The following is a 64,558-nucleotide window of genomic DNA, read 5'->3' on the forward strand; positions in this document are numbered from 1 at the left end:
AAGATGATATGACTGATTGTAACAAGATCAATTGGAATTTTGGATACTAATCATAATGGTATTCTTTCTCTCTTTACATTATAGAAATTTGAGGATTTTCATTGTCATTTGCAGTGCTTGCCTGTAACTATTGATGTTTGGACAAACAACGAGGGGTTATCAAGGATGAATTCTATATTCAGATCAAACAAAAGAGGGCAAAGATGGTGTCAGAATTATGCAGAAAAAGTCCCCATACAAGTACCACCATTACACATTCTAGTGGATTGACAAATCAAGTAATTTTGATCTTCCAAAGCTCGACTAGAAGTTTCTTAATGACTGAATTTCTTAACCGTAGTTTGATGATTTTGCAAACCACATTGTCTTTGAGCTGCTTGCAAAATATAGAGCATCCCATCTTGTCTTCAGTGATGACATTCAGGTAACTTGACAAATGATCCTCTCATCAGGAATAGGATATTACGTCTTAAGGAAACAAATTTCTGATTTTCCTTTTTTCTATTGTAGGGGCAGCTTCTGATTTTTCTGCTTTGTTCTTTGTTGTTTTCATATTTTTGGTAGGAGGTGCGTGGTGAGGTCTTACAAAACTCACATTTTTTGAGAGATCAGCAGGGATCATTGAGTTTTTGCCCCATCAATGAAATTTCAAAAATTGATATACCTTGTTTCATATAAGATGATATATTTGATTAATCATGATCATTTATTTATCAAATAAGGAAAGTTTCTAGATAGTAATAATTAAGGTTACCATGTATGTAATCTCTATAATCCAAGTGTTGGGACTGATATTTTGACCAGTAACCACACGGTATGGTAATCTTTTGAAAGTTTCCAGTGAAGCATATGGGTCTATAGACTTTTTAAGTCCTCTTCCTCCCAAATGAAACAAAATCCTCTATAGATTTTTCAAAGAAAGAAACAGGAATTGGGAAGTTGGTTCTTAGTTATAAGAAATTAAGAATCTATAGTTTCTTGATCAAATCTCATTTCTTCCTTCTCTTTTTATTTATTTGTTTGGTTATCTCTTTCCATAAAAAAAAAAAGCAAAAACTACACTAAATTTTCTTTATTTTTCTAATATTGTAGGTTCAGACTAGGTTACCAATCTTTTACCTTTTTAGCTCCTTAATAATTTATTTTCCTTTATGATTGAGCATGTTTGATTTGGTTTTTATTGAAGATAGAAGATGATTAATTAGGGCAACCGAAAGTTTGATTCTTTGTCATGGCGTTTGATCACAAATCATTAGTCATGGTGTTGAGAGACAAAATTGTCCATTGAAGAGCAATGTCTTCTATACAAGGTGATTCAAATAGCTCACCTCAAGTGGAAGATATTAACTTGTTTTTGTAAAGAATGAGTTTTTCTTCTTATTTTGTAAGAAGCATATGGGTCAAAACTTTACAACTTAATGTTTATCTCTTTAAATTCGTATGGGCATTGCTTATTACACCATTTCCAAATATTTAATTAATTTCTTTCAAAACTGTATTCCTACAATCCTTAATTAATTGCTCACTATTTCTGTGACACTTGTATCAAAACGCCCTTGTTTTGTTTACAGTTTGTTAGGATACCTCTTACCATTGTCGCGGTAAACTATGGGGGTGGGGTTTGGGGTGTCTTCATGATGGTCCAATCAATATAACTTTACCTGAACCGCAGTGTACAGGTAATTTAAGCCTGGGTCATTATTATCTTGGGCCTAGCTTTCATTAAATTTTGAAATGGGACAAATCCAAGGCATGGCCCAGGCAGCGTTGGCAATATACTGAACTTGGTCATGATTCATGATCACATGTTGACAAACATCTAACAGAGTTCATTTCGGCTTTGTTCTATTATTGAATGGTAGAAGACTAGAAATACTCTTCCTATCACATACACACACAAAAAAATAATAATAATAAATAAATAAAATAAAAATATTAAACAATGTTTTTAAAACCGGACCGGACTAGATGGTCGGACTGGAAAAATTGGGAATTGGTTCTTTTTAATTTCAAAACTGTATTTTTGTCAAAAACCATTAATTTGTCAGTGAACCGTCATTGACCTAGGTAGTCAAATTGTCAAACTATTCAACCCGAAAATGGTTTTGGCCGTTTTTTGGGTTTTTAATTTTTTTGTTAGAATGGGCTGTCCGTTTGGACAGGATGGTTAGACTGCTCAACCCAGAAACCGGACCTAGAAATGATTCCCTATTCGGTCCGGTTTTAAAAACCTTGGTACTAAACATATATTTTTACAGAAAAGTACAAATAAGCTCAATGCAGATTTCTGAATTCCACTGCAGATCTATAAATATTCAAAATATCAAAAACCCCCACTCTATACATTAATGCCCCCCCCCCCCCCCCCCCCCGTAAATTGACATCAATTCTGAGCTGGAACCCACTCCAAGTGTACTTTGGACCTAAAAATTCTGACCCTGGGCTGAACCGTCATTCTCCCATATTTTTATTACTCAGATTTCATATCATAGATAACACGAATCATCGTACAAGTGAGTATATATAATTATATAGTCATTACGTGTACAATAAAACTAGCTAATAGCCATAGCAATACATGGTACTTAGACCTGTTCATGGGTCGGGTAGCCCGACGGGCCGGCCCGGTCCGGCCCCCTGGACGGGCTTGGACATTCTTATAGGCCCACAAGCTTAAATCCGAGCCAAAAAGCCTGGCCCGTAATAAATTCGAGTCGGGCTCGGGTTTTGTCAAAATAGCCCGACCCGACTTGACCTAATATTAAACTTAAAATTAGTTATGTGATTATGTCCATTTGAATAATTTTTTTGATTTAATAATGTAAAATTGCGTTTTAAAATATAAAAGAAAGGGAAAATTACCATCTTGTAGGCCCATTGTTCATTTAAATAAAAAAAGTACTATCTGAATTTTTAATTATAATTTGAATAGGAAAATTTGTTTTTTTTTTTCAATTAGGTCGGGCTTTGGGCTCGGGCTTCGAGCTTTTACCAAGGCCGAGCTCGGGCCCAAGTTATAAGCCCGCTGCTCGGGCCGAGCTCGGACTCAAGCCTAATATATTTTCATTAGTGACAAGTGAAAGCCCAGCCCGAACCCGGCCATGAACAAGTCTAATGGTACTACATGAGACACTCGTATGGACTTCAATAGTGGAAGAAACCAGGGTGATAGTAGTAATAGAAGTAGCAGCTTTAGGCCTGTAGCAGGTAGAAACAGTAATACAAGAGGCGTTAAACTTCTACCGAGGTGGTGGTGGTCCATGCGGTTCTCCCGACCCTGGTGGGCGTGGATGGGGACCTGGAGGACCGGGTGGAGGTGCATGGGGAGGCGGAGGATCATGGTGGTGAGGAGGACCTGGTGGTGGTGGGTGTGGATGGGGACCCGGAGGACCGGGTGGAGGTGCATGGGGAGGTGGAGGATCATGGTGGTGAGGAGGACCTGGTGGTGGTGGGTGTGGATGGGAACCCGGAGGACGAGGCGGAGGTGCATGGGAAGGCGGATATTGATGTGGTGGTGAGGAGGATTTGGTGGGTGTGGATGGGGACTTGGAGAATCAGGTGGAGGCGGAGGGTGGTCATGGTGGTGAGGCTTGGGTGGGTGGTGTGCATGCGGTTTTTCAGGCCCCGGTGGCGGAGGGTGTGTATGCGGTGCTCGGGCAGGGGTGGACCATGTGGTTCATGCAGCGGAGGATGATGCATCTTCTTCTTCTTCCTTTTCTTCTTTTTCTTCTCAACTCTAATGGCAGATCTTGTAGAGCAACTCTCTCACTTATTGCAATAGGAGAAATATGAAGATAAGATAAAGAGGCTTCATAACAACGTGTCATAGCATGCTTTTTCTTGGTAGGTTTTGCCTACAATTCTTGGGCGTCTCCAGAACATCACTTACTTTGCCATTAAGCATGTTTGACCCAACCCAGACCCGACCCATTGCAGCCCTACTTGCCATTAAGGCTCAGTTTGGAAAGAATACAAATATAAATATATAGTGTAAAATCTTGTATTTTATATGTATTTATATTATATATTTGTATTTATACTCCTTCTAAACTAAGCCTAATATTCTTTTAGTCAAAAAAACAAGTAAGCAACTGAGCCATTAAAGGGCTGAATCATTAGTTTTATTTAGAAAAATTGGGTTTTACTTTATTCCTACCATGAAGCATTCTATCACTTGATTTTTATACCCTAAAACCTAAACTCTAAATCTCTGAATCTTTAAATTCTAAAATTTAAATATAAAATGAATATAATCGGATGCATGTCACATTGCCATTAGTGAGTGAAAGAATATTTTCAACTAACATTCTGTTAGTCGAATATCAAATAAGGAACTGAGTGCGTGGGATAACATGTCATGTGTTAGAAGCTTCTAAACAACCCCCAGGCTATTGAAACAGCTAAACTTTTCCAAGCAACTGAGTGTGGTATCCTATCGTGTGTAGAAAGCTCTCAAAAAGCCAAGGTTTTACCAGAAAAAAAAAAAAAAAAAAGGCAGGGATATTCCCCCCTCCCAGTAATTAAGACAAGGTAAGGTATAGGGAAGGGGGGCTGAATACCTAGCCTATCTATGGTCCATAGATCCTCTCTCCCATCGATGGTCTAATTACAACCCAGTCCTCTATTACATTATTATATTATAATTTCCTACAGCTCAGTTTGGAAGGAATACAAATATAAATATAGAGTGTAAAATCTTGTATTTTGTATTATTTTATATCTATTTATATTATATGTATTGATTTTTGTACTTTTTTCAAACTGTGCCAATGTGTAAATTTAATAAATAATTAGGTTTACTGTAAAATATATGTATATAAAAGAAAGCAGCCCACATCTTATAAATTTTCTTTTTTTTTTCGCATTTTAAACTAAAAGGTAATCAATACACTTTAGTAGATTAATCGTCATTAATTGCAAAAGGCTTTATATTACATGTAAAAAAGAATTAAATCCACATTACTAATTCAAATGCTGCCAAAATTCATTAAAAACTGTACTCAGAGTTACAATCAGACTGTACAATATCAATCAAGAAAGAGGGGGTAATAAAGCAAGTATGAATATTAGGAATGGACAAAGAAAAGTTGGCTACTGATTATGGCCAACCTTCTTACCCCTGCTCAGGTTTGAAATTTCGATATTTATCGTATCAGTTGATACATATTGTATATTGTATCAGGGGCTTCTCGATATGTCCCTCCAGAGGGTGTTTTGAGATTTTGACCAGTTCAGGGGTGGATGGATTTTAAATTGGCCTTTCTGAATGGAATTTGAAAAAAAATAAATAAATAAAAGCTATTGATACTATCGAATACGTCTCTATTGGTGTATCGGGCGTATTGGTATTTTGAACCAGGTTTAAAGTATCGATATGATATGCTTGATATGGGGCATATCGTATAGTATCTTTGAAAATGAGATATGGGATACACATGAAAATCAGACATCATCTTTTTTTTCATGTGTATCGGTACCATATCAACACGATATGATAGTGTTTCGGGCGTTTCAATGTTGCATCGGTCGATCCGCTACCGATATGGTGGCATATCGATTGATACGCTACCAAAACAATATGGGTGGAAACTTAAAATGACAAACGGGTGAAAGAAGGTGCTTCTTTCTCCCGAAAAAATCCTTCTCCCACCCCCCCCCCCCAAAAAAAAAAAAAGAACCACTCCAAATCTTTGAAAAACTTGCCTACATTGCTAGATCTACAAAAAAAAAAAAAAGAAACAATAAAAACACATCAAAAGTGAAGATTTGAGAAGATTTTTCAATTTTGGAAAATATTGCAAAAATATGTGAGTTTTTCAACTTTTTTTCATTTAATCCTTTTTATTTGTTTTTTTTTTTGTTTGAATGCTTAAATGTGTTATAATCTTGCCTGATCTACATTTCCCAAGTCAAAAATTACAAGTTTTTTATTATATTTGTAGATGTATGGATTTTATGAGGAAAATTGGAAAAAATAAAAAATAAAGAAAGAATTGAGAAAAAAATGTTTGCTTTTTTTATTTGAATGTAAGAAATTGATATGTTAGAAACCTATGGATAATCTACCATATCCATGTAAGATTTGAAATTCTTTGTGTAATATTTATTTTTTTGTAATTTCAGAATTAAAAAATAAATATTAATTATTTATTTTCTATTGAGATTTGTCCATAAGAACTGCATACTATTAAAATATGGCTGATCTATCATATTAATAGATCATTTGACATTTATTCCTCAAGCATGATTTTTTTTTGAATTTTTTGTAATTTTCGGAATTAAAATTTAAAAATTAAAAATTTATTTTTTATTGTGATTTGTCCATAAGAAATGCATATAGTGTTAATATACAGCTGATATATCATATCCATAGATCATTTGCTATTTTTCTTTAAATATGATTTTTTTTTGTAATTTTAAGAATTGAATATAAATATTAATTAATTATTTTTTATTATAATTTTCCCATAAGGGTTGAATATATTCTTAATATATGGTTGATCTATCATATCCATAGATCATTTGATATGTTTTCCTCAAATATGGTTTTTTTTTGTGATTTTCAGAATTAAAAACAAATACTAATTAATTATTTTATTGTAATGTGCCCATTAGGATTGAATATATTCTTAATATATGTTTGATCTATCATATCCATATATCATTTGATAATTTTTTCTTTAAATATGATTTTTTGTAATTTTCAGAATTAAAAACAAATATTAATTAATTATTTTTTATCATAATTTTCCTATAATGATTGAATATATATTCTTCATATATGGTTGATCTATCATATATAGATCATTTGATATTTTTTCTTCAAATATAATTTTCTTTTGTAATTTTTCGAATTAAAAAATATTAATTAATTATTTTTATTGTAATTTGACCATGAGGGTTGGATATATTCTTAATATTTGGCTGATCTATCATATCCATAGATCATTTGATATTTTTTTCTTCAAATATGATTTTTTGTTGATTTTTTTTTTGTAATTTTCAAAATTAAAACATATACTTTTTAATTATTAGACATTAATATCTTGTGTTGGATTATGTTATATGTTTTGAATTGAATTATTAAATATTGATGTGATTATAATTTTAATAAACATTGTTTAGATGTTCACGTATGTTTGACTATGATGCAGTTCCTCATAAATTCTATTAAAATATATTAATTTGATATATATATATATATATATATATATATATATATATATATATATATCTTATTAAAGCCTTATATTTAGTGTTGTTGATGTATTTTTATGTTCTATTGATGTTTTTATAGTGTTTCTATGCATATCTTAATTTTTCTACGCATCCGTATCCAAGGCGTATCTCGATACGTACCTTAAAATTGCTTTCCCAATATGTTAAGCGTATCCGATACTTTGAACCTTGCTCATGCTAGCTAGGAGTCAACAACGTTGAGCACTCTTTGGCTTGGGGGTGTTTTGGGAATTCTTTATAATATGAAAGTCAAGGTGTGGGTATCCACCCACAATGGTTTTCAAAACCAGATCAGATTGGAAAAATCGGGAACCGATCATACTTGAGCAGTCGAATTGTTGACCCAAACAACAGTTTTTGGTCATTTTTTATTTTATTTATTTTTTTGTTAGAACGGTTCATCCTTTCGAACCAGCATTCAAGACAAGAACCGGTCCCTAGAACGGTTCCTTGTCCGATGCAGTTTTAAAAACCTTGACACCCACATATATCCTTTTATAACCTCTCCATTTTAATATGTAAGTCAAGGTGTGGGTATCCACCTACCATGGTTTTCAAAACCGGATCAGATTGGAAAAATCGGGAAATGGTCAGATTCAACCGATCGAATTGTTGACCCAAACAACAGTTTTTGGTCATTTTTATTTTATTTATTTTTTTGCTAGAACGGGTCGTCCATTTGAACCAAATGATCAGACCATTCAACTTGAGAACCAGTCGCTAGAACGGTTTCACGTCCGGTCCGGTTTTAAAAACTTTAATCCCCACCCTTTTATAACCTCTCCATTTTAAATTTCAAATAGTTGTAACTTTTCTTTCAAAATAAAACATTGAGGTTGACAGGCAATTTGTTAATGGCTATTGAGTACTTTCAAGGTCGTTGAATCTTGGAGCAAAATGTCACTTTTCCTATACTACATCAGACGATCCAGATGAGGCAAAATTATGATTAAGAGCAGCGTTTCATGCACACCTGAATCAATAATGAGTCCTCTAACTCCTATATTTACTATTCTTTTCTTCTTTTCTGTAGCATTTCACGTAAGCATCATAACCAAGAGTTTCATCATCGTCAAATTCTTCAACCAAGAGATTGCTGAGATATTTTTCATTGTATTTGAAAACTTAAAATTAGGATTGAATAGGTGTGCAAGGAACAGAAGCTCATGCTATTCTGAATATATCTCAAGCCTAACTTTATAGAGTTGGGATCTACTATTACTTTGGCTGTAACAATGTTGACCATTAACAATAACCACTGTATGCCACTAGTCCTTAGCACATATATGTCCATCCATTAGCGCAAGTAGCCAATGTTAGAAGCAGATCCAGTCTCAACTTTTATAGGGCTCAAGGGTGAGGCCATGGAGTCTACTGAGTATATTAAAGAGGCAAAATTTCGATTCACAAGTACTTTGATAACCACTTATCAAGACTTGATCGAGTCTGTTATTTTAGTGTCCTAAGTATGTGAATTTTGAGGTCTCCCAGTGGTTTTATGGCAAGTACTTCCATAATTGACAACCCTCTTTTGTCACAATAGGATATTGTAATCTCCACTGAAATTTGCAACTCAAAAAGAAAAGGTTAACTGATCATTTGACAATTCACTGACGCAAAGAAAGCTTAACAATCTGTTGCTGTTGCCTTTGGAATTGGAGGCAAAAGGCTGGAGTATAATTATCAATTATATGATTCTCCAGAATCTCCATTTTGAGTACAATTCACAACGGAGAGAAAATAAAATGTGGGAATGCTTTTTTCACTTTCTGTATTTCAGGTAATCTAAGAGGGAATGGAATTGATACCCAAGTCCATTTCCATGAACCAGAAGCAACCTCAACATTTCTTTAGCTGATATGTGTTTATAAAAGAAGGAAGATGACAGGGCTAACAGTATGTGTACCCTCAGACACAGATTGTATTTATCACTATTGACAAAGAATACACTTGCAGAATTAGATGTGCATTCTTCACTATTAAAACTCAAATGTATGTAGATAAAAGTATATTGTAACTAGTAGGAACAAATGTGAAAAGAAGCTTCTGAGAAGACCAACAATTCATGTCTTAAATGAAAGAGAAGCTACAAGGCCCCAAAAGATACATCCATGTATTCTTTGGATCTCCCTTGTATGAAACAGACCTTGCAGCCCCTTGAACACCCTGCTGAGAAATACAAGGGCACTCCTCAACCGTTAACATTCCTAACTTGTGTGATCCCACAAGTGGCTTTAGCCCATTATCTGTCACATGTAAACACCTGACAATCTTTAGAAATCTCAAATGTGGGATTTGCCCCACAAATTGCAGCCCCTCATCACTGATCTCCTGGCATCTCACAAGCTCCAGGGTCTCCAGAAAGTGAGCTGAACACAGAGCTTTCATTCCATCGTCATGGAACATATAGACATTGTCAAGAATCAACACTCGGAGTGGGTACGTCTGGATTAGAGTGAGGATACCACTCAAGCTGAACAAAGAGGAGGAAGGGCATTTCCATTGACGGGTAAATGATATTTCAACTGATTCCAGCATTGGACAGTTCTGAGCCAATGCTTTCAGACTCTCATCTGTCAAGTGCATTAATGCAGTGTTTGGCATATAGTAGGGGGGTTTTAGAGGGAGATGGAGGGTGATAGACCGAAGGTTATTTGATTTCTGAGCTAAGCTCACAATGTCACTGTCCCCAACTCCAAGACATATCTGCAAGTCAAGCTTCTCTAATGCCCTGCACCTCCCCAATAAACAAGACAGCCCTCTTTCTGGATGGACAATGCAATAAGTCAAGCTGAGCTCCACCATATTCTCACAGGAAAGCCACTGCAGGTTCTTCTGTAAATCCGGACTTTGCGCTCTGTAGATGCTATATAGATTAGCCACAAACTGCAACCGTTTAAGTTTCTCCCAAGCAGCTCCAAGCTTAGCAAGATCTTCCTCCTCAATTGCATTGCAGAACTTAATTGATAGATCCTCTAGTGTCCCCACCATCCCAAGGTACTCGAGCCACTTAATTCCAGTCACATTCGAGCATTCGGTAAGGTGGAGGGTGATCAGATTCTTGCACCGCGCAACGATAAAAAATAGGCCTCTAGCAGTGATCCTTTCTGTAGACTCCAATCTCAAAGCTGTAAGCTTTGTGCAACAGCTTAAATAGCGGAGACCAAAATCGTTAATGGATTTACAGTGACTTAGAGTCAAGTCCACCAGAGAAGGACAGTGTTGAGAAAGTATGAGAAGGCCTTGATTACTCAATTGTATTCCGAATTGAGAACACCAACTAGAGTAATTAATCTCTACCTTCCTCAAGTTGGGGAATCGGTTGCAGAGAGAGATTAAAGCTTCAAATGCAGGTCCAGGGTGTAATCCACAACCGACCCTAAGTAATTCCCGCTGCTCTCTGTCAATGTTGTGCAGGCGTTTACATGCTAAAGAAGTGGAATTCCGGTCTGCGGTTTTCTTTAGCCTACCTAAAATCTCATAAACTAAGTGCTCTGGCAAATCCTCCATTGAAACCAAATTCTTCCTTCACAACATTGAATGGAATTAATTATGACCAAAGCCAGATTTTAACTCATGCAGGGTAAAAAACACGATGAGTGATTTCTATAAATAATGCTTACTATTTTTCTTTGCAAGTAAGAAGGAAAGTAGAATTCGAGAAAGGGACATAACATGCTTTCTGAATCCAATCTACATAAACTTTGTTTGAAAAATTAATCTATTTTTTATTCATAAAAAAAGAAAGTAATGTTTTTGTAAACTTTCATTCTAGTTTGCTAGTTTTTCCATCTCAAAAGGTAGAAATAAGAGATTTAGATCTAACAATATAAAGGCCAAAATCATCATTCAAATAAATTTCATTGCATAGAAGTGAGATAAAAATTAAAAATTTGGAAAGAACTTCGGTTGAGGAGGAAATAAAGAACGTGAACCCAAGAAAAGATTAGGGATAAGCAAACGGATAAAAAGACGCACCAAGTCTATAGCTGAAATAAATTAAACTAGAAGACTCGTGAGAACTCCCAACGAGGCAGCCGTGAAGATGTTTTCCTTTGATACCTTCCCCTGTATAAATGGTTATCTTCCTCTTTCCAAGAGTTCAAAACTGTTATTGGAGGACATATATATATACCATTGTCAAGAAGATTATCGAGGTTCTTGCTGGGATTTGGAGATTGGTTTGAATGCTCTCTTCTTTGTTGTGATGAACAGATTCAACTTGAAACCTGCAATACCACTTTCTACAATGAAAAATGAAAATTACGAGAGGAGAGACAGAGAGAGAGGGAGATAATCTTAGGTTTGAACTATCTATCACTCCATTGACGCCAGAGTGAGCAAGGTTTATACTTGTATATTCTTGATGAGATGTATATTTGTCAATGCATTACAGGTACAAGTACAAGTGTATATACATGAATTTAAATTTACAAATACGAAAATAGATAAAGCTATATATCTTCACTGTGGTGAGTGGGTAGGATCGTTAACTTCGGTTATCCTTCTTATCTTCACGTAAGTCGTAACCACCTCCTATCTTCACGCAATTAACGTCCTATCTTCATTTACCATGAGTTTCGTTTACTTAGTTATTTCATAGAATATATAGTATATCAGTTGCTGACCGGAGAGTGAGAGGGCACTCAAGGTCAAGGACGAAAAGCAAGGAAAACTAACCGGCTGGCCCTCTAGAGAGTAGTTAAAGTACTTGGTCTCGTGCAAAATTGATTTCAATATGCTCATTGTGAGCATGAAATAATGGGTTTTCTGTGAAATAAATTTCACTGACATGCCATATTTCAGTAGTTACCATAGCAAATCTACGGTATTCACTTTCAGTAAGTACTGGATCGAAAAATCATACCAGGTTTTTTGATGACCATGAAACGACATTATTACAAATGGAAAATTTTCCATCCCATCCCCATTCCCACTCGGATCATTTACATTAAGGCTTCGTTTGGAAATGATGCAAGTAAGTGTGAATGCAAATATGTAGAGTGTAAAACGTTCATATAAATTGTAAAGTTGGATTAGTTTTGCAACGACAAATTTACCTTCTTACCAAACAGACTTTTAGCTGTAATGGATGCAAACATGAATTTCAATAAAATATACGCCTTTTTTTTTATCTAAAACCTACTTGAATGTAAATTTACTTATTTTTATTGATGTACTTTTACAGCTTATTATCAATGTAAATATACATTGGTCTGTTATTTGCCAACGCATAAATGTAATGTTGCCAAACATGGGCAAAAGTGAACCAGAGTGCAAATTTACCTTGAACCAGGATTTATACTCCATTTGCATCGTTTCCAAACCGAGCCTAAATATATAATATATATTATGTATTATATCTATATATAAAATGCACATACATACATACATTGTTTTAAATTTGGGGTCAGGGATGAAAGTATGGTCTCTAGCTTGAATCAGTGTTGTTGCTGTTCCTAAAGGTTATTACTAGACTTGTTCATGGGTCGGGTAGCCTAATGGGTTAACTCCGCCTGACTCGTTGTATATCAAGCATTGACAAAGTTTTAATCCCATGGGCTCTTGCTCAGGTTCTAAACACTGGGCCTGACTATTTTCAGGCCAGGCACTCTACCTTTCCCAAATAAGCTTGGCTCAAGCTGACCTCAACCTGGCCTATATATATACTCTATATATTATAGGGATAAGTAGACTGCACTCCACCTCAGAAATCTGAAATTACAGTCCCTCCTATTCTATTAGTAGCCCCCTATAAATGGCATCCTGCCTATGGATTTGGCATCGATGCACGGTTAGGATTCATCCCACCTGTACAGTAGTTAAGATTTATGGGGTGAATTGAACAGTAAAAATCCCATTATTATAACTAATTAATGTATTTAAAATATACGTCCAAATCGGGCTTCAGTCTTTATATAAGATTAGACTTGGGTCTTGTCATTTTCCATTTATAAAGAGGCAAAGCATGGCCCAGCCCAATCCATTAACAGATCAATGTAATTATTACCCATAAACACACAATAGCCTTATAACCACCTTGGCATTTCTTGTCATCTGGGCAGCTCGTCCAATTTAAATCTGAGTATTCATGCAACTAGAAGTCATTAAGAGTCAACTATAATCCAAAATGCATTATATTTCTAGTGTCGAAAGATACAGTTAAGGATATCAAGAAGTCGGTTTTGGCATGGGTTTGCCTCAACCCAATCCGATATGACCCACCTTAAAATATATGATTTCCAAACCCAATCCAGCCCTATAGGGTTTAACTTGATACTGATCCATAGCATTTCAATTATATTTTGCTAACATGTTTTGAAGACCTAAAATTCATTAATTTAAGTTAGGAAATTGTTTTATAGAATTTAAGATGTCACTTTTCATATTAAAAAAAAATCAAAACCAACATATAAATAAATCTTAAACTTTAAAGTTATAGAGTTAAAAGTCAAAAAGTTACAAGAATACATTGTATATATGTAGGGTATCATGACTTATTGGTAGGGGTGGAGCCAGGGGTGGCGGAGCGGAGCCATGGCCCCCCCCCCCTATGCCTTCAAAATTCCCTTTAAATTTATTTAAGTTTCACTTGTATTTTAGCCCCTTTCATGTTTCCTATCTTTTGGCCCCCCTATCCATGTTTTTTTAGGTTCCCCTCAATAAAAAATCCTATCTCCGCCCTTGCCTGGTGGGCAAATCAGCCAAAACCCGAATCTGACCCGATTTGAATAATCAAAACTCTAACCTAACCCTATAGAATCGAGTCAAGCCGAATTTGCCATTTATTCACTGACATCCCTAGATACAATTAACAGATTACCAATGAAAAAAAAAGAAAAAGAGAAAACAGCCAGCCATTATGGGCCCCATGTATATCTTAACAGGGTTGTAATCCGATTGGATCCAGCAACAATCCAATACAGTCCGAATTTGAATTTAATTTACATTAATAAAATGACAAAAAATATTTTTTAATATAAATATAAAATATTAAATTTATTAATTATAAATACAATATTTTATAAAACGTGGATTATGTTTGGATCATCAGATGGCTTAAATCTGCATCCAATTAATACTTATTAATGGGATGCATATTTTATGATTTTGAGAGTCCACTGACATAAGGTATATCATATCTGCTAATTATGACATAATGAAATATTGGTCCCCACTAACCACAATTCTTCAGCAAGTGGAAGAATCCTCGTGAGATAGTGGTACAAAAGATCTTTAGAAGTGTAACAAGTGTCTACGGAAACACCATATCGGAGTGTATTCATACCGCAAGTTGCAGCTTACGTTGTATAAACGCTAGTCTATTGAAAAATTCTGCTGATGGAGGATCTTTTTTCCAGTTTTTTTATTTTTTTGGAGAGAGGGAAAGTTGGTCAATATGATTTTGGTTTTTATTTATCAAGAATTTTATGTTTTTTTTCTCAGATTTATGTGAGGAATAGGGAAAGTTTATTTTTTTGGGTATTACTTATCTGAGTAAGTGATACCAATCTCTTAGGTAGGTAAATAATTTTTCCACCTAAGGGAAAGTTGTCAATACTTGAATAGGACAAAAATATCCTTTTTAATAATGGATTTTTATGGTTAAAATGGCCATTACCTTATTTACATGTGAAATAAAAAAACATAGGTAAATAAGCAACAGGGTATTAAAGGTTTTGTTGCTGCTAAGTGCTAATTCAAAGCCTTGTTGATCCAAATGCTGAAGCTGTGTAGGCAGATGCATTGATCTTGCTTCCTGAATTCCCAACTCAATTTGCAAGCAATTAGTGTCACATTGTGAGGGACTCTCCTGTAATCTGCTCAATTTGCAAGTTTTAAGTGTCACATTGTGGGAGATTCTCAATCTGTAATCTGCCTCAATTAGACCTGGCAATTGGGTTGGGTCAAGACCCTTCTGGTTGATTTTGGGTTGGGTTAAATATAGGGTTAGGTTGTCAAATGCTAAACCCTAACCCTAAATGTTTGGGTTAAGGTTGTCCCATGGGTTAATTTGGGTCATCCCAAAAAATAACTGAAATTAAAAGAAAAAGAAAAAAAATTATATATAAAATATCAAAATAAAAAAAAATAATCTTAAAATTCCAAATATAAAATAAAAAATTTGAGCATTTAAGAATTTAAAGAATAAAGACTAAATATAAAAAATAAAAAAAAGGAAAATTCTAATAATGCATAAATAGTCCCAATTATCCTTTGCTTGTATTCATGGATCCTCTAACTTGATTGTACATCGTCTGGTTAGATCCAATTCGTAATCATATCCATTGGCGATGTGGTCTATTCACCTTTGGCATAACATCACTAAACCCACCAACTGGTGGTTGTTGTTGCAGAGACCTGACCTGAAGGACTAGTGAATCAAATATTGCTGCCATCAGGGCCATCAGGTCTGGGTGAGGTGGATTACCCCATTCTCTACCTCATGAAAAAAAAAATAACAAAACAAAAAGCCAATTGGAGTTACCTGATCTGTATATATCCAATAGGGTAATTTGGGTTTTTAAAAACATTTAATACATCACATAATCCCGGGAGTTTATAGAGTTTTTAGTAGTAAAAAGAAGGGATTACAATCTGACCCACCATGCCAGGGCTTGGCCATGCCCCACCCCAGTTGGGGTTATTATTGACTGGGGTTGGGTTTCGGGGAAACCCGAAACTCAAGTGACCAGGGACAGGGGTGGAGTGGTATTTGTTAGGGGTGTCAATGGATCAGTTTTGGGTTGGATTCCGTTTAAATCAAAATTTATTTGGATGGATTGGATGAACCAATAATATATATTGAATTTGAATGAATTGGATGGACTAATATGACATATTGGATTGGACTTAGTCCGTCCATAATGAATTTATATTCGATTGAGCCAATATCTGGTCCATTGATAGAAGATAAGAACACAGGTGTCAATTAGAGCTGTTCATAAGAAGGCCCAACTCGATCAAACCAACCAACCCGAACTGACCCAACCCGAATCGGCCAGGTTTTCATCAGCATGGGTCGGTTTCAGGTTGTGCAAATTCCTAAACCGATGATTCAGGTCGGTTTCAATTTTCACACAAGAAAACCGAAATCAACCCGAACTGAACCGACTTAGTTCCTAATTCAAACATGAAGTTCCAAAGCCCATTAGGGCACCTAGTTTTTGAATGGTTGCAAGAAACTCTGGATTAGTGAATAGTGATTAATGAACAACTTTTGTGATTAACTTTTCATTTAAATTTTATCATAGGAGATGGCTGAAATGATGTTCGATTTATGGCTGCTTTTAAAATTAGCAAGATTTTATCACAGGGATGAACTTAGAACCGAAACCAACCCAATCTGACTCAAACTGACCAGGTCGGTTTTACTTAACATTGGGTCGGTTTTGGTTTCTATGTCAGGTAACCCAACCAGGTCGGGTCGGTTGGAAAGATCATAGTAAACTGACCCAACCCGATCCATGAACAGCCCTAGTGTCAATAGACCAAGTTTGAGTTGAAATAAATCTTAATTAACAAGAATTTGAACATATTAAACAGTCTTTAGACCGATCCAAAATGATCTAAAACATTCATTGGACTAAATTAGACCAGGTCCATTTGTAATTGACTCACATTAAACTGGATCGGATTACACAAAATCCGTCCAATTGACACCCCTTGTATTTGTCCGCCTGCATTTAGTGACATTACCATTTCTACTTGAGACATTTGAAGAGACAATGCCATTTCATGTCAAAACATTTTACATGAAACTTGTTTGATTGGTACTTATATGCTGATTAAGCGTCAAATAAGTGCTTTCAGCAGTATGTGTGTGATATCACAACTGCTACTTAAAAGTTTTTAAATTAAATGCTTAATTTTCAATATTGACACCATTCTACCACCCTATTATATTGTTTCACATCCTATGGTCATATTTATGAATAAATGCTTTTTTGATGAATATTTGTTACTTTGGCTCCTCAACACAATGTAAGTGTCTCATCTAGTAATAATGATCAACTAGTCCTAACAAATATGGAACTTTGGCCCCTTTGTAACTTTCCTTTGTTAACTTTTTAGTCCAAACGATTAGGTACTTTTATTATCGGGGAAAGTTGATAAAACATAATAATTAATTTTTATGGGTAAAAATGTCATTGTATATTTTACCTTGAAATCAAAATAATATTAATAAGTTTATTTAGATAAAAATGCATTTTCCCAAGTAAAATGGCCTTTTATGAAAGGAGGGGCACTGAACAAGCTAATTAGTGCATTGGGCTTAGAAGAACATAAGAGTATGACTCCCGATCTCTTAACCACGAGAATTCTATCCATACTTATCCACAATAGACTACGCCCTGTAAATTGGGAACATCTCCCCCCTGCATAATATTATGTAGAGTTCTCGTGGGCAGTTGATTTGGATTCATAAGAGTGTTGGAGATGAATTCACATTGGCATCCCACATAACATCTCCCAGTGATAAGTACATCTCAATGCACACTGACATAAAGTATGTACACGTACATTTTATAAATAAAATTTGTATATATTTTCAATTAATTATACTCTTAAATTAGGTTGTAAAACTCAACCAATCCAACCAAGTCTGATTAAACTGGTATGAGCCAATGTAACCTAAGCCTGAGCCCAACTTGCTGAACTGTATCGGATTAAACTTGAATTGGCCTGCATTGATAAACTTGGACTTCAACTCTTGTTGGGCCAGGGCCGAACCCGTGGTTTGTACCTTTAGACTATGTTTAATTTGAAGGAAAATGTAGGGAATCCTTTCACAAACCTTGTATAGGTTTCTTTGCATTTTCCTTCCTTTCCCTACTTTTTCTTTCAAACCAAACACAGCCTTAAGGTTTGGCTTGGATTATGCAAAAAAAGGTCAAGTTGCAATTGCTACTAGCATTGGCATGAGTTTGTTTGTGATTTAAGGCTCGTTTGTTTGCGATACAAATGCTGAATCGGGGCATTTACGTACGTACCCTGATTCGCATTTATTTGATACGTAACAAAGTAATAATTATTAGAGAAAAATATATTTTTTTACAATTTTGTACATTGAGAAGAATACATTATTGTACCTATTTTTTTAATACAATTTTGTGTATAGTTTTTTTTTATCAAAATTAAGGTATTGAAACATAAGAAAGTTGGGACTGATGGACCCACACTTTACACCAATTTCAAAACAAACAAGATGATGTAAAAATGATTTAAAATGTGAACTATATTTGTAGTCATAAACTGAAAAAATTGGATAAACATGTAATGTATATTTACGTTTGCATTTCAATCAAACGCAGCAATTTTGTCTTTTCCCGCCCTGTTGCCGATGCGAGTAACAATTGCAATTTTGTCTTTTCCCGTGTTTGTATCCAATCTAATCTCCGACGTCCGAAAGGAGTGTGTAGACTATAGAGCAATGTATGGTGTCTGTCAGTCTGTCCGCTGCTCCTAGCTCCTGTGACTGCGAATGAGAGAGGTTGTTGACCTTTTTGAGTTTTGAGAGCGCACTTGCGCAGAAGACGCTCCCCGACACCGAATATCACGTAACATGCTCTTTGGTTTTTTAGTACAAAGAGCGTATATTTATCATCGACATAAAATGATAATTTTATTTAATTTTGAGATCAGAATTTGAAAGCAACCTCTGGCTCAGTCTAGGGTGGGTGATTATTCTCCATTATCATTCACCAATACTCAGCCTGAGCTAGTATTGTGTATTGAATTCTCATACAAGTATAGAAGAAGAAGAAGACAAGCTCTCTCTCTCTCTCCCCCTGTCTTTGTAACTCTGTAGGTTTTGGTGAGATGGGTTCGGGCAGCAGTCGGCTGGGCTCCAGCCATTCACGACCGCGAGACAACTGCGGGGAGAGGAGAAGACTATCGTCATTCATTTGCGGTGGCTTCTCTTCTGCTGCTTCGGCTGAGGTGATACTATCAGGAATCTGAAATGAAAAAAGAAAAAGAGAATATTTGCTATTCCATGATGAATTCTGGAGCTGTTTCAGCTGCTTCTATTGATTTTATTTTGTTTTCCTCTAATATATGAACCCTAACATGGATTCTTATGGTCGGAGGAAGGCCGGTTGACAAGGGAGATTGCCTCTCGTTTGGGTAAACTTTGTGGATTATGTTTTATGTATGTTTAATTATTCGTTTATTTGCTGAAATTCAATTGAGGCCTAGTTTTGGTGAAATTCGTTCATTTTTGAGTAATTTCAGGATGGATTTGACTTGGCTGGAAGGATATTATGTGCAGTTACGGGGATTTTCATTAATAATGTTCTGGGGATTTGTATATTGGGTCCTGTTATCCTCCAGAGTCCATTTGATGGTTAATTTTTGTTCCGCGAATATAGGTCATTCATCACTGTTCTATTGACTTCGAAGCTAAGAATCGTCAATTATATGCTCTTATGTTAGAAGTAAAATCTATGTAAATATGAATACCGTTTTCATGCATACAGAATCTTTGTGTATATTTATAATCTTTCGAATGTTCTTAGCTGTTCTCTGTGTGCCTGGGCTATTGCTAGCTTTGAGCTGATCTCTGCCTTCTTTATGGAGCCTAGTATTCCTATACTCTTGACTTCTTTATTGGGTGATACAGCCTAAGCCATAGTTGGATGCTTAACTTTATCTTAGGTGGTTCACAAGGATTTGGTATACTATTCTTTTGCAATGAAACTTATCCTTTTCTCAAAAACTTTGTCATAGGTATAACAAAGGTGTTCCATTGAAGTGGCACACTCAATGGAATTAGCTTTACATGATCAGTGAGATCAGTCATTTCCACCTTTCCAGTTGCTAAATGAGTAGAATTGTATTCTAAGGCATTATACTAAACTTAAAGCCTGAAATTGAATTATAAAAGTCTTCTTAATCGGTAAAGCTTGAATTAGAAATACAAAGTAAAAAAATATGTGCTATGATTAGAACCTTTTTTATGGTACAATGGTCAAAATCATGAGTAATATAATTAAGGTAATTCTGGCCTTTCAGGAGAGAAAGTGAACAATACTTCCAATGAATTTTAGTATGTTGGACAAATGTGCTTATTTTATTTGACCTGAAGTAATATTCCAAGTTCAATAGGAACAGGATAGATTCATTTTTAAGCAATGTTGGTTGCAACATGATGGTCAGTTGTTATGAAGGTTGACAATGAAGTGCTTTTATTTGCTTGTTCAATAAATTATTAGTTTCCTACCAACAATATCTCATTCTATGCATGTCTGTTTTTTGTAATTTATTGCATTCTATGCCTGGTGATGTCAAACGCGGTGGAAAATGAGATTGACATTTCTGATTCTTTATCTGCAGATCGGAGATTATCCAGCCGAATTACTCACTAATTCTCAAGGAGTCATGGTCCTGTTTCTAGCGGTGAACTTCAATGCTCAAGAATGAAATCTTCTTCAATCATTGATGCAGTAACTGAGTGTTCCAGCTCCAAGACTGAAGATGGGACATGTGGAATGTCATCTGAAAGCAGTAATGGTCCCAGTAAGAACTTCTGTATGGAACATGCTTCAAGAAGCATTGGAGCTAGTAATAATGTTAAAAACTTTACCAAGAGCAAGGAGTTGGTTCCTTGTCAGGTTAAAGCTGATAGTAATCCCATAGATGTGGCTAGCACCTCATTTAAAGGGCAGCAATCTGTGGATTTAGTCTCTGTAAATGTAGGGAATAGTTTAGATGCGATTGTGGAGGTTGATGATTCTAAAGATGAGATTGAATCTTGTATATGCACGGAGAGGACATGTTCAAGTAGTACCGCTCATCAGGAATTTGGAGATTCATCTGCAGATGTTACACCATCTGTTGGAAATTCTACAGGCGAAGTTCTGGGTGTCCATGATTCTGATGCAGATTCTGTTCATGTTGTTTCTGATTCACCAGTTGCCTTGCAATCACTAGGAGACGATAGTCCTCATGAGGCAGCACTGCTAGGTCTGGGATTCCCACTGCCAGGTAGGCACCAACAAAGAACTGGAAGTGTTCTTCATGTTGATATGGTGAGTATTTCTTCCAACTTCTTATCTAGTAGTTCCGGGGATATAAATAACCGTGATGCAAGAAGAAACAATAGGAGACTGTTTTGGGATGCATTTTCCAGACAAAGTTCTAGAAGGCATATTGATTCCCCAACCATAGTTTTCTCAACCGAAGATGCTGACGATCTGGGATCTCCCAACAGATGGCTACTTGACTTTAGTGGTGATCTCTTTGAGGATGGGCTTGGAGGTGATTTGGGATACCTGGGCAGAAGCCATGGAATTTATCAACACAGATGGAATTCAGAACCTGAGGTGATCTTTTCTCTAGTCTATTTTTCTTGTTCTGCAAGTGATTTGACTTTTATCCTGGCAAACTAGAAAGCTACCATCATCTAGGATGTTAAGATCATACTTGAGAGGTATGGGCTACTTTTGAACCAACGGGATACAACTAGTTCCAGTTCAGCCGCAAGTGGACAACAAGGTACAGGTGGCACTGGTGGAGCTCACTCTACCTCCTTTGCTCACATAGGTATTTCACACGTCACTGCAAATTATGTTTCCACTTCAGGTAAGGAGGGACCTTCTTGAATTATAGATTTTGGAGCCTCAGAGCACATGACCCATAGCTCCACTATTTTTTTCCTCTTACCAGCTCTGTTCTGGCGGAGATAAGGTCTCCACAGCTAATGATCCCATGTTCCTATTGCTGGGAAGGGATCTGTCAAGATTAATGATTCTATTTGTTTACCCTTTGTCCTTTATGTTCCTAGATTGAACACTAATTGTTATCTGTTAGTAGTTTGACTAAGAATTTGAACTGGTCAGTAATTTTTTCTCCTGAACGTTGTATTTTGCAGGATCTGGATTCAAAGAGGACAATTGGGAGTGGTCGTGAAGTGAATGGAATTTACCTCCTGGATGTTCCCCCTCACCAGAGTCATCATGTTAGCAGGGACAGCGAGTCAGGATCTGTGAGTCAGATTATGCTTCGGCATAATCGTTTGGGCCATTTGTCTTTTTCTTCTTTGAGTTCTTTGTTTCCAAAACTTTTTGAGTCTGTTAGTCTGTCAAGTCTGGAGTGTGAAGGTTGTCAACTTGGAAAGCATTGTAGACATTCTTTTAAACCTAGTAATAAAAGATGCTCTTCTTCTTTTGATGTTATTCATTCGGATATGTGGGGTCCTTACCATGTTCCTTCTATGGGAGGCTATCGCTATTTTCTCCTATTTGTGGATGATTTCTCTCGATACTCTTGGATTTACCTGATGAAATCCCGTGATGAAGTATCATCTTTGGTGAGGCAATTTCATCAGATGGTACTAACATAGTTTGGAACAAGAATAAAGGTGTTCAGATCTGACAATGCTAGGGAATATTTTGAAAGACATCTTGCTTCGTATTTGTTAGAATATGGTATTGTCCATCAGAGCAGCTGCTCATACAATCCACAACAGAATGGTGTTGCAGAAAGGAAGAACAAACACATTGTTGAGACCGCAAGAAGCATAATGATCACATCTACAATTTCGATTTGGTTTTTGGGTGATGTAGTTCTCACAGTAGTATATCTGATTAATAGGGTGCCTTCTCGTATACTTGGATTCAACACTCCATTCAGCCTTCTTTTTCCTCAGGGGGAGATGTTTCATGTTCCTCTCAGGGTGTTTGGGTGTGTTTGCTTTGCACACATCCTTGGTCCTCACCACTCGAAGCTTGATCCCAAGGCAAAGAAGTGTGTCTTCCTTGGATATGCAGATAATCAGAAAGAGTGCTGCTGCTATGATCTAGTCTCCGGGAACCGATATGTTACCATGGATGTCACCCTTTTTGAATCCACGTACTTCTTTCCACATAATCCTTCTTAGGAGGAGTGTTTTGGGGAAGTAAGTCAGTAGTCTATCCCTCTCCAGTTCTAGTCCCTGTGTCACCTCCTGTGCTTGACCACCACCCGGTGCCACCTCCTTTGCGCTCTGTTTCTCAGCATTACTCACGACAGAGACTTCACAAGGCGGTTGATTCCACTACAACAGAACTCACACCACTTCCTGTTGATCCCTTGGAGACTCTAGATTCGGCTGATATGGATTCAAGTATTCCTCTTGAACCCGTTACTATTTCAGTTCCCATTGATCCTACTAACTCTGTTATAGATAACCTTGATCTCCCTATTGCTCTTAGAAAAGGGAAGAGAAAGTGTACTGCTCATTGTATTTCATAGTACTTATCCTACAATGGTCTTTCTCCTTCCTACTGTGCTTTTCTCTCTTCTCTTGATTCAGTGTCTATAGTGTTTTTCTCTCTTCTCTTGATTCAGTGTCTATAACCAAGGGTGTTAGTGAGGCTCTCTTCAAACCAGAGTGGAAGACAATTATGCAGGAAGAGATGGAAATTTGATTAAGAATTAGACATGGGACATTGTGGACCTACCAAAAGGCAAGGAGACAGTTGGATGCATATGAGTTTACATAGTAAAATATAAGGCAGATGGAAGTATAGAGAGGTACAAGGCAAGAATTGTTGCAAAAGGATACACACAGACCTATGGCATTGATTATTTAGAGACTTTTGCGCTAGTTGCAAAGATGACCTCCGTTCGGATACTCCTTTCCCTTGTTGCCTCATACTCTTGGCCCTTGTTTCAACTGGATGTGAAGAATGCTTTCCTAAATGGGGATCTGCAAGAAGTGTATATGGATCTTCCTGTTGGTTTCTACAATGATACTGAAAAGGGAAAGGTATGCAAGCTTAAGAAGTCACTATATGGCTTGAAAGAATCTCCTAGAGCATGGTTTGACAGATTCAGAAAGGCCTTGATTGATTTTGGCTACACTCAAACTCAATCCGATCACACTTTGTTTGTGAAGCACATGGGATCTTTGGTGTCAGTCCTAATTGTTTATGTGGATGATATTGTTGTCACTGGGAATGATCTGAGTGAGATTGATAGACTGAAGAGGAACCTGCATAAGGAATTTGAAATTAAGGATCTTGGAGAACTGAGATACTTCTTAGGCATTGAAGTTGCAAGATTGAAACATGGAATTTTTATCTCTCAAAGAAAGTATGTCTTGGACCTTCTTCAAGAGACAGGGAAGTTTGGAACAAAGGCAATTAGCACCCCTATTGATCAAAACCATAGAATCAGTGCAACAGAAGGTGAACCAGTAAAGGACATTGGGAGATATTAGAGACTTGTGGGTCGGCTATTATACTTGTGTATGACAAGACCAGACATCTCCTATGCAATGAGTGTAGTAAGTCAATACATGCATGCCCCACGAGTCTAGCATTGGGAGGCAGTTGACAGGATCCTTGCTTATCTGAAGGGACATCTAGACAGAGGCATATTGTTTATGATCATGGACAACTGAAACTAGAGGCTTATACAAATGCCGATTGGGCAGGATGCCTTGATGTCAGGAGATCAACTTCAGGAGTGTGCACCCTAGTTGGGGGTAACCTAGTCTAATGGAAGACTAAGAAACATACAGTGGTGGCAAGATCAAGTGTTGAAGCCGAATACAGGGCCATGGCACATGGAGTTTCAAAACTTCTCTGGATTCGTTTTCTGTTAGAAGAAATTGGTGTACAGGCAGAAGAACTCATGATGCTATATTTTGATAACCAGGCAACAATTAACATTGCCCATAACCCAGTCCAGCATGACCGAACTAAGCACATTGAAGTGGATAGACATTTTATCAGAGAAATGATAACTTATGGAGAAGTCTGTCTTCCATACATTGCTTCTGATCTGCAGCTCGCTGATGTTCTCACAAAGGGTGTTGCAAAGAACAAGCTGGAGCATGATCTACGCAAGTTGGGAATGTGTGACATTTACTCCCAACTTGAGGGGGAGTGTTGAGTGGCCCGGTTTGTTTTGTTGAGTGGCCTGGTTTGTCTTTAGTTTGTTTTATTTAATTAGGAAGTTGTTGGGCCTTTGGCCCATTAGTTTTTTATTTTTTTAAAGTTGTGACTATTCAGTTTTAGTAACCGCCCTACTAAGGGCATCCTTGTAATATCTCATCTTTAAGTTAAATATAAATATAATGAGGGGCTGGCAGCTAAGGTTAAGTTCCTCATAATCCTAGTTGACCCCCTACTCTTTTCTTCTCTTTCCCTCTCTACTGCTGAAATCTTCATCTTCCTCTTTCTTTCACAAGAAGCTTGACCGAATCAGCAAATAGTGATCTCTACCGAGTAAAATAAGAGTATGCAAGTTCAAATCATACTAGCCCACTTATATGATATTGTGGGAATATTCTTTTTTTTTTTATCAGTAAAAACAGAGAAAGCTTTATTGATATAGAAGAAATTAACAATGGAGAGCAGCCTTGGCTACCCTTGTAACAATAACAGGAGAAAACAGAAAGACAAACCCAGAGTTTGCTATTTAGAATTACAACCATGCCCAAAAAGTCTGTTCTCTTCTAACCCTTTGTTTTGCTAATTGATCTGCCAAATTGCTTGCCAACCTTGGAACCCACTGGATTGATATTTGCATATCTTTTGACAGATTTCTGAATTTCTTTATCTCCTTTCTGAACCACTAAGGACTCTTTTCCTCTCCTCTCAACCAGCTTAGGGTCACTTTAGACTTCCTTTCGATTATCAATTTCTTAATGCCTAACTCCAATGCTTTTTGTAAGCCATACAAACTGCTTCCAACTCAGCTCTTATGTAATTCCGTTACCCAATTGATCCCGAGAACAACCCCAAGGTTTCTCCCTTAACATTTCTTAACACTCCTATTTCAGAAAGGCCTGAATTACCAACGCTGCTCCTGTCAACATTCAGCTTAAGGAAATCATGTGTTGGTGGATCCCACTGTTGCAGAAGTTTTCTCTTGGAGGAGGAGGAGCCTGCAATCACCCTCCACTTTCTGAGTAAATCATCAACAGTAAATTCAGAGAACAAATTCACTGTTTTTACCCAATGCACTACTTTCACCAGCACACAGTCAAGCACAAACTCTACACTTCTTTCCTTCTCTTTGAATATTCTGAGGTTTCTTTCTTCCCCAAATTGTCCATAATACGGCAGCCCTTGTGCATCTCCACATAATCCTCTCCCTTTTTCTTGGCCACCTAAAGGTAGATGGATCAAAAAGCCTATCCAAACTTTTCGGAGTAGTCCACCTGCAACCAAAAAGTGCAAAACCAAATATGACCTGCAAAGGGGCAAGAAATGAAAAGATGAAAGGCAGATCAACCGTCTAAATTGCACAAGATACACCTGTTTGGAGAGAGTCACCAACCAGGTCTTTTCCTTTGCAGCATGTTGCATGTGTTGATTGCACCATGGCTTAGGAATATTCTTTATTTTTGTCTAGTGAAGTTATAATAAAAAATTATATGATATTTGGGGTCCAACACATCCCCAATCAGATCCTTAATCATCCTTAGATATGCTACCAGAGTTCTGGGATGAAATTTGGTAGGATAAAAAGGGTGATGATCTATAAAGGCTTATGAGAGCAATTGGGGATGGTTTAGCATTCGAGTGGTCTCTTTAGTTGGTTTTAAGTTCAAGTCTAGAGTTTAGATGTTGTTGGGATTTTGTTGATTGTTGCCTGTTGGGGGTTGGTTTTTGGTTCTGGTTTTGAGAGGTTGTATATTATGCCTTAGGGTTGATTTTACAATAGAATTAGTAGGGGGTCAATGTTTTATGGAATGGTTCAGTTTGCACTCTGCATTTTAGTTCGGTGAGGTTGTTTTGCATTTTGGTTGGCATGTTGAGGGTTTGGTGTTGGGTTTATTATTTCTTCCCTTGGGTTACTTCTGGTCACCTTTCTTGTAATTTCTTTTTTCTTCTAATGAAAATTTCATTTTACTACAAAAAGAAGTTTGAAATAGGAAAACTTTGGTGTTTTATTTAAATTAAAAAAAAAAGAACATACTTGGATCAATTTCAGTCCTTAGGGGTTAGGGGTGCTGAATGAACTTGTTGACTGATTAGCTTGTGGGATATTGATGGCTATATAGGCTGCATGTAGAATCAAGGAAGATGCAAAGAAGTAGAGAGAACCCCAAATCACTCAATGGAGACCTAGAATCACTCTAGGGTGTAGGAACCACTACCACTTTTAGCATAAAGTTGTAAGAATCTATATAAACTCAATTCATTGATGTCGAAAACATTCCATACATATTTATGGACTGTAGACCAATAAAAATTCTAGTAGAATTAAGAAGCAAAAGATTACAGTATTGAGTATTGTCACTATATTACTCTTAGAAAATTCAACAACTCCTAAACATCTCATGCAATGACGGGGGGAAATTTAAATGTAAACCAACTACTATTGGCACATCGAACCCAATGGCTGGGAGACAAAAATTAAATTACCAGTTCAGCCCAAATTACAAAGTACCATATCATGCTATATCAGGACCTGTTGTAAGGCCTTCTAGAGTAGGTCTTATGAAGTGTTGATTGATCCCTGTTGTAAGCCTTTCTCCAATTTTTGCTTCACTTACATGAATTGATTCACCAATTCTAATTTCTAGTCTTGCCACTTAAGCTGATTTAGCAAATTACTGAGGAGCAATATCAGGTGGTATTTGGTAAGAGGAATTGATTCACCAATTCTGATTTCTCATCTTGCCACTTAAGCTGATTTAGCAAATTACTGAGAAATCGCATTTGGTAAGGTGGTTTCTCAAGAATCAGATGAGGAACCAATCTCTCTTGATTTTCATGTTTAGGGGCAAGTCTTGAAGTTGAAGACAAAGGCTTCCTGGAATTTTTTTTGTGGGGTTGGGGGGTGGGGGGGCTAGATTCTCGAAATTACATTGGTTGTGACGTGTTCGTGCCAATAATATGCGAACACCCACACTAAATTTTTGGAGAGATTGCTATGTCAGCACTATTTCTACCAAACATGTTTTTTCTAGGGTAATTGATGATTCCCCAAATGCCTCAAAATTGGTGATTCCTGAGGAAGCAATTTTGAGGAATCGATTTCTTTTACCAAACACCATCTCTGAACACCCCTTCAGTTTGCAAACCGAGATCTGGCTTGTGCAGAACTGCACTGTGCTAACCTACCACATGGTATCATTAAATTGGGTTAATTGTATTGAGGATGACTTTTGGATGCCTACTTATATTGGAGAAACTTAAAATTAGGTTTATGATGTTTTTGTTGACTACCATCAAATGATATAATTATATTCCTTTTCCATCAGTCTGGGTTCTCACTATTATTAGTTTCTTTGTCTCTTTCTATGATACACAGGTCTTGGATGAAATTCATCGCCAGCCTGTTCCACTTTCACTATCAATGGTTTCGGTCCCAGCCCCCGAGTCTGTTGTCAACTCCTTTCCTCTTAAGAGTCACAAAAAGGCTAACACAGCTGAAAATGGAGCCGATGTGGAACAGTAAGTTTGTGGATTTATTAATTTTGAAGCATTATGAGACCATGGTTCCTCATAAAAGAGAAACTACAATATCAGGCTGAGGCAGGCTGGAATCCAATATGGATGGTAGTTTTTGGTGGGAAGCATGTGAGGCAAATGCACTTCTCACAGTGTTAATTTAGGTGCAAATCTGGGCTGGAATTGATTGTTCACAATATCATATCGACTGATGGGTGCATGGAAAGCATGCTTGGAGATGATTCCAAGTTGGGGCATTTTAGGAAAATCAGTTTTTGCATGTTGCACATTAGAGTAATTAATGTGCTTCTAAAGGGAAGTCTTCTTGCAGCAATAGAAGGCTATATTACTCGAAGGTGCAGTATATTTTTAGATGTTGTGATTGAGAAAGGAACCATAAGATGTTACAAATTTTAGGGAGACCCATTTTTAGCAAGCTGATGGTATTTCTGCAAAGTAATTAATGAACTCCACCTAATAAGTAATAATTTTTTACCTTAACCATCATCTAAATAAGGGTAACTTAGCTTATTGCTATGTTAAACAAAAACAACTATATGGTTGTCATTCTTTTTGATTCTATGTTCTGTAATTCTCACTTAGCATCGTGACTTATTGTATTCTGTTAAAAAATAAATGCGATGCAGGTGCTACATTTGTCTGGCTGAATACGAGGAAGGGGATAAAATAAGAGTTCTACCCTGCCATCATGAATATCATATGCAATGCATAGATAAATGGCTCAAAGAAATTCACAGGTACTGTGTACTGTCATCACCATCACCACCTTTCCCCCCTGTCTTTAAATTTTTCTAATGGTGCCTTCCGTCTATTTCCTGTGCTGCTGTTTCAGTGTGTGTCCTCTCTGCCGAGGAGACGTTTGTGAGGGGGTCACTGAGGGATCTGCTTCAAACTCACAAGTCTCTTTTCTTTGAAGACAAATTGTACATATACACATGTTAATAGTGTATCTTTGCTCTTAAAAGTTTTGAGTGCCCCTTAAAGAAATTGCAGTAATAACATCTGCATTTTTATTTTAGCAGTATTCATGTCTTGTAGCATCTTTATCTTTACCAAGAGATAAAAGCCAAAGAATACTGTAGCATCTTTACTGTCAAATCATCAGCCCTGTAAATTTTGGTTGTTTTTGGTACAATTGTTGTTTCTACCTGAAACGTTTTAGGTTGATAAATGAAATGTGTTATTGCATCACATTTTGAGAGCTACTTCATCCAACATGATTTAGAGGGTGTTTGGTTCTGTTTATGCTTATGGGTGGACGTCTATTTGTGTTTTTTCACTTTAAACGTTTCCTATGTTTGTTGTTTGGTTGAGTTTCACTTCAAACGTTTTTTATTCTCCATCTCAGATTAATACCCATTAAAGTGTGACACATCTGCATTTGGTTTCAAGAAACATTGGGCATTGGGGGAGACAAGAATTTGGCATTTCCCCAAATGCCCTATGCACAAAAATCAAAGCATTTCAGTTTTTACCATTTATTTGATAAACAGTGAAACCAAAATAGTTAATTCATTTTGCTTCATATGCAATAAACACTAATGCCTATGTGGTGCTGGTGTGGTGGCATTTTTTCAATAAACACCAATAGAACCAAACATATACTTAGATTCCATTCTCTAGCAATTTGACTTTTCGCCTGTTTCAGCTATTAAACCGCCAAAAAATATCATAGAGAAGCAATAATGATACAAATATATCCTTTGTAATATTCACTTAAGAGGTTTCTCCACTTGTATGGTCTGTTACTCCACGTGGACAATTTGTTACTACAAATTGATTTTAGTTAGGGTTGTTCATGGGTCGGGTTGGGTTGATTTATTGATGTTTTTCCAACCGACCCAACCTGGTCGGGTTACCTGAAATTGAAACCGAAATTGACCCTGTGTTAAGCAAAATTGACTTGATCGGTTTGAGTCGGTTTGGGTTGGTTTCGGTTCTACGTAGTGGTGAGTTAGTTGCTATTCATTTCTGGCTCTACATTCCCAAAGGAAACCGACATTTCCTTAATGTTTTGTGGCCTATCCATGGATCCAGATTTTGTGGAGGGAGCAGAGTTTGAGAGTACTATTTGCTGGAGTAAGATTTCAATCTTTAGGAAACTATATATTGGATGGATCAAACTATCAAAGTCGGCCGGATCCAACAAAAGCTAAGAAGATGCTCTTTGCTACTATAGATAAGTAGTGGTGAAATACTGAAATTTAAGGCAAACATTTATTCATGTACTCTTTTATTATTCACTGATGGTGGGTCTTGGGTCATCTTTAATGTTTACAACATACCTCCTGATGAACTCGGTAGTGAAGAACTAAGTAGGTTGTAACTACTAACTAAGAATTAACTACTAAGTCGGTTCGGGTGGGTCGGCTTCGGTTTTCACACATGAAAACTGAAACCGAACCGAATCATCGATTTATGATTTTTTATAACTCGAAACCGATCGGTACTGAAGAAAACCTGACCGACTTGGGTTGGGTCGGACCGGGTTGGTTAGTTTTGATCTTCTTATGAATAGCCCTAGTTTTAGTTGGCATTTGGCCAGCTTCTCACCTTGGATCTATAAATACCTTATACTGTTTAATACAAGGTTATTTTTTATTTTCTTGATCTGATACAAAATTCTGGTATTGTATCAGAGCAATACATGTGCTTTGCCCTCACTGAATCTCCTCTGTTTTGCCTCTTCTCTCCAAATCTCCTCTATTTCCTTTTTTGTCTTCACTTAAACTTCGCTCCTCTCCTTTGTTTCGTCCATGTTTCCCTCCCTTTTTAAAATGGCGATGAACATCGAAAACAGTGGCAAGGATTTAGAATTCACAGATCCAACATTGTCGTATTACTTGAATACGTCTGACAACCCTAGAACTGTTCTCGTTTCTTGTCTGCTCAACAACGAGAACTATGCTAGCTAGAGGCGAGCCATTGAAAACACACTTTGGACCAAGAACAAGATTGGCTTCATCAATGACACCCTCAATAAACTAGATCCAACGAAAATGATGGAACTCTAAGCTTGGAAGAAATGCAACTCCACCACGGAGCTTGAGTGTAAGGACCAAAAGTTACGAGAAAAGGAGGCCCAACTCACCGAGCAACAGTCCAAGTTTCTCGACGACGTCCATGTTACCGAGGTATATGTAGTTGAAGAGTTCAAGACTTCGCCTAACTTCTTCTAGGAAAGGGAGGAGTTTGGGTTTAGTGCCTTTTGCTAGGGATTCAAACTGTGTCGGATGCTAGTGGCTTCGGTGTGCTTGGAGTTTGACTTCAACAAGTTAAAGTCCTCGGTGTGCACCAATGAGATGATGGGTCAGGTCGATCAAGAGCCTAATTCTGAGGAAGAGGAAGATGAGGTCGATATGGTTGGAGGTGGTGCAGACAGTGGAACCGATGCCAGTGTGGAAGGTGTGGGGGCAAACGAGCCCCGGAATGTCTGACTTTTGCCTCTTTTCTTGGACCCGATGTATATATGTTGTATGCTAATCCTCCAATCTCAATTTCTTTAATTTTTTTTTGAGTAGCAATGTACTCTTCCCTTCTTCTATCTAATGGAATCGACTTTTGCATATATTGTGCCTCTCTTTCTTGCCTTGTGTTTTCAATTACTAGAAAATAGGCTAGGTGTCAAAACAACATCTGATGTTACCAAGGTGATGAGATGCATGAGTTGCCTAGGTGCCAAAGCGACTAGAAATAATTTTGGCTAAGACAAAATGATGCCAAGTTGTTGAATTGTTGACATATTCCAAGGTCAGCATAGGGGGCCTTAGAGCTAAAAGTAGTTTGGCTTCCCCTTGTGTACAACTTAGCTGAAGTGCTACTAGCATAGATCGGCTAGACCAGGTCACCAAGGCGGGCAATCTCATTTTCACATTTGGTGAAATTTTGTAGTTTTAGCGGTCGTAGCTCAAAACTTCCAAACTTTTCATAAATAATACCTTCTTAAGTTGTCGACATTCCACACATGGGGTACCTACCTCCCTCCAATGTTTCGAGCTTGTACGTATCCTCATCAATCACCTTGAGAACTCTGTAGGGGCCTTCTCAATTCGGACCTAGCTTTCCATGCCAAGTTCAGGTACCATAGCCTTCTTGAGTACATGGTTGCCAACTCGAAATTAGCGTCTCTTAACTCGGGCGTTATAATACCGAGTTAGTTGTTGTTGGTATGTTGCAATCTGAATATAGGTTAAGCCACGGACTTCTTCCACCATGTCAAGATTAGTCCGTAGCTCATCCTCACTAGCCTCCTCATTGTACATCTTGGACCGCAAGGTTGCCACCTCGATTTCGGTTGGAATGACAACTTCTGTCCTATATGTTAAGTTGAAAGGAGTTTCCCTGGTTGCCGTCTTGATAGTAGTTCGGTAAGCCCAAAGGACATTGGGCAACTTTTCCACCCACGAACCCTTAGCTTGGGAGAGCCAAGCTTTGAGTCCATGGGGAATCACCCTATTCGTCACTTCGGCCTAACCATTTGCTTAGGGATGGACCATTGAGGTGAAAACTTTATTGGATTTCCATCTTGGCACACCAATTTTAGAACTTAATGTTTTTGAATTGTTTCCTATTGTTCGAAATTAGTACATTGGGGACAATGCTCATTCAAAAAAAGTTCTACACATTCCGAGTTATAATGGATACTAGCGGCTTGACTTCCACCCACTTCATAAAGAAGTCAACTATGATGACCAAGAACTTCCTCTACCCGGTCGAAGGTGGAAAGGGACTAAGGATATATATCCCCTACTATGAAAATGGCCACGAGTTGGTAAAGTATCTCAGGTCGACAGTAGGTTGGTGTGGTATGTTGGCATGTTGTTGGCACTAGTTGCACTTCCGATCTAATTTAGTGTGTCTGTCTTCATCGTGGGGTAGTAATAGCCTTGCCATAACGCCTTCTAAGAGAGTGCCCTGCCCCCTAGGTGTCCTCTACAGAGACCTTTGTGGATCTCGCATAGCACCTAACTCACTTTAGTTGGATGCAAGCTGCGTAGGTAGGGGAGCATGAATGACTTGCAATACAGTTGCTAGCCTATGATTACATAGCAAACTGACTATTGCTCCACCCTTCGAGCTACATTACACTATGTAGGTAAGGTTCCGTGGTGCAGATAGTCAATGAGCGGATCCATCCACCTCAACTTTGTAGCCAAAACTGGAGCGACCTCTTCTTCCACCCTTTCTATGCTAGGTCATTGTAGGTCTTCAATGTAGACCGTTCTCTTCATAGTGTTCATTGCATCGGCCAACTTCGAGAGTGCATCGGCTTTGGTGTTCTTGGACCTTGGCACTTGCTGGATGTACCAAGAGTGGAAGACGGGCAAGAATTCCCTAACATTGTCCAGGTAGGTTGACATGGTGAGCTCCTGGGCTTCATACTGCCATTCACGTGGTTCACCACTAGCTGCAAGTTGCTATACACCACAAGATGTTTCGTGTTGACATCCTTCACTAACGATAGCCTAGTTATGAGCGTATCATACTCAGCTTCATTGTTTGATGCTTGAAACACGAATTGGAGAGCGTACTCCAGCTTTAGCTCATTAGGTCCATGGAGTATTAGTCCATCTCTGCTCCTACGTTGGTTGGACGAGCCATCCACATGGAGGATCTAGGGCTCATTGTCACAAGTCAGGTCGGGTTCCACACTGGTTGACGCCTTCGATCTGGTCATGAGCTCGACAACTTCAGGGGTTGGCGTGCTAAACATGCACTCGACGATGAAGTCAACCAAGATTTGTGCCTCGATCGCTAGGTGTGGTCTTGAACTGAATGTTGTACTCATTGAGCTCAATTACCCATTTTGTCAACCTACCTAAGACCTCAGGCTTCTGGAAGACTTGCTTTAGGGGTTGATTGGTTAAGACCACGACAGTATGGGCCTAAAAGTAAGGATGCAACTTTCGAGCTGCTAGTACTAGCGAGAAGGCCAAATTTTCAATGTTTGGGTACCTAGTCTCTGTGGCATGCAGGACTTTACTCATGTAGTAGATTGGTTACTACACTCTGTTTACCTCTCGGGTTAGGACTGAGCTAACCACATTGTCACTTGTAGAGAGGTAGAGTTTGAGCTCATCCCTGGGTTCCAGCTTGGTTAGCAAAGGTAGTGAACTGAGGTACCTCTTGAACTTGTCAAATGCAAGCTAGTACTCTTTAGTCCACTCGAAGTCTTGGTTTTTTATTTATTTATTTATTTATTTTTTATGGTCCTAAAGAATGAAAGGCATTGCCCAACCGAGGAACCTGCCCGGCGTGACCCCAAAGACACACTTATTTGGGTTGAGTTTCATGTTGTATTTTCTTAGAATTAAAAAAATGCAATTAAGATAAAAAATAAAAAAAATTAAAAACTAGGTTTTCACTACCATATCATCAATATAGGCTTCAATTTTATTTCCAATTAAAACAGAAAAAACTTTATTTAAAAGGGGTTGGTAGGTTGCTCCTGCATTTTTTAGACCAAAGGATATATAACATTATAACAATACAAGCATTCTTTTTTTTTCATTGGTCAGATCCATCTGGATTTGGTTATAGCCAAAGTATGCATCCATGAAACTTAACAACTTGAACTTCGAGGTCGCGTCCACCAAGTGGTCAATTCTAGGGAGTGGGAAGCTATCCTTTGGGTAGGCTTAGTTGAGGTTAGTGTTGTCGACGCACATGCGCTACTTGCCGTTGGCTTTCTTCACAAGCATTGGGTTGGCAATCTAGCTCAGGTATTGGACCTCTCTAACAAAATCTACTGCGAAGAACTTCCCGACCTCATATACTATTCTTCATCGCTCTTGGGCTAGGTTCCTCTTCCTCTATCAGACTGATTTGACTAAAGGGTCAACATTTAGCCTATGAGTTATGACAGAGGGGTCTATGCCAGACATTTCTGTTGCCTACCAATTGATTTTAGCTTATGAGTTATGGTTAGGTTCCTCTTCCTATATATATATATATATATATATATATATATATATATTACATTTTATTTATAATATATTATAAAAATAAGCAATTGATTTTGGCATGAAAATTTGCAAAACCCGATGATATTGATTTAGTTTAAAAGGGGGGCTTTTATGGTCCAATCCCCCTCAGAAATCCTAATGTGTTCATACAATTCCGGCCATTGTCAGTGGGGAAGGAAGATTCCCAATTCAAAGGGATGGTTTTTATGGGGAAGGGAATAAATATATTTGGGAAATCAATAAAAAATTATGAGGGGGAATAGACTATAAAAAGGCCTAAAATCATAGGATTAAAAGAGGATAAATTCAACCCTTACTGGCCATGCATTTAGAATATCTCAATAATTGTATTCTTTTATTCAAGAGGAGATGTTCCCACTGCACCGTTGAAAAGAGCTATGAGTACACTTTTGTGACCATCAAATCCGATTTCCTATTAAACACCCAAGCATAAGGATTGCTTCCTGTTTCACTGTTTGGTGACCTTGGTACTAAGAGACAATACATGTCTGTAAATCCCAATTGGAGCTCAAATCTATTCCACAGAATGCACCCAAAACACGAAGATGCCCTCCACAGTTTGAATCTGCACCTCACGCGAGTGTCCTTTCACGTGCATCTCCCAAGACCGGATCTGCTCCTCACACCTGGCGCCTCACGGGTACATCCTACTACGCATTGACAACATCTCACCTCACGTACTTATTGATTATTATGATGTTCTCAATGCACAGTAAATGTGCCTGTGAGGCGCCCGCTATTGAGGAGCAGATCCCGCTTCCTCCCAACGAGACGTCCGTTACTTTGTTCCCTTACTCCAGAATATCGCATGCCCTCTGTTCCCTCTCTTCTATCAACCTTCCTGTTCGTGTAACTCTTCCATCCCGGCGCCGATGCCGACGCTTATTCCGGCGACGACCGTTCCTCCGGAAACCGTTCCGCCGATGACGTTTTTCTCATCTCTTCTGTTCACATTTTAACTTTTTCTTTTTCAAGACAAAACCATAGAAGGAAAGGCTCACCGGCAACCACCCGACCATTGTTCAGGTGCATTTTTTTATCTTCATTGTCGTTTATTTTATTTTTATTTTGTATTTTTCTCCAACCAGTGCTATTTTGACGAGCGCATAAGACAATAAGACATTAGGGGATTTTACACTGTAATGATTTTTTTTTAACGGGTGTGTAATTTCTTTGATTATTATTATTTTTTTATTTTTCCCGCAACAGTTATTCATGCATGTTTTGTGCATTTCTAACCAAGTTTAGTCCACATCTAGTGCTTGAAGTTTATAGTAACTTGGAATTGTTGACATGCGAAATAATACATGAATTGTTTCATTTCATTGCAGTTGATCTCCATTATTTTATTGAGCATTCAGTAGTCGTCTCCTGTAATCCTCTATTGGTTACAATTCTCAGGAATCCATTTAACCTTAACCTCAGGTGCAACATCAACCGCAACATATCTGGAGCCAAATACATCATAAAAAATTTTAGATTCGCATTCATAGCACAGGTTGGAGAAAAATACAAAATAAAAATAAAAATAAAATAAACGAGAATGAAAGAAAAAAAAAACGCACTTGAACAATGGTCGGGTGGTCGCCGCTGATTTTGTCTTGAAAAAAATTAAAATGTGAATAGAGGAGATAAGAAGGACGGTCTTCGCCGGAGTGGTCGTCGGCGTCGGCGCCGAGGATGGAAGAGGAGGTGGAGGGTTCAGGCAGAGGGTTACACGAACAGAAAGGACGAGAGAAGAGAGGGAACGGAGGCCGGAGGGCACGCGGTCTTTCGGAGTAACGGGACAAGTTAACGGACGTCCCGTTAGTTTGCACGAACTCAAAGTGAGAAGCGTGTGAGAGGACATGTGGCGAGGGCTTATTGTCATATTGTGTGGGACGTTTTTGGGGTCGCTGATTCGAACACTGTTCTCAATGCGCGCTGAGATGTGCATGTGAGGCGTTTTTGGGGGCGCATTCTGTGGGGGCAGATATGAATTCCCGCAATTGGACCCTTCTTGATGGGATGATTTCTGTCGCCCAAACAAAATCGTAAGTCGGGATAAATGCAGTCATGCAGGCCACAAAACACACTATGTAGCAAACCGTTAAGCATCCACTGCCTCTTCATGCATGGTAACTGGTGAGACTTGGAAGTTGGAAAAGCGTTTCTTTCTCGTTCACTCTAGCCTATACGCACTATACGCAGAGAGACGGAGAGGAGTTTGCCAGTTCTTTGAACCTAAAGCTTCTCTTGCCAGAAGAAAGAGCGCACAAAAATGGCGGCAGCATCAGCTGCAGTTGTGAACGGGGTTTCACAGGAGACGAGGGCATTGGTGTCGGAGCTGCGCCGCCAATTCTACACACTTGGGTGGACCTCGGGCACTGGAGGTAGCATCGCCATCAAGGTCCATGATGACTCCATTCCTAAGCCCCAACAGTTCATTGTCATGTCCCCCTCTTCTGGTACTGCTGTCATTATCTTCTTCTGTAAATGAAGAGTATATTTTCTTTTTATCTATTAGACGATGTGTTCTGATTTGCTTTGAATGAATGCGTAGGTGTTCAGAAGGAAAGAATGGTTCCTGAAGACATGTATGTGCTTTCACCAGGTGGGTCTGTTCTCAAGGTTCCTTTTCCGAAGCCTTATCCCCATAAGCCTCCCAAATGTTCGGAGTGTGCTTCCCTCTTCATCAAGGTATCCAGTTTCCCTGCCTTTACTTCATTTATTTATTTATTATGTAATTGTTTTCGGTGTTATTCCAATTTCCAATTTGGGATTCGTAATGGGAGCCTAGAATATGATCGCAATGCTCTGTTTTATTGGACCTCATTGCATATATTAGTTTTGAGATTCGTGAGCATATCATTGTGAATTAGAAAAACACCAATGGCTATGAAATGTTCGTGATTTTTAGCTGCGGTTCAAAATAGGTGGTTGGAAGTCAATGACTGATTTTACATGAGGATGTGAATCATAGCCGGAACACTAGAACGGCACATTACGTAGAAGTTATCTGTTTATTTAGGAAATCCTTGCCAGGAGGTCTCCATAATGCTAGTGTTAAAGAATTATCTCTTTGATTTGTTATCAGTTAAAGAATAAGCTCTTTGATTTGTTATTTTTTCCTTCAATACGGAAACATGATCTTGGTTGGAATTTTTTTCCTTGTGTGTTGTTTCTTTCATAAGTGGGGCGTATGGACTTTTATATGATTTTAGTAATTCACCTTGAATCCTAGATATTATGGTCTTTCATTTCTTTTGTTCTTGTGGTCTATGCAATTTCCATTCTGTGTTGTAAGATTCATGTAGAATGCAGTCATGTTGTCTAGACAAGAAAGTTTATTATTATTTCTCTAAATGTTCATTGTCGCCTATCAAGTAATAACCTAAATCTTTTATTCCCTTCGAGGCTTATGAGATGCCTAATGCTGGGGCTGTTATCCACAGTCATGGAGTAGACTCTTGTCTTGCAACAATGCTAACTCCGTTCTCTAAGGAGTTTCAAGTAATTCAGCACTTTGAAAATTACCATTGGCAGCCACACTTATTTTTTCTCATATTTGTTTTAGTTTAGTTATTGCCCTCTCTATGTCTGCATTTGATCTTCCATTGCTGCCTGTATTCTTCTAGTTGCAGAATATTTTACCTTATGGTGTGCCACTCTAAGAGATTGTTCATTGAGATTAGAAACACATAATTCTTGTTTTTGGACATATCTATGTACTCTATATTACAACTGTGGTGCTAATGCACCAAAAGAAAATAATAGGATATCCAACTGACAATTTTGAAGGAACATACGGCATGGCTTGAGGAATCACTATTTCAAGCTATGTCATGTTGATGTAGGACCAGCTCAGTTCTAGCCCTTAGAGAGAATGCTGAATGGTTTTCTTGATCAGAATTTTATGGCTGTTGATGGCTGTAATGGATTCTTGAAGGAATAAGAGAGAAAATACCTGGAACCACTCACAAGGAGCCTAGAATCACTCTAGGGCATGGGAATCACTCACCATGGTTAGCATAAGTTGAAGAAAATTCAATATATTTCATTCTTTTGTGTAATACGTCCATACATATTTATAGACTCTAAACTCATAATAATCCTAGTAGTCAAACTGTTAGACTCATAATAGTCTTAGGAGTCAAACTGTTAGACTCAATAATCCTACTAGGACTCAAACTAAGCTGTCATATCCTACTTCAATTCAAAGAAGACTCAATAATTCTAGTCCTACTTATGCAATGACTGAAATTTTAAACATAAACAAACTATAACTAGGGAAATAAACCCTATCATTGGACCCCACAGAAAATTGAAAAATGACAAAAATACCCCTACTGTCCAAAAATACAGAAATACATAAAATTTCATAAAATTCCAATTTTGACTCTTCAGCTCCTGCATCACATGTATTGTTTTTGAGACCATTGAAACTATGTCAGGTCCTGACGTTATTATCAATTACCATAAACCAACCATAAGCATATTGGGAACTATTCATTCAATTAGCCTTTTCCCTCAAGACATACAGTGGAACATAATTCTGTATAATATCTAGATTAATTCGATATACAGTAAACGAATTTGATGATAAATGAAAGTGAAATCATTTTATTCAGCAATTCCCTTTACTTTTAACTGTAATATGAATTTTGTACTTGGTCTTTTTGGGTTCTTTGACACTATGTCGATCTTGGGGTTTTGTATTTTTTTTTATTGTTCAAGGCAACACCAAATTATGAAAATTACTACCTTTTTTTTGTTTATCAGATGATCTATTATCATTTTAACAGTTTCTGGAAAGCAGTCTTCATAAACATTGTTCTAATGCAATGGTACTGATTTTCATCACTGAATATGATATACTCTAATGCCATGATAACTGTTGGTATCGTCTGTTTTTTTTAACAAAAATTGTAGCCAATATGGTGTCTCTGGAAATATATGCATTTGATGTTGTTTATGTTGTTACTATTTCCATTTTCTATTTTTGTTCTGTGTTTCTTTTGGGATGTTTTGGAACATCATATTTACATATGATTTCATCATCTAACATATTTTGTTCTGTGTTTCTTTTTTATGCTGCTATCAAACTTAATCAGTTGGGACTGGACAGGTCCACCCCAAATTATGGTCCATATCATAGAGTTTCGGGTGCTGAAAGGAACACAAACATAGCTGTGAAGGCAGGGACTATGATTTTAAACCACTTACCTGAACCATCAAGAGTAAGTTTTGGAAGCTATCCTTTTCAGTTTAGATACATAAAGGATCTCAGGTTCACAAATTTTCTTTTCTGTTCTTTTTTATCCTTTTGAGCTCTTTAGTTATTTCTATTTGGGGGTTTGTTGATTAATGATGATTAAATTCATGGTTTAATGGACAACTTGAGGAATCCTTGCCTGATTGGTTTAGCAATTGTTTGATACAATTGAAATTGAGCTATGCTTCAATATCTTGCTGGTTTTATGCAGCGTTGTATTGTTCTTGACATTGAAGGGACAACCACTCCTATATCATTTGTTATGGATGCTCTTTTCCCCTATGCCCGAGATAACGTGGGGAAGCATTTAACAGCAACATATGAAACTGAAGAAACTCAATATGATATTAAGTTGCTGCGAGCTCAAGTAAGGTTCTGTTGATCTCATTATTGCCTTTTACTTTACGAGTCTTTTGTAAAAAGCTTCGTGTTACACATAAATAACTGGGACAAGAAGACCCTTAACAATGGATTCTTTATACAAGAAGAGCCCAAAAGGTAGCAGCTATATTTCTTTTGCACTATTTATTTTATGAATTTTGTTCTTCTGTTATTATTAGCATTATAATGTACTGGCCAGATTGTTCCTTGTTCTCATTTGTTAACTCTAGATTTGTTAACAGATATTAGATACCTGTTAGAAGTGAGGATGTGCTGGCGGACCACTGCTTTGTATATGATTATGGAGATTGTTAGAATTTCCTGTCAGCCTTTTTCCTACTTGTTCCTTCACTGGTGTTTGACAACTGATGATATAGGAGCTCCAACAGAATGTTGAAACCTGAAAAGTTTCCAAATAAAAAATGTCTCATTCAGCATTTCAGCATTGTGTTGCTGAATGATGAAGCACATGCATCGAGTTGATTATTTTAGCTATAAAAATTTTATTATATACCAACAATACCCCCAGACTCAAGTAATTTTTAAGTTCAGAATCTTTTCAGAATTCCACTTTCAGCACCTATTTTGGTAGTTATCAAATGGAAACAGCAAAAAGAAACTACTAAAAGGGTGATGTATGATGGGTTAGTTTGTCCTATAAGTGTGGGACCTGATGTAGTAGGGTACAACTACTATTTTTTTTATTGGGAATCAACAATAAAGTAAGGAAATCTAAACAGTCAAAACTATTAGAGTTGGGTTTAAGCCTTTAATGTTCTTCTGAAAAATCTTAGGCATTGTTAAGCTAAGGGATCATGGGGAAAATCATTAACAAATGGGTGAACCAACAAAGCTGTTTGGGGTCCTAGGGAAGGATAAACAATTGATGTAGGGTGATGAATTAACAAGTGAATATCCTAATTCTATATAAAGATAAGATTGGGGGAATTAACAAAAATAAAGAATTAAAGAAGACTGCTGTGGTTTACAATGATGGACTTTGCCTTGAACTACTTTCTGCCTTTCTGGCCACTAGAAGTGAAAGAAAAATAGTGTCTTCTTTAAGGGGAGTAAATGCAGTCGTGATCCATTTACAACTTAACAGACCAAATTTTCTATGTATGAAAATCAGAATTTAAAATTTCTATTTGGTAGTGACATCTCCTTAGGTTTCTCCTTTCTGGAGTCCTTTTAACAGCCAGTTACATGTCTGATGAAACACCTTAAGTTTCTTGACAATTTTTTTTTCTTAGTCATTTTATACATAGGAAAATCAGATTTTATAAACTAGTCATTTTCCAGGGTTCTTGCTTGATCTTCACTTGCATGCAGCTTTGACTAAAGGCATGACACTTGTGCTGAAGCTTCTCTTGTCTTTGTCTTCTCTATTAGGCCTCTAAGTCCCCAGGGCCCAGACTGCTATTGCTGCCATTCTCTAATCCATCTTTGCAATCTTTGAATTTTGCATCATCAACAAATATATTTTAATTAGACTTCGTGCTAAATATTCAAGTATATCTATATTTGTGTATAGTTAGAGGCCAACATGGACCCAAGTTAAAGAGCTAATCGTTTATTCAACCAACGCTCACAAAATGGCTGGACACAAGTGGGAGGAAATCTCATAAGCAAATTACATCTGTGATACCATTTGTCCATCGTTTTCAAGGCACCAATTGATATCTCTAATGCATTCCTTCTAATAATAGCAAGTATGTTGAAAGTGGGCTAATAGGTCACTTTCTCAAGATCCTACATCTTTAATAAAGAAGGCTTTTAGGAGCATAAATAAACAGAATAATATTATTTCCTTTTGTTTTTGGAGGGAGGCCAACAAACGGATTATGATGATTCAACTTCCCACTTAAACACCAATCTCCTCATCTAAGTTTCAATCCTGTTATACCATTGAGGTTTTTGATTCAGAAGAGAATGACTAGTTTACATGCCTTCCATTTTTTGCTTGCAACTACAGAACTACTTCATGATGCTCCTTACCTTCTGAGAAAAAAGGATGACTCAAATACTCACAAATAACTTTTCTGATGCTTTCCAAAAAAATAAAAATAACAAACAAGTCTAGACTTGCTCCTCTTTTTTTCCAAAGATTGTTTTGCATTGATTTTATTGTTAAATTTGTTCGCTCATGTTCCATGAGATTTGTTTTGCACAAATCCTGATGTCCTAAGTATGGTTGTAAATTCCTCAAAGGGTGTATTTAGTGTGAAGTTATAGGCTACAGAATATTGGTTGTGTTATGTGAAAGATTCATCGGTTGTTTTAAATTTACAATAATGGATTCTAAATGGGTTTAACATCTTATACAGATTAAGGATGACTTGAAGCAAGGTGTTATTGGTGCTGTGCCTATCCCACCTGATGATGCAGGGAAAGAGGAGATCATTAGATCTTTGGTTTCTAATGTTGGAGCAATGATTAAGGCTGACAGGAAAGTTACTGCTCTGAAGCAACTGCAGGTAAGAAGAAAAGAATACTTGCCTGAACATGAAGGTCTTCTAGGAACCTATCCTTTTTAAAAAAATTTACTTATGCAGGGTCATATCTGGCGGACTGGATTTCAAAATAATGAACTGAAGGGAGTAGTTTTTGATGATGTACCAGAAGCTCTTGAGAAGTGGCATGCTTCAGGCATTAAGGTTACACATTTCCATTAAATTCTTTTAGTTCAACTGCAAGTGGATCATTATGCAATTTAATAAATGGAAGCTCTTCGCAACTTGAAATTATAAAGATTTATGGTTTCAACGTTTATGGTTGACTCTCTATTTTTGTAGTACTTGTATCTGCATAGGATGCTATCATTATTATGACACTATCTACCAATTTCTTAACAAAAAGGTGAAAAAAAAAACACCCTGCAACCTTGCTTTATTTGGTTACACATGAAACCTTATTTTCTAGCCACACCTACAAGCACAAGTTATTGATAAATGATTCTTTTGTTCTCCTACAAAAATGGTCTGTACATTGCTTACCTTGTTCCATATGGTCATTCCTTGGATAAACATGCTTCAAGGGTTTAATTCATTTTGTCCAATGGGAACTGCATCCATTTGCATTTTCAGTAGTGATGCATGGGTAATACATGTTAGTGTACCCATGCTTTATATAACATACCCAATATGACACTGGGCACTGCATGGCCATTTCAATACTAGGATCTAGGATACCCAGATACCTATGTATGTCTGTATTATACTGGTGCTGGACATAATACATACCCAATACAACACTGATTGACACTTGCATTAGTACGTTCATTGGCATATTACTCTGATTTGACACTGGACAGTGAATGGGCACTTTAATATTAGGATACCCAGATTCCTATGTATGTGCTTATTATGTTGGTTCTGGACGCAATACATATCCAATACAGCTCTGGATTGACACTTCTATAGTACACTTTATACCATATAACTTTATATGCCTAGTGAACTGATTCTGCATCGAGACTTCTAAAGTATATTTTATGGCATTAACACTTTTGGAATTATGTTTTAGAAAAACATACTATATAAAACATTTATGTGATAGAAATTCAATAATTCTTGCAAGATATAAACATTAAGAAGTGTCTCTTAGCTACAAACAGTAGATATAAAAGCATAATACAAGCATATTAAGTTAGATACCTACACCTATATCTGTGTCCAGGATCCTTGGAAATGGATAGCTTTATCCCCATTTCCCATATCCTTTTTTCTGTCATTATCTGTATCTGTAACTAGATGTAAAAAGCATGGATAAGCATATTGCATGGGATACCTCTATCTGCATCTGTGTTCTGGATCTCTGGAAAAGGAGAGTTGTATCCCAATTCCATATCTGTGTTGGTGTCCCTGTCCATATGGATCATACTTGGGCATTTTAAATTTTCAATGTTTTCCGTATGATTGCTGCATCTCTTGTGACCTCTTGTTCATTCTATATCTATATCTCTATCTGGAAACAAGAACCTGCTTTTCTATACATAAAATGGCATCATTGATAACATTTCCCTCATCTGAAAAACACTTATTTAAGAAATAGTTGGATCAAGTTATGGGTATCCAATGAGAAAACGAAATGTTCCACGGGTACTTGAGCAGAAAAACCAAGCATCAATCTACGAATTGCACTTATGATGCATATGCCTTGTGCATTTTGTGGGGCATTAACCTTATATATTCTCGTATCTGTCTGCAGTTACACCAACCTGAGATCCAGTTGAAACCTTGATGGAGATGTAGTTGATGATCTTTTCTTCTTAATTTATTCTCTGTTTTCTGAAACGTTTTATTTTTTAATCTGGTTCTAACATTTCTACATGTTCAATATTTAGCTTGGCAACCCTGACTCAAGCTCTATCATCTGATTGATGCTGTTGCATTGTTTCTTTAACACAAAAGTTGGAGTAGAACTTGAGATGAATGCCTTTTGTAACAAGCTCACTTTTCTATTTCAACTAGTGTTTATAGTTTCAAATATGTTCTTTTTTGAAGTGTGCATAAATGAGATCCCGTTTATTCTTACTCTAGTAATTACAACTACTCTTGTCTTCAGGTGTACATATATTCTAGTGGTAGCAGGGAGGCTCAGAGACTTATCTTTGGCAATTCAAATTATGGGGACTTGAGAAAATATTTATGTGGATTCTTCGATACCACTATAGGGTTGGTTTGCTAAATGTATTCCCCAGATTTAAGAAGGCTTACAATTGATAATTCTAGACTTGGTTTCTAATTTTATCCTATACTTCCATGTGCAGAAACAAAAGAGAATCACGCAGTTACTTTGAGATCTCCCAGTCAGTAGGAGTGGATAATCCATCAGAGGTCTTATTTATAACAGATGTCTATCAAGAGGCCATCGCTGCAAAGGAAGCAGGTAATATACTGGTGGAATTGATTATTTCTTAGCAATTGTTTCCAGAATTCTGTTATTTAGTTTTGTAATAGGGTAGTTTTCAGAGTCTAAAATGTAAAAAAATCTTTGGTATCATTCACAATTTTCTTTTGGTGGGGGAAAGGAGAACGATCTTTACCATTTTATATTCTTGGTTGCTACATCTATCGATATTTTTATATTCTGTTACTTGTTTCAGGTTTGGACGTGATAATTTCCATCAGGCCAGGAAATGGACCTCTTCCAGAGAATCATGGATTCAAAACAGTTGGATCCTTCTTGGAAATCTGAGACCAAATACGATCCTCTCATAAAGAAGCAGTTCTAATACTGTAAGCAATGAATAAAATCTTATGGATAAGTAAAAGCTATTGATAAACACAAGGCTGGGAATATCTCTAGGTCGGAGTCTCTCCTATCTAGGCTAGGCAAACAAACCACAACTAGACATTCAAATCTATTCTAGAGGACTATGACTCTTTTCTCCACATGGCAGACTGCTAGGATGACACAAAATCGTGTTAACAAATGGGACCACTTTAACCTCCTTCCATGCGCCAAGTTTCAGGAATCTCCGGGCAATACTTGTCTCCTACCCCTTTGGCCACGTTTGTTTTTTGGGAAATCGGTAGGGAAGTTAGTCAGCAGGAAAGTTGGTTACTGTTGACCTGTTTTACCGCGTTCTTTTGTTTTTTTTTTAAGCTGTGGGCCCTAAGTTATTTTCACTACCCCATCTCCGAGGAGGATAATTTTTTGACGGAGTAAAATTAATAAAATATAATAGGATAAATTTACCCATTTTACGTGGGTAAAATGAACACAGGCCTTTGGAGGACATGTTCTCTACCATCTCTTGATTTTTAGATTTAAACCTTGAAACCTAAACCCAAATCCTAACACTAACCCAAAAATCTAATCTCTAAACCCTTAAACCCTAAAATCTAAATTTGAACCCATGAAACCTAAAACTTAAATCCCTAAATACTTAAACCCTAACCCTATATCTTAACTTAAATTTATTGTATAAAATGCCTTTGATTGGACACGTCCTCCAAGGGGTAGGAGCCAAGTATTTTCCGGAATCTCCTTTCTATTCTCTGTCACCGTGTTTAAGCATTTGAAGAAAGAAGGGTTAGCCAAAAACATATTTCAAACGCTAATGGCATCTTTTGTTGCGCAAGTTTTGGTTCCAATCCAAGCCCAACTGACGGGCTAGAGTCCATTTAAAAATATCTAAAAATCCAAAACCCATAATCATGAGGATCATCACCTTGATCACTATGTGATAACGAAAAGGTAGAAGCTTTGGTCACGGTCTTAATTATCTTAATAGATATGGGTGCAGCTTGGGTCGGCTCAACTTGAGCTCTGATAGATCCAGCCCACAATTTTACATGGGTTGGGTTTGGACTTTAGGGCTTTGGGCTGGGCTTAGGCCCCAGTTTTTTTGGGCTGGGCTTAGGCCCCAGTTTTTTTAGGCTGGGCCTAGGCCTGGCCCTTAGATAACTCAAACTTGCCTGAGCTTGGCCCTACCTTATTCTAACCCAAGCCCGACCTGCCTATGTACACATTACATACATATAGGCATTTTATTTTGATAAACCATGCATATATGCATATATGAATGTATGAATATGTGTGCTTATATATACAGATCTTTGTTAAATTTTAATGTAGGCCGATTGACCAACCCGAGTGCATTAAATTTCATTTTGGGCTGGCCCTAAGTTGTACAGTTCAGGCTTCACATTGGGTTCAGACATTATGCCCAATTCTTAAGGTTGGGTCTGGATTGAGCTTAAACCCAGTCCAGCATGCCCCATTTGCATCCCTATTATTATTATCTAAATACTGTAAAAAGAGATGAAGATGGAGAAAGAATCCTAATTCAAGGATCTCCGGTTCTGATGCCGTCATAACCCTAATCCTAAATATTTTAACCCAGTTTATAGGAAATTCATCAGATATGTGAAAAAAATTGAGAGAGCAATTGATAGTTCTTAGATGTAAAACTCTATCTGATTTTAGATGATATAATGATAATAATAATAATTATTATTATTTTTGAAAATGCATCCCCATTAATAGATTCATAATCTTACCATGAGATTTAATGGGAACCACTCTAAGTGAGCCGTTGCTTTAATTCCATAGGCCCGGCCAAGTGGTTGTTTTTATCAACAATGGTTAGTTAAGAAACTAGGGTCATCTAGATCTGTTACCCCCGTATGAACTTTGAAGTAAGTTATTTTTGTCATCTAAGTTATAATCGATTTAGAAGGGTATGCCTGTAATTTAGTTGTAGACCAGTGGCATTTCTATTTTTTATACGTGGCAACCTGCCATTTGAGTTGGGATCTCCTCCCAACTTAAAACTGTCCTAGCACGTCCCAACATGTCTGCACATCTCACCATAAGAATGGAGTCCATTAACATTGAGACCTGTCATGCATGAGCAGTGTGGATTGTTGGGAGGAGACATCTGGATTCCTTTTATTCGTGCTATGATCTCCTAGCCATAACTTATTTTTGGAAAAACTCTTTAAAAGACATTCATCGCAATTGTAGTGCCGTTGGATTCAAAGAATTCACATCTGCCCCCCTAACAGAAAGTGCCCCAAAAACGTCCCATAGCACATCCCGTGTATTGGGAACATCTCCCAATGACAAGCACGGGAGATGTTCTCAATGCACGCTGAGATGTGCATGTGGGGCGTTTTTGGGGCCCGTTCTATGGGGGCAGATGTGAACTCAGATTCAAATCCATAATACTTGCATTTAGTTTAACTACGTCAACGGCCCCTTTGGTTAGGTCAAATAAATGTTTTCAATTCATCGCGGATGATTGAATTGTTTGAACTGTCATTTGACTCATTCAATCCAGTCGCTGGATCATGGGTTATACACTAAAATGTATTGAAAATATCCGGAGGCTATAATTTAACAATTAAGATCTACTGCCCACGGGAATCCTACCAACACCTACCCTACTGTACATTGAGAACATCTTTGGTACCATTTATGGGGAGATGGTAGTGAGATGTGGGTATGTGTGGGTAGGGCTCCTGTGAGTAGATCTAGTCTCATAATTTAGCGCCCAGTTGTCCAGATTGGGATGATCTTTCTTTCATTGGTTAAAGGCCCATGTGGCGTATCTTTTCGTGCAATCTTTCAGCTGTTTATAAGTTGGGAAGACTGAAAATCGGTTTATTTCTATTTGGCACACAAAAAATCTAACCGTCAAAAGATGGGATGTCGAAAAGATGCGCGATACCCATTTTGAGCTGATTTCGGGAAGCTCCAAATGAAGTCTCTCACATCTTTTGTGTTTTAATCTCATGCGGAAAGATCCAAAACAATGCATCGAAAGACATGTGTTTTCCAAACAGTCTTCGGACTGTTCAGATTTTATGTCAAGAACTCAATGCGTCTTTTGACTGTCAGAATTAACAAGAAGATCTTCTCAAAAAGATTTGTCAATTGGGCTCTAAGTTTTATAAATATTCTAAAGAGTTGATGACGCCTTGTCCCACTATTTTTGCCAAATAGTGGCCATTTTCACCAAGATTATTCCCATCCACTTGCAGCCAAACTGGGTCATTTTTTTTTTCTTTTCCTTTCGGTAGGCAGGTGGTTGGATTTGATCACCAGATTCATTAACCAGCAGTCCAGCATCTGTCCTGGTATGGGTGATACAGCAGCATATGCCCTGTGATGAGCTAAACCTTAGTTTTGAAAAATGAAAAAAAAAAGAAAGAAAACGATAAGAAATAAAAGAGAATGAAATGAAGCCATGACAAACTGGTCTTAATTCTGCTTTTAGAAGATATGTTTCTTGCATCGGACCTTGGGTTCAAGTTTATTCATGCAGAAGCATTTCATCGTTTTAGCTAACCAAGGAGAGAACAGAGTTATCTACCAAAAGAACAGCGAGCTTTATCTGAAGATTAAGAACATTTGAGCTTTATTTAGAAGAAAAAAAAAAGCTAAATATTTATTCTATCAGATGCAACATAAAAGGATGACTGACCCCTTATTTTTCTCTGTCAGTAAGTCAGTTTACAAAGTATTCAAGGATTAAAAAAACACCTTTGCGGCATTAAGTCCTGAATAATTGCAAAAAATAAAATAAAATAAAAGAAGAAAGAAAAGGGCCAAAACACCTCTAAACAAACATTCTTACATCTGTCCTCCTTCGTGCACCATTTATGGGTGCAACATCTCAGTTGTCGTTATCATTAATTTGAACCAGATTTCTTGTTACTTCCCTCATTACTAAGAGCTTCCTTTCTCTTGGAGCTCTTCTTCAAAATTTGAGTCATTGAACCTGCAAGAGACATGGCAGGGTTCACTCTGATGAATTTGTTGAACCTTTGACAGATTTGCATGTGAGCATGTAGAGCTTCTTCCCATATAATATGCCGTGCTGTACCAATCCTCTGAGACTCCTCTCTGACAGCCTCTGAACACAGCCCACACACCCACCTGCCACAGAACCGGGCCCTGACTTGCCGGATGTAGGCACGAGTGCAGTCTTCAAAGAGGCCACAGCACTCGCACTCTACCCTTCTCACATCGTTACTGATAATGGTGGACTGAGAGGGGACCCTTAGATCCATGTACTTGGATATACCCATTTCGGACGATATGTCCGATACTGCCTTCTGTATCAGATCTAAGGATAACCTCCTTGTCCTGGTTCTGAGCGCCATTGTTGGTTTCTGCTGCTCTTATTCCTCCTCTGTGCATATTTTGGGAGTTTGTGGGCGGTTTTATAGGAAAGATATACTGGTGGTGTAACGTTTGATTAAAATGTCTGCTCAGCAAAGGCCCTCGTTGATGTAGAGATTTGTGAATGACTGCACTTCCCTTTTTGTTGCAAATTGCATCCAAGATTATCACAAGAAAGAAATGCATTCCTTTAATGAAGATAAATGTGCTGTTTGTTTATAAGTGAAGTAGGCAGTGACCTCAAGTTTATATGTGACTGATGAAAATGGACTGCAACTGTTATGTGGATTGTAGCTAACTACTCATTGTCTCATTCTTCTGAAATGGACCACTGTAATTGTGGAGATTCTAAGGTTTAATTCATCACAGCCTGGGTCTTCACTCTTTTGTTTTCCTTCTTTTGAACTATGGTTATAATCAGAGGCTAGCCTTGTGCAGAAAGGAAGGGCTCCAATTGGCTAATGCTCCAAATAAATGGTACGTAGTTGGAGGTTTCTTTCTTTTGATAATTGTGGCTGTTAAGAAATGAAAGGAAAATGTGGTAAATGACAGTTGGTAGGTAGTTTATTTGGCATCTTGTGGTTGTTAATGAGGGGAGTGAAAATATCAGTTGGTTAGGTGGTTCACGAGATTATGGTTGCCATGCATTTCTCTTTTTCCAAGCAAAAGGGTTGGGGATTTCTTTTCCTTGGTATAAAGCATGGTTGGAGGTTAAATTGCAAAGTCACTTAGTGTTCCTATGACAGAGATTGAGACAGTAGTTGTTATCAATCATAGTTACTTATTATCAAAAGGAAGTTAAGTATATCATCTATGGCCATAGGTTGTCATCATGTGATTTCCGGGTCAGGGCGGACCCAGTCTTGACCGAAAAAGTGAATGTGTAGAACCAGTTTCGAACCAGACACTGGAGTGCATATAGACCCACTAGTCATAACACAGAGAGCCTTCCCTCCAGTTTCATCCGGCGTGACGGGATTTCTTGCAAGCTCTGCACACAATCTACAAATTCAGGCGTCAAGCCACACATTAGTAACATCTCATCCCTATGAATTTAGCATATATATATACAAGAAATATTTCTAATGTGAAGCTGAATGCCGTGTGCATAGAGTTTTTAATTGCAGGAGATCCAGGCTCTCATCTTGCACCTCTAAATTAAAGGAGGTGCCAAGTGACCATCTTGACTACTGAGTGAGTCATTGACATCTTATATTGATCCAATTGCAACGCGTGACTCTTTCCCTTGGTATAAACTAAAGGCTTATTTGGTTCATGGGAATAAGGGTCTGGAATCGAAATCAGAATTCGGGGGTGTCTTTTTTTTGGATTTTGAGAGGGAGGAAAGTTGGTTAATGGGATTTTAGTTCCCATTGACCAAGAATCCCATATTCTTTGTTTAGATTTATGTGGAAACCAGGGAAAGTTTATTTTTTTGGGTATCATTTACCCGGGTAAGTGATACCCATCTCTTAGATGGGTAAATAACTTTCCCACCTAGGGAAAAATTGCCAACACTTGAATGGGGCAAAAATGCCCCATTTAATAATGGGTTTTTATGGCTAAAATTGTCATTACCTTATTTAAATGAGAAATTAAAGAACGTGGATAAATGCATTTACCCAGGTAAGTAACTATCTGAAAAGCAAACATAACCTATAATGGATCACTCCGATTCCAACTGTTTGGTTGGGAAGAATCAGAATCCAATTCACGTTCTTGCTGAAATGGCATTTCCATTCCATCTATGATAAAGTGGCGTTGGTTCATCCATGCAATTACACTGCACTTATGCATGCCGTGTACCACAGTAGCACATTAGTATTTTTCTCTCTAATTAAGGATCCATTTGATTCACAGGAATATGGGTCTGGAATCAAAATCGCAATGGCCCATTTCAATTCCAACCATTTGATTGTGTGAGATTGATGTTTGGTTCCCACTCCTGTAGAATGGTATTCCCCATTTATGTAAATGGTCATTCTCTCCAGTATATGAGAATTCCATTACAGGTGACTCCGGTTCTGATTTCAATTCCTATCTGAACCAATAAACACATGAAGGAATATGCCATTCCAATTTCAAATTTGAGGGATTTTGATTCAGATTCCAATTCCAATTGACTGTAAATAAAACAGACACTAAAATAGTTATTTTGGGTTTTTTGGGACTTTGAACAAACATTGCTTATAGGCTGTTTCGGATAGGGCCTTCCTAAAGTCAGAAGCTACAAAGTACGTAAAAGCCCTCTCCCAAACGGGCACGTAGTGACTCTAACAATTGCTGTCACCATTGTTAGCAACTCAGTGTAAGTAGCAGTAGATCTAAATGGGAGATGCAAACTAAAGAAGGAATCTGGTGGGTGAAATCATAATTAAGGGGCATAGGACCGATAATTGGGCCTTGGCCCATATCCAAGTTTGGAAGCAGGGGGTCTATGTGCATCCCTCCCAAGGAAAGAAAAGAAGCTACATGTATAAAAACCTGACTTAAGTGCTTTGGCTAAATGCCCACGTCCTTGAACACATACAATCAAAACAAATCTGTCTAAGAAGATAATAAAGAAACATATAATTAGAAAAAAAAATGCAAGAAGGAAGCTTAGCTTTTGAGACTGATCCCATCTTACAAAAGCATTTTGAAAGAAAAAAAAGGCTAGCTCGCATTTAAAAATACACGGCAGGGATGTGCTGTGGAACGTTGTGGGGGGTTGATTTGAACTCCCTAGAACGACCCTCCATTTCAATGCATCTGGTAAGGAGAGCAGCAAAGCACATCCGAAAATTAAAGAAGACAAGAGCGACGACCTCCATTGATGATCACATCAGAGGAAAACTCCCAAATACCATTCGCTGCAAAACCGTCATTGCACGAAGATGAAACTACAAATGAAATCGTCAAAGGATGAACCATTTCATTCGCTGCTGCGCGCAACCAATATTTCATTTTCATAATTTGGGTCATTGCAGGAGGACAATAGACAACCGGTCGAGCAAACGTCGCCCGGAGTTGAGGAAGAAGGAAGGGCACTCTTCTCTTGCTTAATTTTGATGGACGTGTACGTGTAATTGAATATAATGGCAGAGGCAGGACTCACTCAAACGGTAAACTCACCACCACAACGCTCCACGACATGAGGACCCCAAGGCCACGCCTCCATGTTTCTGTAAACGTATGTATTTTTAAATGTGGTTGCTTTAACATCCACCACCCTTTTCTCTTTCATAAAAGCAGGAGGAGGAGGAGCAATACTCGACATCCGGAGGCAGTTTTCTTCTCATCTCATCAATCTTCTTTGTTTCCAGTTGAGCAGCTTCGTCACTGCATTTGAAGTGTCCATCATTATTATAGTATCTCAAGCAGCGGTGGAAGGTTACTCTCCTGAGAGCCAGAGCATTGGTAAGCATATGATACAATAGCAAATCCATTTCAAGTGGAACCAAAGATCCACTTGTCTCAACCTCAGCCAAGCAACTGTGCCAATACCTGGAATTTTTCGATATATATAAATTTCTACGCCATGGAAAACCACCATGAACATCCAACACAAATCTACACAATCTGAGCATTGCCTTGACATGAGAATGCAAGTGAAAAAGCCCATGAAAGTTTCGATATACCATCAACATCAACTCCTCAGCATCATAAAAAAAAAGTCAACTGTCTTTGCTATCTTGTCTGACATGATAGACAAGCAGAACAATACTAGTGTCTCCAGTTGAGGAAGATCATTACTTGCAGATCCACCCACTCTTTCTTCATCATCATGGATCAAATCAGAAAACCTGACTTCATTTTCAGTTTCGGTGGTATCCCCAAATTCGAGTCTCCTGAGATTACTAGCATAGAACTTGATCTCCCGCAGATTGCAACATATGTATACTCCCAAGCACTTGAGTTGAGGAAGAGATGGCCCTGCTATTTTTAAGATAACCAATTTGCTGCAGAAGTAGAGGTATAAATTTTCCAGACGTGGAGTGTTAGGCAACATATTCTCCATGTCTTTATCCACTATATCTACATTGTTCAGATTAAGGTTTGTAAGGAGTCCAAAACCTTGGAAATCAGAAGGGTTAGGATGGATTGTCTCATAAGTAGTAAAGTCCAGAATGGTGCTTTCAGCCCCTTTAACTAATGCAGTACGAATCTATTCATCAATGCAACAAGCGAACTCTTCATCCAAATGAACGAAATTCTCAGTTGGTCTATTTTTGGACCTCGGCGGTGAAGCCGCATAATCCGATTAACCAATCCAACAAACTTACGCATTGCCTCCCTCCATTCCTTGTTCTGGTAATGATAACCCAAGTCTTCTAGATATGAAGCGTCTACGAAGATGCTATCAGCGTCGAAGTTGAGGCTGGAGACAGACGCCACGGAAGATGACCAGAGATGTCTCCATCTACGAGAAAGAATGCTGGTTCTTGCACCATCTTTCCAAATCAAAGATGACAAAATAGAACCAAGGATTTCATCTGGCAATTTGCTTATCCGATCCTCCTTCACGCTCTTTTCAAAGCTCGATTTCCATTTCGTAGGAAATTTGATACAAAATAATTTCTTTCTTTTTCCTTTTGCTGCGTAAAGAAGGCAAATTGTTAAGAGGAAATAAAATAGGAGAGAATACCAGGCGGAGGGCATTGAGACCAACGTACGTACGTAGTAATTAATGTGAATGTGATCGATCATCGATCGATACTCTGTTACAAGTGAATGGGCTATAACACTACGATGACGATGAGGTACATGGGGTAGAAGATAATTAATAGATTCAAATTTAATGGGTAAACAACGAAACATCCTGGATGATCGATAGATTCACACCGCCACGACGGAAGAAAGGTTTGGCTATTTCAAGGAAGCTTTCTTTCACAGAGAATATATGTACGTAAGGCAGAGGAAAATGAATAACTAATCCCTTAATGTTGCTGACTATGTTAGATCATCGATTCCATTCTGGTACTATCTCGAGATGTTTCCGATACATTGTGGGGATGTGCTGTGGGACCTTATGGGAAATCATCTTGTGGGGTGCAGATCTGAACTCCCACCGCAAATATTTAACCACGTCTCTTTGTATTATATCAAATGAAAAACTGATTACCGAAAAACTCAATGACCTGTTTAGATTTGTCTATATATAGGGATGGCAATGGGATGGGATCCGGGAGGGTTTTATAATTTCTAACACCAGCTATCTGCCTCTCTAAACCTATTAATCCGTACCCATTAGCCAGTAGTGGGTTGGATTGGGTTTAGAACCAGCATCTAATTTTCTACTATTTCTTGTATTATATAAATAATAATTAAGTAAAATAATACAAATAAGTAACAAAATTTTCAATTATTTGATTAAAAGATTTATGATAAAGGGAGATTTTGCAAATACAATTGGTCAGGTGGCTAGCTTCCAAGGTCCCATGGGCCATGGCATTTGGAGCATTTGCTCAATGAGGCTAGGGACCTAGTCGTAGATATGTTGTCTTCCTAAAGATGGATCCCAAGAAAATTTAACATCCTAGCTCACTCTTGGGCAAAATTTAGACCTTTTAGAGAACATTTTTGTCTAACAATCATTTTTTTCCTTGAGTTTAAAGGGATTTGTTTTTTGTTTGTTCATTCTCCCTTTTCTCTTAACTAATATAGCACCTTGTTATCCTTCAAAAAAAATATAAGAGATGTAAGCAAACATTTTTACAAAATTTTGTTAACTTTATATTTTTGTATTTCTATCTTTTTTAAATATTTATATTTAATTGACATGTAGGGTTTCCTATTTAGTCTAAAAGTTTGGACAATCTGATAGTTTCATTTTTAAATCATTTTTTAATTTTCTTATTCATTTACATCATTAATAAAAATTATTAGTATTTCACACTTATCTTTGCTTAATATACTAATGTATAATATTAAAGATATGTGTCTTAAAAGATCAAGACTATCTAGTAAGTATCCTGCCAATCAATCATAGTCTACCAAGTTGTTAAATGAAAGATTTTAAGTGCATAAAGACGGGAAGCTTCAATTTGAAACCCCTTGATTTTCATTTTGGGCTTCCTCAAGCTTTAAGGGACATGAGTCTTTTTGGTTTTCCATCTTTCATTGTCAAATGGAAAAAAGACTGTTTTGTGGCATTATAATCTTTGAAAAGGTTGAAAGATCTTCTAAAAGGACTTGCCAAATAAACCCCAAATCTTCATACATAATTACCCTAAGGGAATCAAATTTATTATGATGAACATGAAGTTTTGGGTCTCAAGTCAGGTTTGGATTCGACCAAACCCATGTCTACCCAACCCATCAATGGTGATGATCATGAGTTGGGCTAGGTTTTTGCAAGTAGTTAATAGCCTTGAGGCTTGCCTAGCCCTAATAAAACATGTTCTAGTTTAGTTATGAGCCAAGCATCCAAGTTCGCCTATATGAATATACAGGATTTGTGTTTTAAAATAAACAAAGTTTTAGCGTAACTTTATAATCAAATTACAGAAAATAAGCTTCAAAAATTGCAAAAAGATATATTTGAAAGTTTATTGTGTATATTAATATACTATACTATAAATGAATATATATTTGGTAAAATACTATACAAATAAATAAGACATTATAGATATATTATAGTATATATTATAAATACAAATACAACTTTTGGGATGGGTAGGGTTTGTAAGACATAGGGCTTACTTGACCTGAACCCAACCTGCATTATGTGTGGGCTTGATACAAGTCCAATCTAACCACACTTTAGAGAAATTTGACTACCTTTGGCCCAAGAATTTGCAATCCAAGAAGATCGGGCTGATCATAGATGATCATCCCTACTCATCAACATCCTAATCCCAAGTTTGTAAAGCTAAGCACATCCCTAAAATTAGAGTTAAAGTATGAGTCCATAAAAACAAATAAGAATTGAAATGGGTCATTGTAATGTATCTTATATAGAAAATAGGTGATTTTTTTTTGAAATCTACAAAAATAGGTGATTAGAATGGCTGATCATAAGTGTGTACATCATGTCCCAATTTGGCACAATCACTTATATCTTTTTTGGCCCTTTGAGAAATTTTAAGACCAATTAATCTATAACTAAGATTTGATTATTCAATGTTAAATTGACATTAGTCAAATGCTTAGTATAGCTAATTAAGAAAAGGATAAATTTTTGTTTGGTAATTGCAATCACCTCCCTGAAAACTTTCTAACATAGTTGCAAGTATACCCCCTCTATTAGAATCCTCTAACAATAGGCATGGAAATGTCAAAAATACCCATGCAAATACTTTTGCCAAAGTGTTTATTATTGCAATTTTCTCTTCATATCAATTGCTATCCCAAATCCTTTCAATATCTTTTTAGAAATTGATTTATTTTCCCAATTTTCCCTTCATATCAATCACTTAAAAGTAAAGATGCAACGTTTTTTCGTTTATGACATTTGTATTTTTTTTTGTAGAAACCATCCTCAATAGTGTGCATTGTTTTGAACATTATTAGTAACTACATTGATTGTACTTGCAACTGTGTTAAAAAGTTCATGGCAAGTGATTGCATTTACCAAATTTCAAGAGAGATTTAAGGAATGGTTAGAATCTTTAGAGAAGGTTTCAGCAGTTTACCTTAAATAAAAAAGTCATTATTCATTTAGTGTGACAACCAATTAAGTGAGAACACTTGGGTTTCAATGAGAATTTATGACAACTTTACATGATGTAGGAAGACACATGCAAAATACCATTTGCTAATAATGATAGAAGAGTGAAATATTAAATATACTTTGGTCTTTGGACACTTTCAATTATCATTCATGTTGAGAAATTGTAATCATTAAGTTCAATCTTTAATAGTTTTTGTCAAGCACATTATAAAATAATGGTTTTCTCGTTTATACTTTAGATAATGTCTAATATGAAAGTGACCAAGAAATTCAGTTACCAATATTATATATTCAATACACATGGAGCAATTATGGTCTAATTTCAATCTTTAAATATGTTTTGTTAAACATGTGAAGATTAATTAGTCTTTAAATATGTTTTATTAAATACATGAAATACTTGTTTTACCCTTATTTATACTTTAGAAAACATTAAATAAAGGGCAATTTTGTCCAATCAAAATTCTAGAAATATTATGTGAATTTTGGTACATTTTGTAGTGTATATATATATATATATATATATAACGGAGAATGACGTCGTAGCCCATTTCATAAATTTTAAACCCAAGAACGCCTAATCATTAAAATTGGAGACTGTAGTCCTCCCTTTATTTCAAAATCCCAATGCACCCCCTCCCCTACTTAACAAACATTCCATCTCATCATCTCCTATAGTCTTGGACGAAATTACCCCCAATTCTATAGACACATAGTTCTGCAGGTTAGCATGTTATGTCTGAAAACTACGTTTTACTATTCATGTCTTGTTCTTCGAAGTTGAAGGTTGTTATATTACGTTTAAAAGTAGGATAAATTTCTTAAACTACTCTTATGATTTAGCTAATTGACTAAGTTTACCCTTACTGTTTAAAAATTGACTAATGACTAACTTTATTGTTTCTGACAATTGACTAACCTTACCCTTACCGTTGGCGTTTGTTAACTTTCCGTTACATGTGATATAATGTGACTAATATATTTATCAAAAATTCTAAAAATACCCTTCCCACCTCCATTCCTAAAAATACCACATTTGTTCCTAAAATACCGTCCCTAAAACCTTAACGTTGACGACAGACAATGGAGACAATGGTCTGAGTATGAGTTTCGTCGGAAACCATGAATGGAGAATCATCAACTTATTAATCTCCATCTACGAGTAATGTTTTATCTTTCACGAAAAAGAAATTTTACTGAAAAAACTCATTAGTTGTTGGGGATAGAGAACTGAACAGTTATCCAAAACGAAAGATGATGAATAGTTAATTTGCCGACCTTCGAGCCCTCCGCAAATGAATAGTTGATATGAGACGGAAGACTGTGAACTGAAAACGATATCATCACCTCGGACATTAAAGAGCAACGGCAAATCTTAGGCATCAAAGAGCTCACCCTCACCTCCAAGCCCTTCACAAATCCCTGCCAAATCCGACACCACACGCATGATGCTCGTCTTCAGTGCCGGTGGCTACACTAGTGATCTCTTCCACCATTTCTGCGACGGGTTGGTTTTCTTCTTGTCTTCAGTGATGTGTTACCAGTGGCTATTAGAAGCGGCCGCTCGTCTTCTATGCTCTGCTCTTATCAAATCTCGTCTTTCGTGCTCTACACCAGTAACAAAACCAAAAACATGCTCACCAAAGCTGCTATAGTTGCCAAACAGAGCTGCACCCAGGATTCTAGGTCTCCGCCAGATGCAACCACGTGAAAATCCTTGGTTATAGTGTTCTACCCTCTACCCTTGTCGCCACTTTTAGTCTCACCGACGATGAGAAAATCATCTTTCGAAGACCATTTATTGCAATTGATGGAGATTGAGCATTTAGCGATGCTAGATGTAGCTACCGTGAAAAGCCTCAGATGTAGCTACAGTCAAATGTTTTGTCGCAATCGACGGGGATTGAAGACCATCCGCACAAACACAGATTTTAACCACTGGTTTTAGATTGTCAAGGGAAGTGTTCTAAAATATCTTTGATGAGAGGTTTTTCTTCATTCTCTCTTCTCTATTTCATCACTCTCTCTTTTATTCTTGTGTTTTAACAGAACCAAGCGACAGAGAGCAGTAGTGGATCTCTCCTGTTCGTCTTGCTGAAGCTCTCCGAAAGCCGATGACCACTGCAACATTTAACGGTTGCTAAAGCTCTCATGTTCTGTTACTCTATCCATGAACTCAATAACAATGTAGAGAGAGAGAGAGAAGGGTTTTGCAGCCATGAAAATAGGGGTTTATCGGCTTTATAGTGGTGGAAGATAGAGAGCAGTGTAACAATTCCGCTCAGGGCAATGATTGTTAAGCAAAAAAACATATTGAAAGGGTAAAATAGTCTTTTATCTTTTTGTTAACGGAAATTTAAGGAGTGTTAATAGTAAGGGAAGTATTAGTCAATTGTCAAAAATAATAGGGATAGCGTTAATCAATTTTCAAACAATAAGGATACACTTAGTCTATCCGTTAAACCATAAGGGTAATTTAAGTAATTTACCCTTAAAAGTATTCCATTGTTTCTTTTTATTTCTCACAAGAATAGGAGGAAGGGAGAGAGAGAGAAAGAAAGTTTGCTCAGGTATCTTAAACTTGATACAACTCTATGACCCATAATTTTGCATGTTGTTATATTATGTCCAAAAGTTGACTATGTTTCACTATTCATTCCCTGTTCTTCGAAGCTAACTACAAGTTATGTTACATTTGAAAGTATTCTACCGTTTTTTTCTTTCTCCCAAGAACAAGAGTCAAGAGAGAGAGAGAGAGAGAGAGAGAGAGAGAGAGAGAGAGAGAGAGAATTTTCGCTCAGGTATCTTCATCTTGATACAATTCATTGGGAGAAGTTTTTTATGATTTTCCAAGAATAATCATATCATTTTCATGTTTTTCAATTTGAATATCAAAACCTCTTAGGTTTGCTAATTGGGAATGCTTCAATCGATGTCCATTGCTTTACACCATTTTCAATTGCTCTTTAGTTCACCGTTTTCACTGTTCTCCGAAGAATATAATGCAACAAAAAGAGAAAGTGACAAAACAAGTCCTTTTGGTATCTTCATCTTGATAGTGGAAGAGGGATCTATGGTTAGGTTTGGATCCCAAACTGTTATTAAGTAAGTTGTTTTATGCATCTTGCTTTAATCCTTCACTTCAAATATGTTTCTTCCATGATAGACTTCAATTTTGGTTTAATTCATAAACATATCCATTGGATTTGTACAGCAAGATTTTATATTTATCAAATTTATAAATATTGCACACTTCCTTACTCAAATAAAATTTCATTTCTTATTTATAAGGAAAAAGAAAGAAAAGAGATGCATGTATTTTTACAGTGTTGTGTAACCATTGGGCCTATGCACAATGTGTATGCTTTGTTTATTTATGTCTATATTGAACCAATATTTATGCATTTCAACAAAAAAAAAAAATGATTTGGAAGACTTGAACCTGACCCACTTGAATGATAAAAGAAAATAACCATCAAAATATATCAACATTTGTAAATGGATAGGATATATCAACTATTAGTATAGTATTTGAGAATTAGAGTACTAACCAACAAGTTAATGCTAGAGATTATTGGTTATCTTCCAACCCTTTAATTGTCCATCCAACTGGCATTTCTAGGTAATGGGCTATTTTTAGTCTGGGGGTTTGACCAAAATACATCACTTTTGGTTCTTAATATGATACCAACTTTTGGTTTGTTTTTCTTTGGCATTTATTACTTGTTTGTGGTGCTCGTCACATGGTTCTAGTGTTGGTTTTCCAAGGGTATTTAATATTTTCTCTTTCACCAAGTCTATTACATGTTTGCAGTCTAGCCTTGTGTCTTGTTTGGATCTTATTCATATATATAATTGACTGATATAGTGGTTTTAAAGGAGTAGAACTGAACCTGACGAAGAAATAATGGAAAAAAATGAGTGCCATAATTAAGCAAAACTAAAAATAATGAAGGAGAAATACGGGTTCACTAGAAATTAAGAACAAGAAGACTCTCAACAAGGGGTAATCTTATATGTGAAGAAGTTTTGGCGCTTAAGGGCATTTCAGTAAAAAATTGTTTAATAAGGTTGACTCATTGAGGGGTAGTTTGGTAATGAAAATTGCATTTATAATGATGTGAACTTGTGTCAATGAACTCTAATGGTGCTCTACTGCATGGATGGTGAGTTTTGGAAAACAGAAACTTATTGGCATGAGGTTCCCTAACGTTTTGAAAAGTTATGGTGAGTTTAATAGAATTCATGAAAAGTCATGTGAATTTTAAACAACTTCCCTTAATTAAAAGTTAGAAAATACAATACAAGTCATATTTTTACGACCTAGTTACAACATATTGAATAAAAAAGCCCAAAATAAATTGGGTCTATCCACTCAATGTTTTGCTAGAGCATCCACCATAATATTTGCTTCCCTTTTAACCCAATCGAAGTTGGAACTGAATTTTCTTGTTAGTGAGCCTTTTTTTAAGATGAATCTAAGATTCCACGGTGCTAAGTCAATTTGTTTATCCAAATTTATAACTAATAGTGAATCCCCTTCAATTTCTAGATCTCTTACTCCCAACTAATCAACTAGTTTTTGACCTTGTAGGAGAGACTGAGTTTCAACCTAAATTTATTCTTCAAAGCCAATTGATCCACAAAACATTTCCACAAATTCTTCTTGATAATTATGGATAACCCCTACCCTAACCCTCCTCGGATTGCCAAAGGATCTGCTATCAAAGTTCAGCTTTAGCTTATTTAGTCCCAATGGTTTTGAACTCATTCTTGCCCTTTTTATACATACATTTTTTATGGTAACACTTCTCTCCAATTCATGAGTAATTATTCACATCTTCACTTGTATTATTATTGTACTACCTATTTGTTTTGTACAATGATGCACTAATTTGAAATGGAAGTTTTTGTACACAAATCTCATAATTAGTTTGTATTTTCTTGTAGGTTGTTAGTGAATAATAATGTCTTAGAAATCAATTGGATCAAGATGTTCGGCCAAACGATTACGACAACTAATACCAAGCCTTGACCTATGACCTGAACACGAAGATGCACTTGTTGCAACTCCGTTTGGGCATTTTCTTAGATTGTTCCATATAATAATGGAGACTATAGTTATTGATGTCTTGTTCCATGCTTGGGATTACAAAAACCATTGCTTTCAATTGAGTGGTAAGTCAATACCATTCATATGTGATGATGTTGCAATCATCACTAAATTAAGTCTTGTGGGAAAGCTAATGGAATTAGTCCCTAAAAAAATCCAAAACTGGAACTATTTCTAAGAATTTTTAAAAAGTCTAATAACAAAGTATTACATGTATACTTACTCATGGTAGAGCGTAAATTACGCAAACTTTTGAAGGAAGACTCAAATGAAGCTTTGTCTGACGTAGTTAAATTGGTACTATTGTACGGAGTGGTACAATGCTTAGGGTACGAGCATCCATTCATACATGGTTAGTGAATTGGATACAGTCACCTTTGGGTCTCATCAAAGAAAGAATGTTGCAAAAAGTACATTTATGGGGAATTTATTTGGTTAAGAATAAACTTGGAAAAGCAAACTCATTTTATTAATTTTTTAAGTTTACTCCCCTCTAATAATTCCACCATACTATAGATTGTTGAAAGAATGCTTCCGTTGGATAAAGAGTTGTTGTTACTAAAGGACAATGATAGTAAGGAGATGGGTGCATGTCATTCAATGGCAATCAATGTGACATTTCTATTATCTATTTACACATATGATAATTTAATCTTTTTACATGTTTTATTATGTAGGAAATTATCATTTCCGATCAAAACAACCATGTGTATCCACTTTTAGAGGGCAAGAGGATAATGTGATTGAGACAACAAGGGTAGTGGGTGGACATAAATGTTTTTTTATTATAAAGTTTTGATATTGTTAAAATATGATCCAAATACATGACTTTTTTTTGTTCACCTAAGCAGTCGATGTGCTTACGATGTCTAG

General features: G+C 37.1%; 3 protein-coding genes and 1 pseudogene across 15 annotated transcripts; 2 read left to right on the top strand and 2 right to left on the bottom strand.

Moving 5' to 3' along the window:
- Positions 1-9,251: 9,251 nt before the first annotated feature.
- On the bottom strand, positions 9,252-10,759 carry LOC148869555 (F-box/LRR-repeat protein 14 pseudogene; annotated as a pseudogene).
- Positions 10,760-18,640: 7,881 nt separating this feature from the next.
- On the top strand, positions 18,641-29,849 carry LOC148869556 (uncharacterized). 9 transcript variants are annotated; one of them, XM_088967345.1, is made up of 6 exons: positions 18,641-19,182; positions 20,578-21,566; positions 22,115-22,228; positions 28,498-28,640; positions 29,285-29,395; positions 29,491-29,849. In XM_088967345.1, the coding sequence occupies exons 2-6, from the start codon at positions 20,661-20,663 to the stop codon at positions 29,570-29,572; spliced, it is 1,356 nt and encodes a 451-aa protein (XP_088823471.1). In that variant the 5' UTR covers positions 18,641-19,182; positions 20,578-20,660; the 3' UTR covers positions 29,573-29,849. The 9 variants fall into 9 exon arrangements, with proteins under 9 accessions (XP_088823471.1, XP_088823473.1, XP_088823466.1 ...); XM_088967344.1 differs by having other exon boundaries at positions 18,884-19,368; XM_088967348.1 differs by lacking the exon at positions 22,115-22,228 and adding an exon at positions 19,336-19,393 and having other exon boundaries at positions 18,970-19,182.
- A 6,502-nt stretch (positions 29,850-36,351) lies between these two features.
- Positions 36,352-46,675, top strand: LOC148869557 (putative bifunctional methylthioribulose-1-phosphate dehydratase/enolase-phosphatase E1 1). Of its 5 annotated transcripts, none has more exons than XM_088971788.1 (10): positions 36,352-36,670; positions 36,976-38,091; positions 38,187-38,323; positions 40,752-40,863; positions 41,110-41,265; positions 43,607-43,756; positions 43,835-43,936; positions 45,846-45,955; positions 46,051-46,169; positions 46,387-46,675. In XM_088971788.1, the coding sequence occupies exons 2-10, from the start codon at positions 38,038-38,040 to the stop codon at positions 46,476-46,478; spliced, it is 1,032 nt and encodes a 343-aa protein (XP_088827914.1). In that variant the 5' UTR covers positions 36,352-36,670; positions 36,976-38,037; the 3' UTR covers positions 46,479-46,675. The 5 variants fall into 5 exon arrangements, with proteins under 5 accessions (XP_088827914.1, XP_088827911.1, XP_088827912.1 ...); XM_088971785.1 differs by having other exon boundaries at positions 36,354-36,670; positions 40,738-40,863; XM_088971786.1 differs by having other exon boundaries at positions 36,354-36,670; positions 37,046-38,091; positions 40,738-40,863.
- A 3,750-nt stretch (positions 46,676-50,425) lies between these two features.
- On the bottom strand, positions 50,426-50,899 carry LOC148869558 (uncharacterized). The gene has a single exon (XM_088969919.1). It carries the CDS (start codon positions 50,897-50,899, stop codon positions 50,426-50,428), a length of 474 nt encoding a protein of 157 aa, XP_088826045.1.
- Positions 50,900-64,558: the final 13,659 nt, after the last annotated feature.

Source organism: Nelumbo lutea, chromosome 2 (genome assembly GCF_056320005.1).
Source record: "Nelumbo lutea isolate HS-2025 chromosome 2, American lotus-T2T, whole genome shotgun sequence".
NCBI classification, from domain to species: domain Eukaryota; kingdom Viridiplantae; phylum Streptophyta; class Magnoliopsida; order Proteales; family Nelumbonaceae; genus Nelumbo; species Nelumbo lutea.

Excerpts from the sequence above, each read along its gene's own strand:
- LOC148869556 (XM_088967340.1), top strand. The coding sequence starts at position 20,661 with ATGAAATCTTCTTCAATCATTGATGCAGTAACTGAGTGTTCCAGCTCC. Across the intron at positions 21,567-22,114 it reads GATGGAATTCAGAACCTGAG|GATCTGGATTCAAAGAGGAC; the intron begins GTGATCTTTTCT and ends TGTATTTTGCAG.
- LOC148869557 (XM_088971785.1), top strand. The coding sequence starts at position 37,905 with ATGGCGGCAGCATCAGCTGCAGTTGTGAACGGGGTTTCACAGGAGACG. Across the intron at positions 40,864-41,109 it reads ACTTACCTGAACCATCAAGA|CGTTGTATTGTTCTTGACAT; the intron begins GTAAGTTTTGGA and ends GGTTTTATGCAG. Across the intron at positions 41,266-43,606 it reads TTAAGTTGCTGCGAGCTCAA|ATTAAGGATGACTTGAAGCA; the intron begins GTAAGGTTCTGT and ends CATCTTATACAG.
- LOC148869558 (XM_088969919.1), bottom strand. The coding sequence starts at position 50,899 with ATGGCGCTCAGAACCAGGACAAGGAGGTTATCCTTAGATCTGATACAG.